Source organism: Chlamydotis macqueenii, chromosome 11 (assembly GCF_036417535.1).
Source record: "Chlamydotis macqueenii isolate bChlMac1 chromosome 11, bChlMac1.mat, whole genome shotgun sequence".
Classification (NCBI taxonomy): Eukaryota; Metazoa; Chordata; class Aves; order Otidiformes; family Otididae; genus Chlamydotis; species Chlamydotis macqueenii.
In genome coordinates this window covers 6076926-6133232 of record NC_141566.1, presented here as the reverse complement: position 1 = coordinate 6133232, position 56307 = coordinate 6076926, and the positions used below count along the sequence as shown (strand labels likewise).

Here is a 56307-nt window from a genome sequence, read left to right as displayed (position 1 = left end):
ATAAATATAAATGGTATTTATTTAATATTCCCCTGCCCTTTAAACAAGGGAAGTTTGCCATATTGAGGCAAAATAGCTTATTATGAAGTAGCTGAAGCTGTGACCTATCACAGATGCCGCAGATTACACAGCGCAATTAGAATATCACACAGGAACAGGGCTTCACAACAGGTGCTTTGTCCCTGGGGCCATGGGCCAGGGCCACGGCTGCCCTCCTGCTTGCCCACCCACCCGTCTGACCTTGTCCGTTCTTCCCCACAACCCTCTCAAATGTAGTCGATGGCGGTCCATAAGCATGCCAATGGTGCTCAGAGTCCCCTTCTTCCCATGCTTTCCTCACCTCTCCGGGATTCACTGACCCCTTTATTTCCACTCAAGGTCTCTGGCCTTCCCCTGCCACCATGAGCTGTACTCTGTACAGAACTCCCATCGCCAAACACCCCTAAACCCTTCCTGATGTCTCCACACATGAGGCTGAGTCCCTGCAGAGACCCACAGAGAGAAGAAGGACCAGCTTTTTCTTTGGGAGAGCTTTTTTGACAAGGGCAGGTAGTGATAAGACAAGGGGTAGTGGCTTTAAACTGGAAGAGGGGAGGTTTAGATCAGAAGCTATAAGGAAGAAATTCTTTCCTGTGAGGGTGGTGAGGCACTGGTTGTCCAGAGAAGCTGTGGTGTTCAAGGCCAAGTTGGATGGGGCTTCCAGCGACCTGGTCTAGTGGAAGATGTCCCTGCCCAGAGCAGGGGGTTGGAACTGGATGATCTTTCAGGTTCTTTCCAACCCAAACCATTCTGTGATTCTAGGGGAAGAAAACCCTCCCACAGGCATAAATGTGGTGGGAGACTATTCCAATGGCCCTCTCAAGAAATCAGCTTTGATGTGCTCTGCAGTGACCTATCCCAGCTACAGCATGTGCTTTCACAACGTTCAGTAATTTCCTGCTGGTGTATCTCTGCACTTGTCAAACCAGCGACAAGGTCAGTGTTAGCATCCCACGTCCCTTCTCCTCTCCCACCGCTGCACACAGGGCCCATGCGAGCACCACGCTGCCTCCACCGTGTCAGCGGCCACAGCAGACGAGGGATGAACCCTCCAGCCAAGGACAGGTACGCAGTTCCTCAAAGCTGAATTTTAAATGATTGTTTCAACTCACCTTTAAGTGTTTGGGCTGACAGTCTCCCATTTTGCTTGGTGCTTACACTATATTCTGAGCCTCCAGGGTGACATTTTCTTTGCCCAGCTTAACCCCATCTCGGTGTGAGAGCCCTGCTGCAGCCCAGCCGGCTGCCATGCCTGCCAAAGCCTCATCTCATTTGCACTCCAGTAACTTCCCAAGGACTAAAGTGACTTTGATAGAAGTATTTCATTTCAGACTGCCCTAATGAGTTAATTAAAAGCGCCTGAGTATTTAGCTTGGTTACTGTCCTTTTTAGTACTTCTTCCTCACCTCTAATTAGCCAGGTAACTCTTACCTGATTCCCTTCACAATTTGTCTGTGTCTTTCTTGCACTGCAGGACAAGGGTTTGTAATCTTCTCCGATTCATTCAGAAATAACCTCTAATTAATAAGGACAAGGCAAATCAGAAGAGTTTTACTGCTCAAGTCTATAAAGCACTGCAATGTCTTAGTACTTTTAAATGCAGCCACCCAGACAACACCCCTCTACCCCAAATCCCAGATTACTGAAGACACAAGCTGACGTTTCACCAAGCACTGGGGCTGCTCCACTTTTGGTTCGAGTTCCCTTTCTCTGGATTATATTAAAATAAAAAAAAAAACCACAAAACCTCACAATATTTAAAAGAAAAATAAGCCTCTGTGTTAACAGACAAGGGCATATTAAACATTTTTTTAAAACAGAGAAATAAAATTCTAAAAAGAGAAAAAAGTTGTTATATTGCTGTTATTTAAAAGGTCTTTGTATTGTTGGCATTACATTTTCCCCATTGCTTCTCACAAACTTTGTGAACCGTCAGTTGTTTTAAGCACCAGTTAAAACACCCAGTTAATGATGAAGTTTTATTAGGCTCAGTACTGTTAAACGCACTAGCAGTTTAGCACAGAATGGCCATTACATATTCTACTATGTTAAAATAGTCATTATAGGCAAATTCCAAGCAAACAATGATTGAGCTCCATGGAAAAATCAGCCCTCAAGCCAAACCACACTGCCTGCCCCAGCTTGATCCGCTGATGATGTACAGGCTCCTGTCTGTCACCAAAGACAGTTCCTGGACAAAGAAACGACCCTCAGAAATTCGAGGTCTTCATATATTATTTTTTTTGGACAATGGGGAGAGCAGGACAGGAAAAAAAGCAATACGAGTGTCGCACACCATGTAGAGCAAGTGTTGTTTAAACACAGCATATAGTAATTAACACCCTTTAGAATATAAGCAAGTTTTTTATACTACCCTTGTGCGCTTTTAAAAGTTCACATGAATAGAATATTGAACATTTAAATCTATGAAGCACAGTTCTCAGACCAATAATTAAAAACGAGTTTGCTCTGACAGAGTTGTATTTCATACACTTCCCCAGGAGCAAAGCCCACTTCCCAAGCCTGTTCAATAAGGACTGATCACCCCGCAGAAACTTAAGTTGATTGGTATCAATTTCACATCAATGAACCTTCTTCTGGGAAGACACGACCGACAGAGAGCATTTATGGGAATCACTGCTGCTGCAGCCGCAGCGCTTAGCAGAGGGAAGCGGAATTAAGGCAGCAGAGACCAGCGTGGCACGCTGATGGCCGGCGTGCAAACCACAGCAGTCCAACAGGGAAAATGAATTTCCTGCTTGTCAATCTGAAAGTGTAACCTTGAAAAATACCATCATCCGTTCCTGTAAAAGAACCTAAAAAAATGAGAATGCACTCTTTTGTGTAATAATTCCAGTGTTGTAGGGATTGGAATACATTACAGTCCTGGGGGGAGCTGTACCTAAAAGTTTCAGTTTTTAATATCAAGATCACCACTTTACAGCACTTAAATCTTTCAAGCTACTTAGATCACACACCTCCTCCAAGAAACTGGTCCTTAACTTGCATGACTTGATCTTTTAAAATATTCAGTTTTAATGGACTATGATTAGCTTTGTATTTGCTGTGCTTTTTAAAAACAGAGGAAAACTTCACTCTGACCTTTGGGCAGCAGCTGTGACAGCTCTCACTACTTCTGCTCACGATCTTCTGAAGCTGCATGAGAGCAGAGGCTGTAAGGTTGGAGAGTTCTGCTAATATTTTGGTCTTAATATTGTGAAACACCTCCCACAGGCATCAGATCCTCTCCTCCACACCCCAACTCAGTTTTATTGCACCAGTTTTGGATGAGAGGCAGAATTTGAATTTTAAAATGAGGCAGAAGATACAGGGAACAGAACGGCTAAAGAGGAGCTGCTTGGTGCAGTCCAATATTAAAATTCAACTGATCTGATGTGTAAATGGCACCAAAAGGGGAAGTTTTCTCTCCTCCTTTAGGTCACCACTTCTCCTTCGATCACGCCTGCTGACTGCAGAGGCACAGGAGGACTTAGCAGGGGTTTACAGAGAGCTGTCTGTCTCACAGGGCGCCAGGCAAACAAACGAGCAAATGCACTCAGAGTTGCAATCAATCCCGCAGTCCCTGGAGGGAGAACTGGCTGTAGAGAAAGACTAAAAGAGATGCAGCATCTCCAAAATTTAACAAGAATCTAGCTGGAACAGCAGCTCCTGCTTTTTGGTGAACACATATTCATTGGGTATTGAAACTGCTGTCTCCAGGACAAAAAAAAGCTCAGCTTCCAATCACACCTTTTTAATCACTAAATAGTGAACAAAGTCTCTAGACAAGACATGGGAATCTTCCCTTCTTCAAAGAATACAAACAAGTATTCTTTCACAACCCACATTTTCTAGTTTAAACAAATTAATCATTTCTTACTGAAGGAAATCCACACCTTTGGGGGGGTGGGGATGGAGGCCTGAGGATTTCTTACCTAGGTAAACATGAGATGGCAGCTTCACCAAAGCGACCTACCATGCTATGCCAGAAGCCAGGCAGAGTCCCTTTTTCGTCAGGCATTAAACTAAACTGGTCAGACTAAACTGGTCTCTATTTTCAAGACAGTCAGTCTAATTTGACTAAATTAGGAAACGGGAATAAAAAGTGCCAGAGATTTTAATGACCTTTGGATGTGGGATAAATGTCTCAGGAGAAAGATGTAAACTTGACTGAATGCACAAAGGCAAACCCTGAGTTTCTGAAAATCACTGGAGAAGCGTAACGCGTCCCTCACAGCAGACACCACGCTATGTAACTAACATCAAAATTTTCGTAACAATACATAAAGCAATAAAGTGACCACACGCAGAATGATTTACGACCCATTGAGAAAACTATTGTTTATTTAGAAAAAAGGTTACACTGGTAGAATTCAGCAGATAAAAAAATTCTTTTTTTTTTTTTTTTAAAAATGTCATTGTGAAACTTTTCAGACTAAAGTTCAGCAATACAAAGCTCCTGTAGCTGTAATTGAAACTTAATTTATTTCAGGTTTGAAGAGAGCATTTCCAATCAATCTAAAAACATGACAAACAAAAGGCGTGGCAAGGGACAACTGAGCACAGATTTAGGTTGGGATGGAAGGGACAGGGTTCATTCTTTGTTTCTTTAAACAAGTCAACGTTGTACACATAATATACAAATAATCTCTAAGCATTGCATGAAAACAGTGCTCCCACTTGATTTTCTTTTTTTTAGTCACCGATATTAAAAACAGGCCAAGTAATAAATAAAAACTGAGTTTAAATGAGGTAAATCCAAAAAGGTTCAATAACTGTTTATTCGTGGTTTTCAAACACCTAAAAGAATGCATTTCAGATTGAAAGAATTACTAAACTCAGGCAGTATTTTCGACAACCTAAAGTGGAACTCTGTACACATGAAACCTCCTTTGCACTATGGCAACTGTTTGTTTGCAGCACATTGTGCTAAAATATGGAATAGGTAACACTTTCAGCCAGGTACTGAAAATAAATGTGTAAGAAACTAAGCAACAAGTTAAAATACAGTAATGTACAACTCAACAATTAAATCCTCAGCGTGGGGAAATAAAGCAGAGAACTGAATAATTTAAGGAGATGCAGATGGGTCCTCTTCATTCACAAATTTCTGTGCAATCTATACTCTGGAAAATACATTTCTGGTCACAGCTGGATATCTTCCTATTTCAATTTCACCTGCAACAAAGGCATAAATAATTGGAATTAGATGTGGTTCAAATGAATACTGATATCACAATTTAGCATTTTATTCCGTTCAAAAAAAAAAAAGAATGAGGGGGAAAATAAAACTATTTTCATCAGTCAGTCATTCCCTAGCTCTAGTTTAATCCACAGCAAGAACTATATTAATGTGAGCACTGCCTTGTAAGTAGTGAAACACTAATTTAAAGATACAAATAAGAAACACACAGTCACTTGTGAAGGTAAAAACTCTTTTAGAAGTACAACCCTCTCAAAATGTTACTTTCTCTAAATTAGGCAAGAAAGAAATTCAGACATTGTCCAATAGGAAGAATGTTATAAAAGGTTAACAAACAGGAGCACAGGATTAGATTCCACAACCGTGTTGCTACACGAAGGATCTTTTCATACTTCACAATGCAAACGATCGGGTGTTGCCAGTATTCTAGGCCAGGTGCTCCGGTTTAGCCCATTACATAGCTGGATGTGAATTTTACTCTGCAACTGACATTTACCTAAGCACCCGTTGCTTAAACCATGATGTAGTCATAAAAACATAGTTGTGCTTTTTTAATTGATGACAATCCTCGCTTTATATTGAATTGCTGGTCAAGATAAAACTTCACATTTTATTACTAGAGAAGCTCCAAGTCCTCAGGAGTGAACTTCATCTACTAAAGTTGTCCTTTTTTTCTCTCCCCCCCGCCCCCCCAAAAAAGTAACATTTAAAGAAATGGGAAAAAAACCTGAGATCCATCCACAGTGATCAGACAATAATGAAGGACAAAGAATCAAAAAATTCCATTAAATTCTTTCAAAGAGTGCCCATAATTTTCAGTTTGAAACTATTCACAGAATTATCTTCTATTATTTCAAGAAGATTACGAACAAAAAAGAAATAGTACTAAGCAGCAATAATCTGAACTCTTATCCTTCTTTCTACCAACACCCTCCAAAGAACACACGGTATCAGCATGAGCTGTGTTACCCAAAACCCCTCCACACATTTTCTCTCAGCTTCAGTGGCTGAACAAGCAAAGTCACCAAATGAAACTCTTGAAACTCTTTTTCCAATAATTGACGCCTTTGCTCCTTGAGGTCACAATGCACGTGTGGAAACTTTTTTCAGAAGACTTTTTTCAGAAGACTTCGCCAGATGATCAGAAGACTTCAGAATTCAAATTCTGGTTTTCGTTTGTTTTTTTGGACCCTCATCAAAACACCCTTCTCTAAGTGTTATATAAGCCATCCTATAATCCTTAGGCCTCTTGGAAAAGAATTCCGAACAGCAAAGCATTTACACCTTTCAGATTTGGCCTCTGTTGTTTTAGTTAGGCAGAGGCAAAAAGAAGAGCTTGGGACTATGTCATGGTCTTTCTCTGACACTTAAAACAAGTACAGCCACCACAAGGAGCAACGTTAATCTGAGAGTCCACAGCCAATAAATCTCTCCAGTAAGTTCTACCACATATCACCTTTAGTATTCTTAAACATGATATGCATATAACTCAATTTCAAAACCAATGAGGTTGGAAGGGACCTCCGAAGACTGTCCAGGTCAAATTAGGTTTTGGATACCCTAAGGATGGCAGCTCCACCACTTCTCTGGGCAAACTCTTACAGTTTTGGACCACCCTCACAGTAAAAATACTTCCCTCCTCTCAATCTTTAAAATGGAAATCACAACAAATCATGTTTGTGAAAGACAGCATCATCTTCTAGATCAGCCAAGACAGTCATGAAAACCAAGACAAGTTTTCAGCATCATCAATCCTTCTTCAAAATCTGAGACAACGCAGGAATTGCAGATTTAAAAATGTTCTCTTCCCCCTCTCTGTAACAGGGTCAGTTTGTCTGATAAAAACAAAAACTTTGCCTGCCTTACATGTTGCTCAGTAGTCAGAACAATATTACTCTATGAAAGCAAATAAACTCACACTGTTAAAAATGTGCAACTGAATTTAAGAAAATATTTCTACTTCATTTCTGCTTGTGTTCACTTTGAGTGCTCACAGAATCTACAAAGTCTTTGCAGAAACAATTCATCAATTCTAATTAGAGAATAAACATAAGACTTATAAAGCACTTGGACCATTTGTGAACAGAGAGAGAAATTTGTTGAATTTGTTGAATTAGTATTTGTTGAATACTATCAGTCATTTTCAGGTTTACCCAACATATACACACTTTTTAAAATGTAAAATTGTCCACTGCTTTATGCAGGAAGATGAGTAGTGGTGTGACACTCAAGTTGGGTAGGTCAGGTGAACTAATTTTAAGTTCACTGGGGCACTTGCCTTCCCAAAAAACTGAAAACAAAACATTCTCAGACTCTTAAAATAGCTAGGTGCAAAAAGGAGGGAAAAAAACCCCAAACAAACAAACCACACCCTCATAGCCCTAAAACTGTCTCCACATATTTGCACAGGTCTGGAAAAAAAAATATCAGAACACTGTCAAATTCAAAAGAACAATTTATTTATCTAAAAGCTCCAGTCTGAGTATGGGTTACTCAAAATACTCTGAAGTTTCTTTTCTTTCTGCAAATAGTCAATGTCTCGATGCGAAAGTTTTCCTTTGGCTTCTTCCTCCTCAAATCTGATCAGATAAAAGATTAAGCAGAGATAATGAACTGACTGCACTGTATAGCAATTTGTTTTAAAAACTAGTGCTTTTGTTAAAGATAAGAGTATACAAAACTTGAGTTTCCAATATATTAGCAAGGTATTCTTAATTATCAGGTAGATTATTAAGACAGGATCACATGCATTCACCTTTGTTTTTCTATGGCAACCTTTATTGGAAAAAGTGCCAAACATGCAACTACAAACTCTGCTGACTCCCCGACTCCACCTCCCCCTGGTTTTTTTTTTGCCAACAAATTTTGAGCATCTTTACGATCTCTATGCTGATGATGGGGAAAGTTTTTTTTCCCTGGGATTGAATTTAAAACAAACAAACAAAAACCTACCAAACAAAAAAACAACCACCCCAAACAACCAAAAAAACCCCAAACCTCACCCTGGATAATTTCAGCCCTTTTGCACTCAGGCTGTTTTGTTTGTATATCCTTTACCAGTCAAAAGGAGCCACAGGAGTTACAAAGTCAAACAGAAAAAATCATAAAAATTTTTACCTTTACTCGAATAATCTTTATTATCTGTGCTTGTCTGAAGATTTATGAGTAGATTCAACGTTAAGGAAAAAAATATTTTACCACAAACAATAAGAAGCAGCTCATTTACTGTATTTTTTTCAGACGTGTTAATGTGTAAAAGGATATTGTTTCTTTTCTTCTTTCCCTCCAGTACTGTCTCGTTTTTCTTTCTTTTCTGTTTTTTCTTTATCATGTCTTGATTCCTTTAATATACACACATAAGGGAAATAGTTTATTTTATTATACACTATACAGTCTGATTAGAGAGATTATAGATATTTAAAGTTGTAACTGCCATAGCTAAAAAAAATCCATCAGTATGACAGTAATCAGCTTCTATGATTTTTGAGATTATTTTAGCTTTGTCTTACAGTTCTATGATAACCGCTGTCACTAAAGAGTTACAACTGGGAACCATTGTTTGGTGTCTTACAAATGACTACAACATACTTATTTTCACCAAAAAAAATGCTGTGCTGAGACATGCACTTGAAAATCTGAATACAAGTAGACTAGTTTATATGTAAATTAATCCTGCTTTCACATATTTGCTCAAACCAGTCTGCAAATATGCTGTAGGTTTTCAATAATCTAGAATAATTTCTGAATTTTCCTGGCTACTGCCAGAATGAACTATTCCTCCAGTTTATCCCGCCAGGAGTGATTGCTGAAACATTTAGACTCAAAAGACAACACATTCCAGAAGCTTTTTCCTACACATTCACAGTGTATCTTTTTAATTTAGGTCATGAAGCAGCAATAAAATTTAGGAAAAAAGAATCTGCTTGTTCTGTCAACAACAACAAAATCAAATCAATAAAATTAGAATAGCTTATTTTACCTTTTTGCTACCAGAGGAGCTCTTCTCCATCTTTTCTGCTTTAATTGAATCACCTTTGTCTTTTCCTGAAGATTTTGATTTGTTCTTCTCCTTCTCCTTTTCATTTAAGCGAGGGGAATCAGAAGGACTTTCACTTTTACTATGTTTTGAAGAACCAGCTAAAAACACAACGGAAAGTTGTAATTCACAACAAGTAAGAGCCTAATATACACACACAAAAAATAAAATACGTACTTGTCCCATTTTCCTCTTTGCGTCGTTTAGTTGAATCCTGTGGTACCTCTCGGTCACTGTTGGAATGATCCTGGCACCAAATACAATTATGCAGATGTTAGCAGATTAAAACATACTCCTGCTTACAATGGTATTTTGGAGAACTAATTTTTGAATACTTAAAAAGTAACTGAGTTATCACATCTTGTGTAAAGTTTCTTGAGATCGGTTCTGAAGGGAAAAAGTTTGGAATACATTACTGTAAACCGACCTTTGGAAGAGTAACAGAACAAAAGAAAAACACCCCTGATATGGAGCACTTCTGCTGTGCAAGCAGTTATTACTGCAAGGACTTTGAACAGAAAGCTTTGCAGGTACGTAGCAACTTTCTAAGCTAGTTCATAAAAATTTCACCAACCCTTTTTCGTTCCTTCCTGTCCTTTTCCTCTTTCTTCTCTCTCTCTCTGGATCTTTCCCTTGACTTGTCCAAATCTTTCTTGTCCACTTCTCTCTCCTTACTCTTGGACAGTGTTGGAGTAGTGTGGTTAATGTAGTGCTGTTAAATTAAGGCAATATCACCAAATATTATTATGTATTCCTAGATGTGTAAATAAAAAGTCTTACTCTAACATAACAGATTTAGCTCAAAGAGCAAAATTAAACATTAATACTTTACTAGTAAAAAGAAAAAAAGTTATTGGAGACACTTTCGAATTTGTCATCTATAATTTAACCTAGATCTTTGTTTTCTCAACACCGGAAATTCAAGCATGCTTTCCCTTAACTGAAACACTTATTAAATACACACAATGTTGTTCACCAGTATTGTCTGACACACCAACACGCATCAGACAGCAGTACTACTGAGACAGGATATGTAGACTCCTGGGCTGGCTTAACACTTGCCATCTTTCCTGGAATGAATGAATGGAATCAGCTGCCTAAACAGGTTCTAATTAATTTTTAAAGAATAATCTTAATTCACAAAATATTTAAGCCAGTACTTTATTTAAAGTGTTTTTTTTTCATCTAAAGTAATACAATATTCCACTGTAAGCCTCAACTTCAAATGATAAAAGCAGCTGAACATAGAAGAGAATTGCTTTTGCTCTGTAACATGTTCTAGATTGTTATTCCATGCACTCATCTAACCAATTTTGATAAGCTCTGTAAAACATACTAGTTTGACAAAGCTGAATATTTTAAATATCAATTGGGATTACAAGAGAGGAGAATAGCAAATAAGTCATAGTAATGCAAAGTATAACATTGACAAAGTTTAAGTGCTACTGTGTATGTATCTAAGGTAGCACATGTATTAAAAATACTGATGCATTACAGTAACTAAATTTGTCATTTTAAACACAGTTCTATAGTTAGACCTTTCTAAGAAGTATTTTTCCCAAAATATGAATAAAAGCACATTTTAAATTAAAAACACCTTTCCTTGGTATTTTCCTAGATCTGAGTTACAGCAACACACAGGTTTAAATCAGTATACTTTAATCTTTCCCCAGTTCCTTAAGCCATGAATTTTATTTGGAAAAAAAAATAGTATCTTTTAATTAAAATGTTCTCTTAATGTCTTTTTGGAGAGACATCTTACTTAAAAGGACACCAAAGAAAGAGGTAAGGGGAAGATTAGTTTAGAACAATCTAGAAATCACTTGAACCAAACCAAATATTGTTTCAAATAATTTTACTGTTTTAATTAAAATAATCCTGTCCTCCTCCAGTTCAGGTAAATGTTTCACTTACCAAAATGTGATGTTACTGGTCCTATGTTAAAAGTCACACTGACTGTTAGGTCTCTCTTCTTTTTATTACATAACTGGAACTTTATTATCTTCCTACACCAGAGATTGTACCTTCAATACTCCTTTCACTAGATACTTTTCTTTCTGCTCTTTTGCCTCGCTCCTATTTTTTTGCTCCATTTCCTACATTGCCATTCTACAAGTAAATTTATCCTTGCTCCCTTTTTTGCTGTTAACTTTTAACAGTGGCTTGGAAATATGTTTTTTCTATGCAGCTCCATTCAGTTGTCCCCTATAGATGCTTTCCATCCAAGAAAGCAAACCCTTGGCTCTGCTTTCTCCTATTCCATTTCTTAAATTCACATGGCTGTTCACGACAGACTCCACTGCTTTTCTACCATCCCAATGCACAGTTTTGGAAAACTGCATCCCTCCCATCCCCCTTCACAAGAAAAGCTGGATTTAGCTCATTAGGCTTTATCAACCTGCTTCTAGAAATGCTGCTAACTGAAAGCATATCAAATTTTGGGCACTGTTGTATGTTGTGTAACTTGGGCAAAGGCAAGAATGAACACAAACCTAACTCCAGTCTGGCACCATTTATTTTATAACCTGCAACGTCAACCAACTTTTCAACGGCCTGGCCCCAGAAACTGGGCAAAGTCAGGAATAAATAAAGCCTGTAAGCATACGACAGCACTAGACTTGTATTAACTTTCAGTGGAAGCTGAACTCAAATCTTACAGGCTTCTGAATACCCCATTCTTTCCCCAAACGAGTACATGGCAGTAAAGAAGAGCATTTAACTTGGCTTACACCATGTACAGGGTACACTGTCAAAAAGTGCCTTAAGTCTGTTAGAATGGCACTGAAGAATGAAAATTAGTTTGTTAAGTGAGAAAGAACAGAAAACAGCATTTAGAAGAAGAAGGATAGGGTTGGACACCCCTCCATCCCCCAAGCACTTGAACAATAAATCCATCTCACAACTGCAATACACTTCCAGCTAAGGCTATACAAACACATTATTTTTAATCCTACAATTTAACTTTTCAAATTGACTAGAAAAATAAAGCTGCTCGTTGATCATTTAGTTACAAATAGCTCCACTGTCTGCTTGGTTATCACATCAATGTGTTAAGAAGTAAAATAAATAGTTTGAAGGAAAAATTTAGTTTAACTAATAAAAACTTGAGTAAGGTTTCAATTAAGCAGTTGAATCCTGACTAATACAATAAGGGAGGGAAAAGCAAGATTATATAGACTAACATATACCAACTTCAGACAGATGTGAGCTCAAGACAAATATTATAGTTTTCTAATTTCAAAAACCTGAAATAGACAAGGTATCATGACTGATTTATAAATAATTTTTGAAAGTATATGGATTCAATCTATAGACACTATAATATCAATTGTAAGAATCAAAGGATACTTCCTATATACACTCTCCCTGTAAGTAGGTATGGTCACTACTGGAAAGATGCAATTAATAAAACCCATCAGGAAGCGTCCATTACAAAATCAGAGCTATTTTGAATTAAAACGAAGTGTTCTGAACACTTTATATAAACAAAGAGAGCTACAAGTAAAAGAGCAGTGTAAATATAGAATAGGAAGTGATAATCCATTACGCATTTTTAAATGAAGCAAATATAAGTAATCCTAGATAAACCCGTAAGTTATCCAGAAAGCCCAAATGGTCGGCATTTTCCAAGGGATAAACATTTGTGCTATTTAGTTACACATTGATGCTGACTGCATAAATCAAAAATCTTAATAGCAACTTTAGAAGATTTGATCCATTTCCTATTAGCCACATCACGAAGACGATCAGAGGGCTGGAGCACCTCTCCTGTGAGGACACGCTGAGAGTTGGGGCTGTTCAGCCTGGAGAACAGAAAGCTCGGGGAAACCTTATGGTGGGGTAATGGTTTTAAAATAGATTCAGAATAGACATTAAGAAAAAAATTTTTAGACTGAGAGTGGTGGAACACTGGCACAGATTGCCCAGAGAGGTGGTGGATGCCCCATCCCTGGAAACGTTCAAGGCCAGGTTGGACGAGGCTCTGAGCAACCTGATCTGGTTGGAGATGTCCCTGCTCCTTGCAGGGGGGTGGGACTGGATGGCTTTTGAAGGTCCCTTCCAGTCCTACCTATTCATGATTCTATGGAAAATCTTGATAGAATGGTAAATTCAGGGGATTTTTGTTACATTGCTTCCAACTAACTATCCCTCTCTCCTCTACAAGGTTTTATACAGCAGACTGAAAGAATCCCCCTCTTATTCCACTAACATTTACATGAATGGAATTTGGATTTTCTGATGGGATTTGCCACAAGACCAAAAGTTAAGTTTTCTCTGCAACAAAATATAAAAGTAAATTTTGGTGGTGTCTAAAAGATTCAAACCTTTGCTGAAGAGTCCTTGAGTTCGTTGAGGTTGTCCTGTAGAAAATGAACGGAGATGACACGTAAGCTGGAATAGTTCTCAGAAACCAGAGGAACTTTGGGAACCATGGCCACACCCTTGAAACAAAAAACAGCTACTCCTTCTGGAATAAATGTTATGTTAATACGGTATACTGAATAAAGCTAGGAACTTCAGTATTTTTTTAAAAAGAAAGAAGGAGGGGGAAGGAGAAAAATAAAAAAAAATTAAAAAAAAAAAGAAAAAGAGAGACAGTCATATCTATTCTCTAGACCCAATTATTAAGTAAACTACAAAATGTGCTTATACCCAATTCTTCATATAACAGTGAAAAGACACTATCCTGCCAAGACAAAAATATAAAGAAAATAGTCTTAACTAAGTACAGCTGAAAGACATGTGGAACATCTTTAAAATGTTTTTAAACCTGTCTCTTCTCCACTTCCGGTTACGTGTGGTAGAAGTGACTCTAGAATGACTTTACATTGCCATTTACAAAAAACAGGCAAGAAAAACTTTGTCATTTTGAGTAGTTACCACTGTCTCCTGCTTCCTCAAAACTAATAACAGGTATTTGAGTTCTCCAAAATTAGCCTAAATCTTTCACGTAAATCTTACATAGAAAAAGATGTACTCTTCGGGGAAAAAAAAAAAAAAAAAAGAAAAAAAGAAAAAAAGAAAAGCTTGTTCTAAAGTTGGTAAGATGGTGAAGTTTAAAGGCCCACATAATCCGTCACAGTGCTCTTGATGAAGTATTAGTAACTTACAGTTTTAAATGTTCAACGTACTGCAAATTCAAAGATTCCATGAACATAGATGGTTTAGAAATAACATAAATATGGAGCAAGGAATGGCTACCCTGAGTCTTCAAGTAGGCTACGCCCATGGTTTTGTGCTGCGCTTGAATGCTTGGGGTTTCTCTTTGCTGGGTAGTAGGCTTGGTTGCCACATCTGGTTTTATCGTAATGCAGGGCTCAACATGGTGGGAACCCATTGGAAATAAACAAACCTCGAAGGGAAGGTACAACCGAAGCTGCATGTGCACTGAATATACACAACTACAGGAGAACAGATCACCAAGGAGACTTTAAAATGGAACTCCTTTCAAGACTCCTCCTTAGAAGGCACACATCGGTATGATGCTCATCAAGAAGCCTGATGAATTCAGAGGTATCGTACATCCCGTATGATCCAGGAATCTTCAGTGCTATAGATTCTTCAATAGAAGTGCAGAAAAATATGCTCCACTCTGCTGCAAAGACTCATTTGCTTGTAGCTACCATTGCACTCCAAAAAAACTGACTGCTTAAAACAGAGGCACTTCTGTGTAAAAATTTTCTTGCCATTTCCAAATACTATTTACAAAATTTGTGCTAGGTCCTTGAAGCGTTATTTTGGTCAATTAAAAATATTTTTATAGAAAAAAAGACAGTCCGCCAATAAAGAAAAGGAATGCATTTTGTAATGCAACATAAAACCTCCAGTGGCTCCAGTGTATACTTGGCACAAAACTTGAAGGAAGTCGAACATTGGCATCCCAAACTTGTGAGCCTAACATGGGTGCTGCCTTCCTCAGGCTATACTAACCTTTACTGTTGAGGAATGTGACGGAGAAGAATGTGTATCAACTTTGCGGCGTTTTTGTTCTGAGGAAAGAAAAGAACAATAGCATTATTAAAACACACTTAAAAGAAGATAATCTAATAATATGGCTTTCTGAAGTAACAAAATAACTTAAGATAGAATTCAAATCTTCCCACTATGTGAATTTTGGTTTTCTGAAGCTATCTAGAGTTACCAGCATGCCTTGACCCTCTTCATGAGAGTCTGCAGGAAAAGTGGGCTGAACTACGACAAGCGTAATGTGAAAAACTGCTGCAAGATTATGCTCATTTCCAACTTCCATTTTATGTAAGTCTGTATCTGAATTTCAGAGTTGCTATGAAGATCCCAAAGAAGTGAACCCAATGAAAAGCATTACAATCCTCCTTTACTTGGTTTGCCTTAAGCAGTGTAAGTACAAAACTCAACATCAGCCTCAGATTCTAAGAACTTAAAATATTAACATTAAGGATTTCTTAATCCTTAATATAAGAAGGAACTGATAAAGCCTACTGTGTCCTTCTTAAGGACACAAAGGCCTACATCTTCCCCATCCACTGCTGTCTTTTAATTCAAAGGTTATGACAAAACTCTCAGTACACTCTTGAGGCTTTTGTGTTAACTTTTTGCAAAACTTGCAAGGCCACAGTTATACAAATACATTTTAATAAAAGACCACTTACAACTTACACTGAAAAATGATAGGCTTTATGAAAATGAGCACTCACTGAAGACACAGGGAGTCCACACATTCACACAGTTCACCTTCTGGAATATCCTAACTACCTACTGTAGACGTCAACTGTATTTAAAAGCCAATGCCAAGATGCTAGCTATTATATGGCAATTCTATCTCGCGTTCTATTTTTCTAGATGAGAACAGAAATTGAATATGCAAACTTACCCCTTTCAGATTCTGATGTTTCTGATCGGGGAACAGGTGACTTCAAGGACCCAGCTACTGGCATCTTTTCTCCTCCTTTAGCATTTTCCTTGGATTTCATTTCCTTCGCTACATCTCTTTCTCTGGACGGCTCCTTTTCTCTCTCCTTTTCTGCAGTTGACTTTGACTCAACGATGGTAACAACTGTCTTGGATTTTTCTTCTTTCGAAGCTTTTTCTTCTTTCTTGACTTTTTCCTTCTCTTTGTCAGATTTAGGCGTCTTCTCCTTGATCTCTCTTGCTTTATCTTCTTTGTTTGCCCGTTCTTCCTTTGGTTTATCTTTCCCATCCTTGCCAAGTGCCTTCATCTCTGGAGTGGCAGCTGGAGTCTTCTCTTTTTTTTCTTTATCTTTTTCCTTCCCACTTTTTTCTTTATCATCTTTCTCTTTAATAATTTTGCTGCATCAAAAATAAAAAGGCCAATTAGCATGCATGCAAAACCAGCTCTAGTTTTGTCACAAAACTTTTACTTCTGATGGTCTGATAGAAACTCCTGAAGCAGTACTGTCAGATTTCAAATTTGCTGGCTCTTTATCAGAACAGCAACAAGCAAATGTTGTCATTTGTTTTATCTTAATTTAGCTAAAATGGAATGCATCTAACAACAGCGTCAGAGCAGTACAGCTATGTATATTGGAAAAAATAATCTAATTCATTAAACTTGGAAGAAACTGAAACAATTTATATGGAACTTTAAAGTAAAAATGGCAGGTCAGTTTCAAGTATAATTCTATGGTTTGAAAGGAAGAAAACAGAATGTCAGAGTTTTTCTCACCTATTAGAAGCAGTGTTTCCATTGCTTGTTGTCACCTTCGGTGTAGCGTTGACTGCTTTATTAATAACTTTCACCACACCCTGAGACTTCTCCTTTAGTTTATCTTTTAGAAAAAAAAGAACAGCTTTATTTCAACACGTTAACATGCATCCTACTGGCTAAAATAAAACAAGTACCTAAGCATATTCATACGAAATCATGTGGAACTATTAGTTAAATGCAGGTAGTTAAATGCACTACACTCTCGCAAAACCGACTAAAAATAAAGAACGTACATTGACCCTATTGAGCATCGCATTTAGATTTTTTTCTTTTCAGTTTAATAAGCCAAATTTTGAGAGAGTAGCCTATAATGTCAGAAAGATTCTACTAAAAATAAACAAAGAATAATCATAGGTTTGTTTACCAGTCTCCTCAGTAGTGCTTTCTTCCAGTCTAACTGTATTTATTGTGAGAGATGTAGGCATTCCAGCACCACCTGGCCCATTCTGTACTGTTGCAGCTACAGCATTCCTGGCAGGTGGGTCTTTGTGGTGGAATTCATTTTCAGGTATCATGAAAGGCTTCCTACTTTTCAACTGCCCAGAATAGCTGCAAGTCGCACAGATTGTTAAATATGCACAAACATAAAGCAAAACATGAGTTGAATTTTAAATAAGGATCTAATCTAACAGTTGATCTGTTATTTATTTCACAGTTTTCCCCAACTGATGTGCAGTTTCTTTCACCTTTATCAAAGAGCTCAAAAGAAAAAAAAAAAAAAAAAAAAAACCCAAAACAACAAACAGAAAACCCACGAGACACAGAAGCAGCCCTACCTCCACACCGTCTTCACCACCACACACACACCTGCCAAACACACAGAAGAAACAGTATACTGACAAAACTTAGAACTGTTAGGGCAACCTGAATCGCCCCTCAAGCATACATGGATGATTCTGCATTCATCATGGAAAGATGTAAAACATAACTACGCATTTTAGAATCATGTAAACTTTCAAAATCTAAGTAGTCTTGCATCAATAGCCCTTGGCTTTCTTCATTTTACTCACCCTCCTATCTACTCGCTGCTATACTATTTCTCTAAAATTAAGCTACGCTCTTGTGATCGGAAATCTTTACTATTTATAGTGCTTTACTACAGTCTCGTAAAGTAAATTAGCCATCATCCAGCACAAAATGAAAATTTTCATTCACACTGCCAGCCCTGAGATGGAGGATAGCGGAATCTTCTGTGATAAGGTAAAAATCAAATGTTAGGACTGTAACAGTTCCGAGTCTTTAGAAGCCTTTCAGGATCCACTTTTAACCACTTTCTTAAAGTAAGGTGTTGTTACCCCATAGCCAATGCATATAGATCAGGTCTCTTCTCTTTCTCTTCCTGACATATCTTGTGTACTCTTCTTTCCAAGGCTTGGCCCAGGTTCAGCACTTTAGGATACCACGGAAGGATTTTGGTCAGGACAATCAGGATATTTCTGATATGTGTATATTCACCTGTTTCAAGGCAGTGCACAGAAGCCTAGAACACAAATTAGATCTAATGAACTTGTTGTTTTTTTTTAATTAAAGCTTCCAAAAGCCTAAGGTTTTTGGCATCTTTTTTTACCTTAGTTAATTTATAGTGCCATTTGTGTACCACATGTCTAAAATTCTCATAATCCAATTGATCAGCTTTATTTCCACCATCAAATCCAGTTGCTCGTAAAATAGTTAGGAAGCCTGGATAGTTGCCACATTCCTACACGTGCATAAAAGAAAAAAAATATATAATATGTATTTTTCAGGAAGCATAAAAACAATTCTGCAAAAGTTAATATGAAGCACTTTTTCACTGATTCTGCTAAAGACGTGATCATACTTTACAAGACTTACACAAATACTTTTTTTAAAAAGCTTAAATCTTAGTTGTGGGTGAGAGAAAAATTACTGTAATTTAACTAGGTTTTGCAAGGAGTATTATGAGAGCTTCCATATGATCACTAAATTATCTTCAAGACAAGCTACAAAAGAACCAGAAATGTAAGATTTTTTTAGCCAGTATATTTTTTAACACCATACAAAATTACTTCTATTAAAACTACATGAATTACAGAAACTCAAATTCAAGATTACACTATCAGAAAAATTCAGTCAGTGTTTTTAAATCTAACGACTTCACTAAATCCATTTTTATTGGGCCAAATTACACAAGTGCCCATTACACATTCTCAAATGAGCAAACTCATTTTAGTCACTTCACATACCTTTTCATATATGACTCTGTCGCTGTGCCATCTAGTCACAGTCTCCAGCATACAGCATAAAAACCTGCCATATCTACTAGCTTCATTCTCAGTGCAACTTGCAACTGTATATATAATATCAGAGAAAACCTGTGAATAACAATAATAAAACGTTACAACGACTTTAGTGAGTTACGAAAGGAACAAGAATGAACAAGAATTTGAAGCTTCTCTCATCTAAACCATCATTAAGTTGGTTTCTAAATATAAAGGAGATCTCTTCTAAAATATTCTCAGTCTGTTTTCAAGACTATGACCCAACTGCTGGTCCTTCACATTTAGCCCAAAATCTAAGCACTATATATAGCTGCTCTGACAGTTTTCCAGAGTTGAAATGTGTCTTCATTGGCATATAACTGTTTTCTTTTCAAATTAATAATTTATTTGAGCAGGTAGAAGTAAACACCTAGCCAAGCTGATGCAAAAGGATTTTTTTTTCCTGGCCTGTACAGGTTCATCAGATACAGCCCATGCGATTGCCTGCTTTTTGTTACCTAGAATATGGACTGAGTATGTGAGTAAGAATGCTTTTCTGGAGCCATGAATTCAAAGCAGATACCTACTTCAAATGTCTCATCTCAAAGGAAACCAGACAATCTTAATTGACTGTTCATATGAAAACAATCTTCACCGTTATTTTTTTACGATACAGTCCCATATACATCCTTTTAATCAAAGCTCAGTCAAATCTATTAAAAGTGTACAGATGATGCACTAACTTAACAATTTCACTTCTTGCAGCAGTAAGTGTGAAAATGGTTCTGATAACGCGGAACAGTACAGTCAGCTGGTACTGCTGGAGCTGAATGCATCCTGCAAGGTTCTTCCATCTACATTCTCATCTTTTTTTCCTCCACAGGAGAAAAAAAGAATGGCTGTATGAACAGTGAGAACCGACTAACAAATGCCTCCTCCAACTGTCCTGTTTGACCCAGAAAGTGAGGCTGCTACTGATCAAAAAGCACTCCGCATGTCACCATAGGAGGCCTTTCCCAGGTCTCAGCAGTGATACAAATGAGCCCACTGTCCGTAGCACCAGTCGCAAGGGTCAGACCAGTCCTCAGGATGCTGCTTGTGGGGAGGCAGACATAAGAAAGCTGACACTACAGGAGGAGGGCACACACAGCTAAAACAGGACGGTTAGATGAGGCCACAGAAATGCAGACCACTGGAAGGTTGCAAAACCTGAATGCCACTCCCGTGTCCGCCAATGACATTGCTCTGAAACTCTAGCCTCGTTAGGGTAAACCAAAACTGAATTTTTTTTCAAATAAACCCCTGAAGTTCTAGGAAAACTTGGTTTGCAGAATCTGAAGTACAAAAGGGAACTTTTGATTATCAGAGATTCTAGAATTAAATGTAGGCAAATAACTTTGTTTACCTCTTTTGGGAGGCAGGGGGGATACTAGTTTTGCATGCTCAGAATAGCAATTAAGTACACACACATACAGTTCTAGCTACTTACTCTGTCATAGCAGAGAAGCGTGGAAAAGTTGGGTGTTTTTTGCTGATGCACCAGTTCTACAAAGTGAGCACAATAAACTGCATCGATTGCCGAAAAAATGCATCGAGGAAATATACATAACTGCAAAAATTTTGTAATAGTCTCGTTCTTGGTAGACTCTTCAGAAACAAAGAAGTTGAGAGAAGAAAAAAGAAGAAAAGAAAGAAAGTTAATGGCTTAACACTCAACTACTCTTTTCGTGAGTAGTTAAGTATCACACACCCATATTCTCGAGTTTGTACATTAGGTCACTTGTATTCCAGTCATATCTTTGGCATTGCTCAGAAAAAGCGAAAATAAGCCTAATTCTTTGAGGATGGTGGGGATTGTAGGAAGGGGGTTGCAGAAGAATTTTCCCAATAGGAAATAAAACTATTACACAGTGGGGGAAAAAACAGGTTCAGAAAAAAATTTGATAAGCTTCTCCAACTGCTCAAATTCTGCACATTAGTGAAATGAATGCCACCTGCCACTTCTCTAGAACACTATTTTTCTCCTTTCTAGATGGGGCTGACTTTCAGCTTGGTTGTCTTAGAACTGCTTCAATTCTGTGATGCTCTTGGAATAAAGCTTGTTCAAGAAAGGACTGTCAGCTTTTACTTAACTCAAAATTTTATGTTCATTTTTATTTATTTTTAGTATCTACCCCTGAAAGGTTGTAACAAGTCTGTGACACTTTAAAAAAAAAAAAACCAGTAAACAAAGCGAATCACAGTTCATAGAAAAATCAAGTGTGTGTTACTTCAAAAATGTAAAAGTAAAGCAAGTAAGCAGTCAGAATAGCTAGTTTCTGATTGTTAAAACTACCAGTCTACTTAACCTGCCAGAAATTAACCTACTCAATGATATAACCACTCTACCAAAAGTACCTACACAAGATGCCAGTCTTAAAAAAATTAATAAATTTTTAAAAATAATAATTAAAAAAATATTATTACAGTGGATGTGCTGTTCAATTTCCTCATGTAGCACAATTATAGGTCATTTCTTTCATTGGGAAACTGCTGAAAAAAGTTAAGCTTTTCTCCAGATGCCATGCTAGGAAACTTCTTGCAGCTGAAGCCTGAGCGCTCAAGAGACAACAACATTCCCCGTATCCCACAAACGCCTGTATTAAGAGTACACGTTTACATACAGAACACACCTACACAAACCATTTTCTACACACTTTTGTGTGCTTCCTTAAGCAGATAAATTTATCAGTCAGCTCTAGACCAAGCTTCAGTCCAGGTAGCAATTTTTCAACCAGTAGTTTCATGTAGCTCATCAGCTGTCCGTACCAGTACATAAATATTTACAGGGAATAACCTTTCTTGATTTAACTGTCAATGTTTCTTCATTAAATCAGTTGGGCGTATCTTACATGAGTCGGACAATAAAACGCTTTTCCAGTGGTTTATGCTAGGCTCCTTGGGACAGACGAACAACTACTTCCAGTTACAAACTGAAAGTTCTTCCAGAGAAGAAAACTGACCAGAGAAAAACATTTCACATTAACCATACCAGTAGAGTTCACAGTCAATATGAAACATTACAGAGGCTTTGTCAGAGAAAAAAATTTGTTGTCTCTTGCATATCTGCCATATGAAACATCTGCATGTTGTTGCATTTGGTGGTGCTGTTAGGCTGGCACAATACTTATCTTGTCATTGGAATGGGGTTTATGTTACCACCCAAATACTGGCATATTGCTCCTAATGATAGGATTCAAACAAAGTACGTTAGCTCAAACCACACATTGAGAGTTTACGTGCCTATTTCTTGCAGTGTAGCAATTATCCTAACTTAGCAGCATTCTAACTGCAGTAAACAAGTGCAAGCCATCTTGCAATTACAACTTTCCTCTGAACTGGTCAATCTCTTATTTATGTCCTAAATTAGTGCAATATTTAAAAGGTCTTGACATGGCAAGAAACAAACAAAACATCTCCCTGAAAACCAACTACTTGGCATTCACAGCAAAGACACATCACATTCTAATTAGAAAGTTTCTTGCTAAGAAACCTCAACACATAAAGAGATCAAATTTTGAAATCAATATTAAGAATATTAGTGCAAGCTGACTACAGAAACATGCACAATGTTCTCCCTACACACACTTACTTGCCAGAAGCCAGTTATCCTTCTCGAGTTTCAGTCTCTGTAGAACCCTCTGCACATGCTCCAATTGCTTCTTCTCCTCTTCAAGGAGTTTGTCCTGAAGAGCTGTGCAACGTTCTTTTTCTTTTTTCTTTTTATTTGGAGGCTATAAAATGTCAATGCAACTCATTTAGTATTATACAGCACTTGCTATACATAGAGCAATTAAATTCCCAATAATGGTAAAGAACACCTGAAAATCTTTCACTAAATGTTCTGCTCTAGTAATCAGCTGGCTGACTGAAGACAAAAGTGAACAGCTAAACAACAGATACAGGTGTCAATGCTTTCTGAAACACAGATTTTTCCAGTACTTTTCACTTAGTGAAGCCACTGGTGCTTTTAATGCAGGAGTTATAAGTAAAAGTCAATCCAAACTATGTGAATGTGACAAATCAGAATGGATTAATCAGATGACATAAAACCTTCCAGATCTAAATGACCTTAATAAAAGATTTCACACACACACACAAAAAAAAAAAAAAAAAAAAAAAAAAAAAAAAGAGGTATTCCAAGGTTAGAAAGTTTAAACTGGAATGTAAAATTATGTAAACATACCATTTCCTGATTGTCATCTATGGCTTTCATCTGGACTTTAAGTTTATTGACTTCTCTGTCATAGCTACTGTGTGGGACGGCAAGGTCATACATTGTCAAAGACCAGAATGTAGCATAAAACTGAGGACTGATGTCATCCCAAACCTTGGGAAGGTGCAGAGAAATCACAGCATCATGAACAGGAGCCATCACCAGCTCACATGATGTAATGTATTTGTGAACTTTGTGCTGTTGTTTATTTCCCTTCTCAGCTTTTTTTAGTTCATCATACTTTGACTGTGGATAAAAAAAAAAAAAAAAAGAAAAATTAAATTATATTGTTTACAAAGATAAAAAAATATTTAACTTTTGCAATATAATTTACCTTTTCTCAAAAATCCTTCTATATAACCTTGCACACATGAAGTGGCATTTAGGTAAATCAAGCACTGAGGAACATTACGCAGAACTTTTAGTACTTATCCGTATTGGATGGATTTATCTTTCTTCACTGATGCTGCTACCTGTTGTTATAGTAACATATTACACTACACCAAGTAAAAACTCCTCTCAATATTTAACATTTTAGATGCAGAGACAAATTTATTTCTGACACTTCCCAAGGTACCACACTTTTTGGCAGCTGCAACATTTTCCTCCACAGCAAATTATCTATCTAAAACATCTGCAGACGAGCTTACGCATTTTGGGGAATAGGGAGGGAGACATCTCCTACTGATCATCCAAATCACCAGGAGAGATTACTTCATTAGATGCAACTTCTGCCAGTTGTGTGAAAGATGACACATGGGCCATATTTTCTATGAAGGTAAAGGACAACCTGTGCCAGCCCACAGCTTCTTTTTGTACCTCCACAAATAAAGCTTCTGCAAGTTTTACTCACCAGACTTAACTTCAGCAGGAACCTAACACCAATACTAATAACACGTAATATAGCAGCGCTAACAGCAGGCAAACAGAAGAGTTCTACTTACTGAAATATGGTGTGCATACATTGGTCTTGAGAGGAAAAATGCAGCATCATGAGGTGTGTGAAACTCATTACAGAGAACGTCAATAGAAGGCACTCGCTTAATGTAATCCTCTGTGCTTAGATTGGATGCTAAAAATCCACCAAATTGTACCAGGGTGTCATGGCACTACATGTGAAAGACACAAAGAGTTAGCCAACGGTGTAATTTCCTTCAAAAGTAAAGTCAGTGAGAGCTTGAAAGTATATATATATATTTTTTTAAAGTTAACAACACACAGTATAGCAAGAATTTTCTCATGGGGGAAGAGATGGTAAATTTTCCACGCCACATACTTCTGTCACTCAATGCTGACTCAACTTTACCTACACCTAGAAAAAAAAAAATAAAAGCCCTACAAAAGTCAGTAGAACTGTCTGTAATAGCATTCTGTTCTAATAGAACGGAATGAAACTAGCTCCTACTGCCTAAGGCAGCAAAAGAATTCAGGCTGCTTCTTTAAAAAAAAAAATCTTGTATATTTGTACTTATTGTGTGGAATTCTTAAATATTGTGCTGATAGGCTAGAAGTTACCAAAGAAAAGGAGAGGTTCTTATAAATATAAGTGTTTTTACTTGCCTGATCATACAGTTTTCCCACCAGCTTCAGATGTTTTTCCCCTCCCTCTTGAAAGATCACACCATTTCTCTGCTGAGCCATGAGCAGGCACAGTGGAAGGGCAAGATCATGGTCCAATAATGCATCTTTCAATCTCTGAGAAGATTTTTTTGTATTCCTGATTTGGCCAAAGTATCCACCCTGCACAGTACAGAAAAAGTTACCCAAGTTTGAAAACAGCGCATCACAAATGGAAATCATTTATGCTTCTTACTGAAGAAATACTGATGAATTAACATCAATACAGTTTCCTGTCGATCAATAAAACTCTCCCTCTGGATCCTGTACTGCAATGTATGTATATAAGAATCAGAAACTAATTAGTCTTGTATGCTATTAATTAGTCTTTTACACAGTAAATAAAGAGTGACACCTCAGCTCAGGCATCATGACACCGCATTTTAGACTTCGTCTGCTGTGATCTGCTCAAAGTCTCTTTTCTGCTCAATACGGGCATTTCAGATTTTAGTTCTGATTAAGGTTACTCAACTCCCTAGAGAGGTGAGTCTACGTCAGACTCAACTAGGTCTTTGACGCCAAGGTTGCACAGTTTTAGCTCTTAAAATGGTTTAATATGTTACTCCACTCAACAGGGAGCTTCTACCCCCAGAGCAGGGCTAAAATAGCAGGACTGCACGAGGTACAAGCTCACTGGCTGCTATAATTCGCAGGTCTGTCATATAACACTGGATAATGAAGGCTGCTTTCATTAATACAAGATGCTGTGAAGCACAACAATTAAGGCTCATGTACACAGTCTTGGCCGCCTGTTTGCAAGGCTTCTAATCTCAATGGAGTGGGAAGCACTCTGATGAAAGCAGTAACACCTTTCTAAGCTGCCAGACTTCATGAGTTAGAGTCTTTAGAACCACCATTAATAAGTAATAGTCATTATTAATTAAACTTAACACAAACACACCTCAGCTTTTAGTTGTTCTCCACCAGTCATGGCTTCCAATTGTTCCATTGTCATTTCTTCTGTAATTTCTATCCCTGCCATTTTCTGTACTACCTCCTTTAAAATAAGCAAATCAAAGCTGCACAGAAAAAAAAAAAAAAAACCAGAAAAATGGAGTAAAAATAAGAAAAGTTGTTTAAGAAATGGAAGCTATAACATTCAATATATAGTAGAACACACCACTATGATGCACTTTAAAACAAGTAACATTTTAATTCTTTTTCTAAAGAAGAGATTAGTACGCCAAGTGCACAAGGATTTCTTTACTGCAAGTTAAGTTAATACTTAAAAGCAATGCAGGCATTCAACAGTTGGATTTCAGAACCCCTTCAGAACAATTTCATTGTTTTTGAAAATAATAGCAAGTGTGGTGCTATTAAATGTCAACAAGTCAAAGTTTAATGCTCCATTTTCTTGTTTTACATGCAACTGTATCTATACAGTTATTTCATGCATATAGAATATTTTACATTTTTAAGTAAAATTCTGTAATAGTACACAGCTATAGAAATTTACTGGCAAAATTAATCTGGAGAGGTTATTTGGAACAAGGAAAACATTTTTTACTTAAAACACAGAATATACAAAACGCTCCAGTAATTGGGCTTTACTTCCTGCTCTGAACTCTGGAAGAGCAACGGCTTTTCCTCAAGAGAAGTATAGAAAATTGTACCATGATCATTCAAATCAGCAATACTTTCCAGTAATTTCTGAAATTTGTGTGACCTACTTATATAAAGTGTTGACCTGACCCATGCCCTCCAAAACAAAGTTTTATATTTTTGTTTGCTGTTCCAACCATAAGCATGTTTTCCCTCTAGGAAGTATGCAATACCAGCACGTACTCCAGTTCAAATACTTGAATACTCCAGTCCTCCTATGGAACTGGTCACAGTGGTAAATCCATTTTAGTTCTATGAACCCAAATACTAAACTGAATATTAAAAGTGACTTGTTTTTTCTTCAAAATACTTAAAGTCTTAATGCTGGGGAAAGACAAGAAACATTACTTACCCTTCCTCTGTAGCTCAAAGTGATTGTACCATCATCAGAATACAAAACAAATTGGGGACAAGGGAGGACATGAGACTGATTGTCTACATTGCAGTGAAGGGAAGAACTAATTTCATAACATAAATTCCCTAAAATAACATGCTGCATTATCTCCATTGGTAAGGTGTCTTTTAGTAAGCATATAGGGGTTTGCAATAGAAAAAAGTTGATACTCACCTACGTGATAAAAACAACACATTAAAATTAAATAAATAAATGAAACAATGATACTAAGTGATGACAATGGAAGGACAAAAGGAAAAGGAAGATTCAATTTGCAAACCTTGTTTAAATTTTTTTGAGTTATGATTAAAATTGACATATCAAGAAGCAACTCAACCTCCATTAAATAAACTGGAAAAAGTATTTAAAATAGTATTGAAATGTTAAGAGGCATCCCTGCAGAGAATACATTACGAGAAAGAAAAAAATAAAACTGTAACAGTCACATCTTTTTACATCACAGACATTTTTTTAAACAATATACAATAATTTCTATGACAGTATTACAGACCAGCAGTGTTTCTCCCCCTGCCTGGTCAGTTATTAAGAAAACTGTATTAAAGTTAGTTACAGACGAAAAATCAGTACTTCAAAAATAACGTGTCACAGCGATATAATTAGACGAAGAATAATGTACAAAAGAGGATATTTTTCTATCTGCTATTTAAATTTCTTAACCTTCCTGGTACTAGGAATGGAGTCTTACCACTACCAGAGTAATTGCTACCTCAAGCACTCATGTATCAGCAAACACTCAAATAATACATTCTAAAAATTGAGTTTATAAAGATCAGTTCTGCAAGACTTGCCTTTTCCCAGCTTTCAGTTGGTTGGCTACATACTGAAGTAGACCAGCAAGTTCAATCGGGTATTTTCGGAAAACTGCACCACAAAAGCTAGCCAGACCTAAAGCAAGGAGAAACAGCTGTGACTGCAGCTCACGAGATACTAATCATAAAATAAGCATTAACAGATATATGTGGAATGTTAACAATACATGTATTTTTGTAATATAAATAATAAAATATTTTCCTATTGATTAAGCTTGCCAGCTCTCTGTTTCATTTAAAAAATTAGCTGGTTGATCCAAGTGAAATATTGATCATAATGATCAATAGTATGGTAGATCATAGGGAAGGTGAAGTATTTTAAACATTAATGTAATCAATAAAACAAGAATACTAACTCTGCAGCCAGCTCGAGATTGTAGTGTCATCATGCTTCATTCTCTCCTTCTCAGGGTTTGCCAGAGCTTCAATGATACAGTCTTTAGTGGAGTTAAAGAGTATATTTTTCCTCTATTTGCAAAAACAAAAGTTACACAGACCAAGTATAGCAAGCATGATATAGGGGATCCACTAACATAGTTATGGTACGAAAAAATAAAATAATGAAAGAAATTACTACTTAAAAAACAGTATTTACCTCATTATTTACAGGATCACTATGCCTTCAAGAACAGAGTGGAAGTACTAAAAAACGTCTTAAAAATAAAGTATAATTTTCATAGGGTGAAAGAACAAATATAGTGGGTTCTGTAACCCACTAAGAATGCAAAGGTATTTGCAAACCTGACTGTGATTTCCAGCAAAAAGTAGCAAGAACAGGAAACAACAGAAGATAGTATTTACTCACGTACAACAGATTTAATCTGGCTACAACTGCAAGTTTTTCAGGAACTAGACCTATTGATTTACATAAAAGGATACATGCCAAGACATCGTAGTTCAGCGAAGTGAGGTATTTCAGTGAATCAACCACCGGAGTTATTAAGTTATCGTATTTTTGTATTTGTGATAAAATCTGAAAGTTACAAAAGACATTCAGCTAAACAGGAACAATATCCCTTATCTTTCACATAATGCATCAAAACAGTTTAACAGTGCTTGTCTTCAAAACCTAGACAAAACATCCTTTGAAATTAATTTTTCAGAAGGTCCTAAGTCACGTTCAAAGCAATAGGTAATCTCATTAATTTATTTAGTACCTTAGAGATATCAGTGAAATATGTCTCTAACATGTAGAAACAATTCTGTGTAATTATTTTTCTTTTCAATTATCAGAAAATAAAACAACAAAAACATTTCACTCTTTTTTCCTAAGATTTCTTAAGAATCCTAAACCTCAGCAGTAAGAGTTTCTACTGCTACTTATAATAATAAAAGACTATGTTAAAAAATGAACCTAGGTCATGAAAGAATACAAGTAAACTGTATTAAATAAATTTTAGAATATTCTATTTGGTATATGACACACACGCATGTGTGTGTATTACAGTATTAATTTCTTCAAGTAAAATCTAAAAATTGGTAGATCAGTAATTACAAATCAAATTTTTTAATAAGGTGGAGGTCCATCAACACAGTTTTACACCTCTCAAGCAGTCTGTAACACCCAGTAATTTTAAAAATCCTCCCCGACTTCATAAGTGTTTATCAGACTTCAAAGCTTAGTTTTCTTCTAAATGAACCTGATGTCTCTTCATCACACACATATACAACTACTCAGAGCAATCTAACCTGAATTTGCATTCCGCACAACCTGATCAGCATATACCTCTACCTCTGAGACCCACCTCAGCTATCTCTAATTAAACTCTTCACTCCTATAAATAAGTGGATGTAATCTTCTGTGCAGTTTTGGTTATTTAAGAGCTATTGTCATATTTAATATCTCAGACCTGTGCACTACTAGCAAATTACCATCTTTTAAAATTTGCATCAAAAGTAAAAAATAATGAAATTAGAATTGCCCTCTCATTAAGACAACAGGTCCCTTCCTACACTTCAGTATCTATTGTTAGGATGAACTATTATTCAAATACATGTAACTACATACATAATCAAATAAAATTGTAGGATTGCTGTGGCTGAGCTTTCCAATTTGTCTTCCAGAAGGTTTCACATTTTCCTTAGTTAGACGCCTGTAAAAGAGAACATTTTAGTGCAATAGACAAGCTAAAAGAATATGAAAACAAGAGGTTAGTTCCAGTAAACACCTTTATTAGTCACAGAGGTTAAATTCTCACTAATAGATACATTTTTGAGAAATCTAAGCATAGAAACGCTGCTACTCTGAGAATCCAGATTTATATTTTTTTTCCTTCAGCTGGTGACATGAAATACAATTTATCACAGTTGATAATTATTTATGAAATTAAACAACTTACTTCATGATATATTTGGCTCGGTCTATGGTTTGAGCTTTAACTTTCACTAGAAGTGGGTGACTATTGTATGTGTCATTCTTCCATTGCCCATAAAGACGGTACCTTGAAAGATTATAAAGGAAAACCACTTTCAGTCCTGTTAATTCAAGAGACCCTTTCAAAAGAGCGGAAACAAAATTACTCTACTTACCGGTACTGGTATGGAAAAGTTTTGAACATTCCCCATAGTTCTTCAGACATGCATGCATTGCAGTCCATCAAAGAAAGAGACGGAAGCAAGACTTGATCGGTAATACTCAGCAAACAGCTGAACAGTATCTCCTGAGACAAAGACAAAAAACTCAAGGTAACTATCAAGTAATTAAATCAGAAGCAAAGCCAGGCATGCTATGCAAATATACACTCCTAGTAGACTGATAAAATACAAATTTGCCACAAGATTAAGACTTCCTAAGCAAAATAAAATCTAAAAGGGACTTAAAAACACCTCCCATCATAAATCTTTTACTAGATAATTTATGGACCACATATACTGTCAATGTTTTATTCGCCTATATAAGATATTTGAGCAAAGCTGCTGAAGTTTTCAGCAAGTTACACTCATTTTCAAAACAAATAAATAATTTTAAAATGGATTTACAACGGCCTTGCACAACGCGCAACACAAGAAAAAAAGATTTTGGCAACTGCTTTCAATGTATTAAGGTATTCCTTGCCAGTACTTCAATTTTCAAAATTCCAGATTAAAACCTGAAAGCATGATACATGTTCCCAAGGCACAGTACCAATTTCCATGTTTTCAGTATCCTATCCTTGCCCCTTCTTAAACATCCTTCCCATTGAGCTATGTTAGCACAACCATAGCAGGGGGGTGGGGAGAAAAAATATCAAAAAACAAACAAATAAAACCCACCCCCCACGCCCCCCCCCCCCCCAAAAAAAACAAAACCCCCCCAAACAAACCAACCCAGAGAAGACTGGCGTTTCCCTGCAATGATTCAGGAAGTCAGGAAATCATGACAAATGAGAAAAAGCAGTAAAAAGTAATAATTAAATTGTGCAAACTTTATATTTAAAACTTGCTTGTTGACTAAAGAAGAAAAACAAATCAACTACTCATTTTTGTAAGTTAGATCTCAACTGGACACTTGGGTTTCATTGTGACCAAACTTGATAATTCAATATATTAGAGACTTCAGAAAGACATAAATTAGCCAATAAAGAAAATTTGCCACTGTACTATTAAACACCTCCTCTACTTCCAATTTCTCTTTTTCTCTAAGTTTTTCCCCTGTAAATTCTTTAAGATACAAGGTGCCACCATGAAAGTGTATTTACAGATTAAGTAGTTAGAGGTATTTAGCTGATTCTGAGCAAGTAAGAAGCAGAATGCAGTGGACTAAGAGAACAAGATTAGGTTTGATGAATGCAGGACAGAATGAAAAAGAAAAAAAGGACAAGAATACAGAAAAAAAATAAAAAAGAAAAACCCTGTGACTGGCTCAAACTTGCCTGTAAAAAAAGAAAAAAAAAAAAAAAAAAATCAAGATAAGTCCATAGCATACATTTGTTAAAGCATAACACTACAGAGAAAGAAGAGTTGTACAGTTATTAAACATTTGGTCTCAATTACCATCTTGCATAAAAAACCTTCCTTCAAAATAAACTCACCATTTTCTCTTTATCTTCTTGTTTGCTTCCATCTGACTGAAACTGTAACAGAAGACATCATCTTAATCGCAGCATTGTTAACGTAACAGCTTCAGAACAAGGCTACCTCAGCAAAAGCATCAACCTGAAGGGCCACATGCCTAGTGAATGTTTAGTTTTCCAGATCTGTCAGCATTAAAATATTTTTGAGCAGAAGTTCAAATGCGTAGGTGAAATGCATTGCTTACATATATACAGGTTTTGTACACTTTTGTTCAAAAAGAGGTAGTAACTAAAAATGTCAAGGTAACTTGCTATTATATATAAAAAACAGAATTTTCTTACTGGAGAGAGGGGGAAAAAAAATGCTCTAAGCATTCACCTTCTACCTAAAAAAACCCAGGACTTCCAATCCAATTACCAACACTCATAGATTTCCCCCATCTCTCACAATAATACCCTCTTAAGCTTTTAGTCTTTATTATTAAACTATTTTTTCTCTCTTATTCCACTCACCATGAAAAGCATATTAAGCTATCACACCAGTAAGTGCACAATTATTTTAAAGGTACACTTGAGCACGAAAGCTGCAGTGCAGTGTTAGTAGTCTAACTTTTATACTAACGTATGGGTTAACTTACAATCAAATCATCTCCAGTTAAAAGTATTTCTACTGTGTGTTAAATGTAGTTTCACAACTAGAACATGCTGACGGCAAGAGCACATTAAAAAGAACTTTCCCTATGTTACCTTAACCACTCTGTCACTGACGAATTTCTTCACAGTTCCAACCTAGAGCAAATAGCTAAAATGTTGCTTATTCTTGTCAGAAACACAATAAGCTATTATATTTACAGTAAAACTGCACAAGAGATTCCCCATAACTAAATAATCTCCATTCTACTGTACGTATCCACAGAAAAAAGGGCTTTCTCACAAACATTCAGTACTTGAACTCAATTACAAAGTTGTCCTAATGGTCTGCTGACAGCAGTAAAATGAATTACGCCCTTGCAATTACAACTTCCAAATTAACTGCACTGTCAGTGCACCACAGTATATCACTCAAACACCAATCTTCTCACAGGCCAGCAAGAAACAAGCATGCCACTGAGTAAGAGTATTAACCATTGGGAGATCTTATCATTCTGGATAAGAAGATGCTGAGAAATTATATCTGCTACAAAGATGTGGAAGTAGAGGAAGATAGAAATGCTTGAAGTTACCATTATTTTATTACAAAGACTACTTGGGACCCAAACTTAGTGTAGCTTCTGCAACCCTACTATTGCATCTTGGAACCTGATGGAACCTGATGAAAGCAAACTCTCTCGCCAAAATCTGTTAAGTTAGACAAAAAGATCTCCAAACCTAAGAACTATCTGTGCTCTTAGCTCTGCATCATCAAGCACAGCTGGATGTGAAAGCTTCCCCTGAGGTGGTATGTAAATTTTGAACATTCCAATATTTGCCACTGATAAAAGTACAAGAATCGCAGCATTTTAACTTGCAGAACAAAGGGACACCTCACTAATTAAAAAGATGCAACATCCCCTACTTCCCAAGTAACCTAACAAGTGGAATAGACAGTATTATTTTAAGTACTGGAAGTGTATTAGGTTACTGTCCCCATTGTCTACACTGTCACCCTAATACTGTAAAAGCTTCCTTGCAACTACTATCGTATGTCTGGTGGGTTGGTTTTTGTTTTGAATATCTATACACAGATAATGTTTTAAAATATGAAGACCATGAGAAATTAGCTATCACTAAATATTCCTGGTTATAAACTGAAAGTGCTCATAAAAATCTTTATGTTCATTGATCATAAAAGTGATCAAGAGTTAAAATAAGATTCTCCAAATTTGTCCTTCGTCAAAGAATTTTTTTATGTTTCAGTATTTGAAAATATACACAATTAATAAGACTTGAGCATTTTTTGACATCAGAAAAACTGGTTTTTGACAAGCTGTTCTGTCATACCAACCTCTTTCATGAAAGCTTTTCCAAGGCGCACCACTTTTGCAAATAAAATGGGATCGTGGGAGAGATGAGGACCAAGGTAGCAAAGCATGTTGAACACTTCCTTTCTCAAGTCCTCGAAGCTGTCTGCTTGTTTTGGTGCTCTCTTGTTTGGCAAAGCAGAAATTGGTGACCCTTTGGCTCCTTTAGGTACACCAACTCTGAAAATTAAGATGTGCAGCATTTCACATGAAACAGAAGTGAAATTTTAGAAAGGTATCAATACAGTTAGGCTTATTAGTGAATTTATACTTATAAATAAATAGTAGTTTTCCCCTATGTAGCAATGGAATCATACTCTTCACTTTACCTGCGGTATAGAGGTTCAATTGTCACATGTACAAGCTGGCAAAGGGCAACGGCAATAGGCTTGTGTGAAGTAGCATAAAATGGAGGCATCTGATCCATAATACTTTGTGCGTGCTGCCAATCACCAATTTTTAATAAAGCTTCCAATAAACCAAGCTTTTGATTATCAGGAGGCTGCAAGATAACAATGAAAAAGTGTATTCATAAAGTCTTCTTAGTATTTCTGTGTAAGCAGTATGCAGCTGTAACCCATAGCTAAGGAATAGTGACTGCAAACTAGCTGCATATAACAAGCCTAAGATGATGTTTATACCAAGGGAGGGAAGATTGCAAGTCTATGACAAAATGTTTAAGCATTTTAAGGCAAAAAATTAGTTTTATTTAAAATCATGAAAGCTGACAAGACAGACTGATAAAAACAAAAATTAATTACAAAGCAGATGCTTCTGAGGTTCTACAGTTTGCATGGATTTTTTTTCCTCCCCTTTTAAAACTTCTTTGTAACACTAGCAACTATTTCTATGATAGTTTTAAAAATAGAAAACAGTCTAGTACAAAGTAACATGCAGAGAAAAGTTTCAGAACAAAACAAGATGTACAGATCTATTCTGTATTCATGTTGAACTTATGCAGTAATGAAATTTTAGCCTTTCCTTCAGGGGTAAGGAGGGAAAACATATCTGCATATCAGAACAAGATGAGCCTCTGAAAGATTAACAACATACACGTGCAGTTAGAAATGCACACACTAATGTTATTTTACCATGTAACTACTTCAAGCTCCTTTGTTGCCAAAGATTGTCTTTTTAAGTCAATCTATACTAAGCTAACAAAAGAGTAGGCTGATCCTTTACTAAGTGTTTAAAGACTTTACTTGTGCAGTATATGCAGAAAGGTTGAAATCCATGTTCAATAGAATAGACCTCTTAAAAGTCCTATTATTATTTTAATAATAATAATAATAATAGAAGTTATTTCATTGGCATGAACACATCACTTAAAGTTTGATACTAAACACCAAACTTTTGGTGATTTGAGTTTTTTGGGTGATTACTAACTATATTAGAATCCCTGTGTCTACTCACAGTCTTTCTAGATTTTATGTGGTAGTACGCTATTTCATTTCCAAAGCAGTCACTGCTGCTTGACTGGGTCTCTCTTTAGGTAAGCAAGCTCTTGTGAAACACACTCTCCGAAAGCAAAATCATGTATGGCAGAGAGAACAGTCAGTCTGGAACTGCTGTCAAGTCTAGTCATGCTGCTGAGTTCTGTGACCTCTCAAGTCTCTCCCTATTATTTGCTTACGCCAAATGTGTCTTAAAAGGCAAAAGTAGATAATGTATTCGCCAATACTAAATTATTCATAGTCATGAGACAGTAATAAATTTTAACCATACAAAATAAGCACTTTGTGGATGCACAAGAGAAGTTAAGCCAGTAATCATTAAATACTATTTTCCTCATCCAGGCATTTATTCCACTGCACAGTATCAAAAGTTGTACATAAAAAGTGCATACTGGATACAAAGTACTCAAATTTAGACTGTCAACAGCTTTCACATGTATTTACTCTACTAATTGCTATGAATTGCACAGCTAATCACATATAAAAATAGTAATACAGAAACAAGCTTTTCAAAAAATCAGCATGCATTTTGCTTAACAGTATGTAAAGAGTCACTGAAATTGTTTCTGTTAAGTACAGATCTCTGTTTTCCCATCATATAGACTCAGACTTTGTTATTTGTCATTGTAATCCTTCAGAAAAATGTTGCCGTTTCTGCTAGAGCTTAAAATTCCGTAGTTCTTAATTCTAAAGCTTAGCCATAAAAATGGTCTTAATTCTTCTGACATTACTTGCAGTATATACACTCCCCATGTCCCATCAAGAGTCTTCACACCCCAGTTCTTGATTGAGAGAAAAAAAGGAATAAACTCCTACTAATGTCCTTATTTTTAAGAAATCAACTAGGATTATACTATCACGAGTCCTAGAAACATAGTTGTTAAAGATCGTGAAATATAAGAACATTGGGTCATACGTAGTGGAGCTGATACAACAAAAAGGGAGGAAAGAAATTAATTAGCCATCAAACCAAGAACATTAAACCTAGAGAAATCCGGAACAAACCCCAAACTGCATTATCGCACATTCAGTATAACAGAAGTGCGATCAGAGGACAGACACAAGCCTTCCAAGAAGAAGGAACCTGACTTTGCTACAAATAAATATAAAAATGCTTTCATAACAATTATTATGCTTAGTTTAAAAAAAATTAAAATAATTTTATTGGAAAGGAAGCTATTCAGATACATACCTTTTCTGTTTTCTCCTCCTCTTTCTCTTTTTCTTTCTCCTTTTCCTCAGTCTTTTCAGAGGACAAGACGACCATCGTAAGTTTTCTGACAATTTGCTTAGCTTCCACGATCTCTCGCTTGTGTTCCTCAATTATGGCATTATCCCCTGGAAGAAGCTAAAAAATACAGAATAAACATTACATCTGAAAACTGAAGTGACTACTTCTGATCACTTGAGCTTGAAACAGAAGTTTGTCCTTCCTTGTTGCTAATGAGATAAACTTACTCCGTGAAAGATTCTTTTCTTTGCTACCATCATCCCAACAAGTAAGTATGCTATTAACAGACTATTCTGAAATTAAGGACTCATGAGAAATAATACTGCTCTACTTCCTCACAACTGTTTAGTTGTACAAGCTCCCATTCCCCTCTCCAATTTACCATTCAGCTGCAGCTATATGGTGACAATTATGCACATACTTGATAACATTTACAAAATTCAGTGTCTTGAAGTGAAAATTCAAAAGCATGAATTTTCACTTGCTCATCTAAAGGAAAAAAAAAATTATCACCAAGGAAAACCAGGCAATCTACTTAGACACACAATTTGATTGCACTTACATATGTAACATCCGCTCCTTAAAAAACATCTTATGTTAAGATTTCTGCTATTTTTTCTCCACCCAAACTGACAGTAGAAGGAAAGACTAAGCACCACCTTCTTCAGAGAAAAGATAGTATAACTCCTCTATTTCATAGAAATTTGGGGAAGAAAGAATCCCACTTGGAAAGGTAAAATGTTTGAAGAGCTACACTTTTCTCATTTGAAAACAAAGGTAAACCACCAAGAAATACCTAGTGCAGAATTCCAAGGGGTAAATCCTACCTTCAGGGTGCAATACATATTCTACATGGTTGTGTGTATATATACACAAATAGAGAACAGTTCTTATTGGGCTTAGAAGGGGAAGGGAGGGCAGAAGTGAGAAGAACCTTCTTGATATGAACAATAATCCTCACAACTGCCACTGTATAGGAGCCACCAGTTAAGACTCAACACATACATGCTGATTATTTTCTTGAAACTCCCATAGCAAGTTAAATTAAGCCCGAATCGAAAAGAGGGAAAAGTGCCATCCCTAACACGTAAAAACAGAGAGATTGGCACAGAGATTCTGGAATGTAAGTAGATTAAAAATGAGACCAAGAATCAACATGACGAAGGTGAACAGTATATATGAACGCAGGGACCATTCTAGTTGTGAGACTGTCAGAAAAAACACCCATACCTACACAGGTCTGAGTTGGGATTGCACAGGCCACTGTCATTCTGAGTCTGAGCATTTATTTTGTAAGCTTACAAATATCCCTTTACGAGCTAGCATTATTATCACACACTCCCCCCTCCACATCGATCAGAGATACGCACTCGTACTCTTGCTCCACTTGACACATTTTTAGCCAAAATACTCCTATGAAGCCAGATACAGTTATTGACAAGTCGGGTTGTGATTAATGCTATTAACTATCACACAAATTAATGGCAGGGCTACATTCCAAAATTTCCATAGTTGTAACTACAGCTCATTTCCTTGATTTAAATGGAAGAGCTAAGTCTTAAAATATCTATAGTTATTCTGAAAATAAAAATGTGTGTATAATGTAAAATTATTTTGGTAACTGAAACATTCTGCTTAGCATGTGCAAACTGGTATGCTGGTTGGCTGATAAGACTGTCAGAGTGGAGAGAGTAAGTCTCTCTGATTAAATCTGAACATACAACTCCATTTTTCCCTTTCAACCTAACACATAATCAGAATTCTTGTAGATTAAACGAGAGGCCTATTCAGGAATATGTAAGACTTATTTAAAAATTCCTACTATTAAACTAAACAAATAATGTTCGGAGCTGATCATCCTACCACTTTTTAAAAAAAATGATCTTGTAAAGCAAAACACTCAAAGGGTCTAGTTCTTAAGGAAAGGTACTTGGGCATTTAAAGCATACTCAGGCATTTACCTCCCATCTCCTATTCAGGCAGGAGGTAAACAATCTGGAAGATGCTACACAGATAATTCAAAGAAAGTATATCAGCATTCACATTTCAGTGTTTGAGTATGAGGCACTAGAAAGTGCTGGAAATTTTTAAGACATTGAACATACACATATACAGGTATTACACAGTGTGTCCTGAGTCTGAAGCTTTAAGAATAGGGTAAAATATCTGTCTGTCTTTTAACATTTTTCTAGATTTGACATTTGAGAGACTGGCATTGTAACTTACATGAACATAAAGATCTTCCAGATCTATGAGATTGTGTTGCAAAAGGACAGCAGCAACTCTGTACAAGGAGGAAGGTGTCTCACCACTTGGATCCTAAGGAGGACAAAATTGCAAATTTAAGGGGGGAAAAAAAAAAAAAAAAGCAAGCTATCAGACCACTACAGAACATCATGAAACAGAAAACGCTTAAAGTTCAGCTGAAACATATTAAGCCACACTTCTCTTAGTTATCACGTTATTTAACTGCTATTACTCCAATGTCATTAGACTGTGATTGATACATGATGAGAATTTTCAAAAACAAAAACATTCAACTGTATTCATACCTTATGGTGCTTGTATGTAATTCCTAACCATACATTTTAAAAAATTTTTGAATGTTTATCGAATATCAACCATTATTTCCTTGCAAACATGCTCTCCAATCCTGGGGATGAGTCTTTTCATTACAAAGAACAATCTCTTCGTTAATGCCAGTCCTTATATAACTATACAAGTTCAAATTGAAGGTATAAAGATTGTTTTCAGCTGTCTTGGAGAATGCCAAACAAACTTTTCTAAAATACATTAGAGACTTCCACTCGAATCATGAAATTACTGCTTTCAATACTGGAATTTTACAACTTACAAATTCATTTCTATGTTAAAAAAAAAAATCTGCAGCAAAAATCTTATCGCCAACTGCAGTTCAACACTGAATACAACAAACCACCAAAACCAAAGAATGGAAATGCATTACCTGATAGAATTTGAATTTGAACCCAAGGATATGGCATAGAGTTTGAGGTTCACACATGTACATGTAAGACTCTATCAGTGGTACAAAGAAGTCATCATACTCAGGCCTGCACTCATAGACTTCTAGGATAATATCCAAAACTCTGTTAGGATCAAGGTTAAAACATCCTAGTGGAGAAGAACAGAGTAGAAAAGCTTAATATTGCTACTTTTCATCTTCATTCTGTTACTAAACCACAAATGCGTATGTTTTTAAAGTTAATGTTTTTCAGTTAAAACTGATCCTGGATTTTTCTATAGCAATATAATCTGTATCATCTGTAAATGCAGCATCGAGCATTTTGACTTACGTTGAACACTGAACTAGGCAAAGATACTAACTCAGTAATTTCAACTCAGATTACAGAAAAACTAGAAATTACCACCTTAAGGCAAACATTTAATACATAGAAACCCAAACTCACTGATACCACAGTGCCAGCAAAAGGCACAGGCTGCTTCCTCTCCCCTTGTGCTGGCACACATATTCATGGAGTCACATAAATCAGTCAGCTAGAAATTATTTTACACCCCAAAAATTGTTCTGGTTTAAGCTAGACCCTGATCCACCTGGTTGTACTGTCCTGTCTTGTTTATTTTGAGGAGAGAAAGAGCAAGGATACAGATCAGGTAAGCCAATGTCATAATTATACCTCTATTTTACTACATAAATTTTTTCACTAAAACTCCAGGAGACATGGTCAAGACAGAAATATTACTCATATCAAAAGAATCCACATCTAGACTACTTTCTTCATTGTGCCAAGACAAGTTTTATCTAGGCACATTCACTATGCAGATACATAACTCCAGTCTTTCCTTCCCAAAAGCCATCTCCACTATACCAGGACCTACTGCAAGTCAGTACTTCAAAAGAATTGACAATTTATAGGCAGTCTACTTGCAATTCCTAGAATTCCAGAGGATAGAAATGTTTTGTTATAAAACTCCTCAAACACAGTGTGTATTTTTTTACTGTAATAACTAGTAAAACAATCCTTTTCTCTAACTCTCTTCCAAAACAAGTAGTATTACTAAAGGGATTTGACAGTCTCAGGCTAAGTTCAGTGATAGATTAAAAATTATGTTTTATAAAATAGTAGGATAGCCTTTAGACCATTACTCCACTGGCACCATATGAAACAGGCACCTGTGCAAACATCAATATATTATATAAAACTCTTTATTCAAAAAGGAAGTGTAAAACATGGGGAATGAGATACTCCCTGTTTTTAATATATTCTGCACTTTCATTGTGACACTCTCTCCAAGTCTCAACCTAGAAATATGGGCAAAGCAGAAACAGAACTAGATAAAGGAAGAACATTTACTACTTTTCATTTCTCTTCATAAGGAATCACTTGTTTAACTTCTTTAAGACTAAAAGAATATTCATGCATCGAACTGAGTACCTTAAAATATCAAAAAACATTACTTAGTTATGCTCCAGTCTGCCAGCTAAGAGATGACAAACATCCTCAAAAAATACTGCTGAAATGAATCAAAATCACAGCATGCATATTTGAGGCTGTACCATAAAGTCAGTATCCAAATTAAGTTTTACTACACAACATTCACAAAATTAATTTTTGGGAAACTGCAAGGAACTTCCAAATGTCATTATTCTATCCAAGGTGATCTACCAACACGTATAACTATCACACTACACATTTGCATGACATATTTGATCCACAAATGATCTCAAACAGTAGTCTAATGTATGAAAACCAGTGCCCACATTCCTTCAAATTCCTTACCTATTAAAGATTTGATATTTTCAAGGATTAAATCACTAGTGATATTTCCAGACAAGTCTTGCCCCAGTTCTGCAATGAGCTTTGCATAACCTTCATTCTCCTCTCTTAACAAATTAAACTTCTGTTGCTTGTAACTGCAAATGCAAATAAACAGAAATTAAACACTGTTGTGTAACACACATCCACAGTGAGGCTTATTTATGCTCTTATCAATATTAAATTTGTTATACAAATGCTAATTTTGAACACATCTTTAAGAACTTGTAATTAACTTCAGCTGTTAAAAAAACTACAGAACGCAGTACAATCAATACCTGCAAGGTAGTGAGCACTCTCCAAACAAATCCAGCTCTTCCTTTATTTAAAACGCAGACTATTAAAAAAGCAAGATTATGCTTACACTTAACAGTAAAGCTTGTTCTTTCACACTGTGCTGGAGAATTGCTCTGTAACAGTCCATGCTTAAGGATCTAGTCTAAAGTGGTGTTTTTTGAGACTGAAACATTGGATGCAGAGACAAAAACCAAATGCACACCACAAAAATATATCTTACGTTCTCAAAACTAACATAACTACTTTTGCTTATTGATGAAAACAAATGCCTACCATCCTTAAATGATGCAACAACAGTAATTAATTTTCTTATATTTTGTAAGTTCACACTTGTCATAAAATTAGAAAATTAATCTGCAATATGGAATCACTGTAGCAAAAGCCACAGCAACGGGTGACACTAAAAAATTTTACATTTCTCAGGAGTTTGAAAACTAAGAAGACTTACAAGGTTCTTTTGCCAATGACAAGTTGAAGTGCAACAAAACACATTTCCTAAAGAAAATTGAGTATTTTACAAAAGAAACTTTACACATTGTTAGAAAACACTGTTACCACACTAATTATCATTGCCTCTCCCCATCCACTCCCCAAACAACCCTTGCCCCAAAACTTACAATAGTTTTGTCTTTATTTTAACAGATTTCTGATTGAACTGTTGAGATTGCTTGATAAGTCCTAATGACTCCAGTGTCTCTGGATCTAAGCGCTCCTTTAGGACAGTGTCTGATACAAGATACTAGAAAATACCAAAAACATACATCAAATTTGTTAATTAAAGACCTAGAAACCATTTGATTATTACTTGAGGCTACATATGTGTTCTGACTACAAAAAAAAAGTTCCAATATCATGATATACCATGATACTAAAAGTACTCTGCTTCAAACATGCAAGTGGACAAAACTGAGAAACCATTTAACTGAAACTGGAATTCTACAGTGGCAAATTTTATATACAAGACCACCTTGAAAAAGCAAGCCCTAGAGCCTAACTATTGGTTACAAAGTATACATTGCACCGTGTCTAGGCATATTATTACCAAGAACTGAATCTTTACAAAAGCTTAAACCCATTCTCTCATATTCTGGGAGAAAAGCCTTGCTTTCATACGCTGAATTTTCCTACAAATCAAGCTTATTCCATGTCGTTAGGAATGCCACTTGTAAAGATAGAGGAGGTCACATAAAGGAGTCCAACTCAAAACATACTTCAAAAGCAAAATTTCTGTTGAACTGACAGGGGAAAAAAAAAAAAGTGAGTTCTCTCAAAACTCTTTAAAGAATTAAACGGACAACTATACTACTGTAATATAATGCTTTGAAGATGCATTGTAAAGCAACTTAAAAACTCTTTATTTTTCTTGTCAGGTTTTGGCATATACTTTTACCAAAAGACTTTAAGAGCAACTTACCAAACAGGCTAATACCAGTTGGGTAAAATGATCCCTCTTACTTTTTTCTTCTAAACAGCTTGTTTCAATATCTAATATAAAAGAAGACAGGAAAAAAAAAGGAAAAAATGACTCAGTACTTGTGGAATTCATAAGAGTTTCTTCTCTTTATAACTATTCTGATAAATGCTAATGATAACACAACGCAAAGCAGCTTATTTCTAACATACTAGCTTCTTGCTGCTTTCCACCTACTCATCCCTCTTGAGGTCCACAGAATATTTTTGACACATCCACAAATCTCATGAAAAGGTAAAACAGAAACCAGCGAAATGCCATAATAATTTTTCTTGCTCTTCTCTCTGCTGCAATAAGCTTTATGGCAAGCATTAAGAATCAATAACAAGCACGAAAGAAAATAAATATGAATCGCTGAAAATAACTGTGATCATAGCCTTAATGTAATGTTCTAGTCTCTTTCCTTGTGTTTGCAGAGTAACTACCATTTACTGCCTGGCCTGCAGTCTTTCATTAGCTATGATCCTGTATTTCTATTCTTTTCTTTTACTGAATGCAATTCATAAATTCAGTAAGACATGCCACAAAACAATGGCTGAGGAAGCACAGCTGTCTAGAATAGTTTAAAAAAAGCACATCTTTACAGGAAACAAGGAGTTGCAAAAGGAGTGGAAAACTCAGTAAAGAACGCAAGGCAGATATTACAAAAAAAAAAAAAAAAAGCAAAAACCCCCATACATACAAACAGAAAAACTAGACCCATAGAGAAAACATCAACAAGAAAAATCTGAGAAAGCAGCCCCCAAACAGACTGAAAACCCATGCTGCAGCAGGGTGGCAGCAGAGGCAATGGCCTTGCCAGATCACTCTGGACCCTAGCTGCTAAGCCTCTCAGCCAAAGAAGAATTTGCAGAAAAAAAATTAGTCCAGGGAATGCAGATGAGTGGATAAAGTGGATAAATCAAAATTCTCATATATTGAAACACATTAACTATAAGATGGCAATGTTAGCAAAAAAAAAGAAAACCCGACATTAGTAAATACTGCTTAGAGGGAAAGTGTTAGAGGAAACTCATTAAAAACAAGCAAGAAATTCTTAAATGTCCTTTGTCCCAGAGCTTGAAACCTAGCTCCTTAGCCATACTGCTTCTCTGTTACTAGTGGAGACATGGCATTTGGCTACATACTAAGCTGAAGGGAAGGGAGAAAGAAAAAAAAAAAACCCACCCAAAAATGAAACAAAAAAGGCAGACATACACCAGTTTAAGTTATCCAAGTAGTTCAAGAAGCAACTAATCTAAGTTTTCTAACCCAGTTTAAAAAAAAAAAAAAAAATGTTATCAGTATAATATTGTGTTATAAAAACTGTTACAAAAAGATGATACAAGTACACAGAATGAAACATTATGAACAAAACAAAGGCAAAAATAATCATTTAAATGTTACAGAACCCAGGCTGCATATGCAAACTTAATTAGGTGCCTCTCTGCACAGGCAGCCACAGCACAGAAGACGCCACACTCCTTCAGTATACAAAATAAACCAGGATCTGTGATGAACAGACTGTCAAAAAGACTTCCCTGAAATTTGTTGAAAAAAACAGGGAGACACAGAACAAGATAGAAACTGCAAGCAGTTTAAACTATGATCCGTAAGAAAGTATACAGGATTGAAATCCTAAAAACATGAGAAAAGTAGCTTTGGATCAACAATACAACATAAAAATCCAGAAGTTATTACCAGAAAAAATACAAATCTTTAAAGCCTGCTCAGTAGGCAGATAGTAACTTGGCAAATTATGCCACTTGCCTTTAGATTTCTGGACAATTAGTACAAGCTTCATTTCACTACCAGTGACCGTGCATATAAAAATATTTACAGAATACATTCTGAGAACAGAAGATCTACCTACCAGTAAGTCAATTTTTATTTAAAATACTTATGAGAACGGTAAGAACACTAAGTCACTGATTCCGTTAGCTAACATCTAACACTTACAAGCTAGCTCCTTTACCTATTCTTGGCAGAACTATTTCCACTGCCTTTAAATAGGTAAATTTCTGGAAACTGTAACAGAACAAAGCAGAATGAAGAGACATTAACAACTAAGATACAGACACACTGAGGAAGACTCAAAACATATTTTGTAAAGGGAAGTCATGCTTTACAGATTTAATTAAGTTTCCTCAAGAAGTCAACAAGAAGATGCACAAAGCATGTATTTCTACACATCTGTTGCAATGCTGAAAGGAAGGGAACTCAACTTACCTAATATGCAGAATACATCAGCTAGGATGGAAGGCATGTCTTCCCGAAATTCCTAAAAAGGAACAAGATCACACTTAGTGAACACAGAAATTCCAATATGTACACTGAAAAATTCTTATTCCATTACATAAAACAAGACTTCAGCATAAATCAAGTTCAGATTAATAATGTAGATTATTATTGCTAATTATAATAATTAATAATCCATTAATTGTTAAGAGGCTCAATTATTGACTAATATCTAACATAAGAGCTGTACTAATCACTCACATGTAATGAAATAACATAACGTTTTAATGTAATTTAAAAGAGTATCTAGTTGCCAGGGTGAAAAACTCTCTGGTTACTACCTCCATTTCTCTAGCACAATGGAACTTCTTGTCTGAAGAGCAGCACCAGCCTGTCCAGCAAACTATACTTTCTTAAGCACCAAACAAATTACAGTTTCCTACAATAACTGAAGATCAAACATTATCACACGCTACCCCAACAGCAAGGTGCACTTCAGCCTTGACTTCTCTCAAACTTAATGCAGAAGTTTAAAAACCTAAAAAGCTTATCCTGTAATAGATTACTGCAAAATGTATTTTTTCTAAAGGTTCTAATACATGTCAAAAGAGCAATCTAAGAACTTATAAAGAATAAGAAATCTTTTTCAGAAGATCTTTTTTAAATTTTTTTTTAGAGGTTTAGAGGAAAATACTCTCTTCCCCATCTTATTCTAAGTTTCTAAAGAAAAATCTTTTTCAAACAAAAAAATAAGTCCAATGCACTATTTTAAAGGCAGTCATGGGACTCAGACCTCTCAATAGTAAAGTAGCAGACACACATTGTTACACTGTAAGAAAGATGTAAATTATAAAGAACAGTAGGTGGCATTACAGACATGCTGCATAAGCAAGTAACATCTATTTTTAGCATTTATTAACAACTTCAGTATTTTACATGCCCTCAGGAAATTATTTAATTTATGCTAAAACGAAAATATCTATTCCTTACCACAAAAAGTAGGGGAAAAGCTGAAACCCTAACAGACCATCTGTATTTCAAGTGCATACAAATAAGAAAAAGGCCTTGACAAGAACAACTTTTCTATACGGAAAAAAAACTCTGTTGATTATTATCCTGCTTGATTTCCATTCAGACTTTTGTAACAAACTAAAAATTTAGTAAGTATGCAATTATTACAAATATATACTTACTATAACATCACTGAGCACATTAGAAGCTTGATCATGCTTTAAGTTTCCTCTTACTACATGGTACGCAAGCTCATACAAAGCCTGTTGGATATCTGCTGAAAAAAAATAGATGATTAAGGAACATATTAGGTAATCCTTGGTCTGACTTTCAAAGCAATGTTTACAACAATGCTGTAGACTTTAGACACCCTGCAAGTAAAGAGTATATGCTTCTCTTACCAATTAGGGAGATTACTTTATTACTTCTGATAGATTAAATTTGAGCATCAATATCTAAGACTTCACACAAGCAGACAGTAAGAGATGATCCACTATCCCTAGAGAGTTTATGAAACAACAGTAAATGGGATGAAAAACTGCAGTCCTGCACTTAACAAATTGAGTCTTGGCAGCAGGTTTAACAAAGATACCTTTAACTTATAATTCACATATATATCATATTATACTTACATATATAAAAATATCATACCTAGAAAACATTCCAGTACTTATTCTTAATTACATCTCATCACAGATATAATCAAAAACCATTTCTGTATGAGAAAGTAGAATTTAATTTGAGAAAAAGTGCTTAACAAGTATTTTTTAAATTTTACTTTTTAAAGGAAAGTCTCTCATAACTAAGAATGCTGTTTAAAAAAAGCTTGTATAAAAGCTGAAACACTAAACAGAGGTATTGCATTTGAGAAAAATCTTGCAATGTTAAACATTGTGGCTGCAAAAACAGTTATGGCAAACTTGTAAGAAATTGTTCTTAAATAACACACCACAATGTTGCTACACTTTTTAGTATATGAAAAGTAATAAAACCCTATGCTTTCACCTTGCACTTGTATCATGCAGTTTGCTCAAAAAAACCAATATTCACAACGGGTATACAAGTTACAGATCCCAAGGACTTAAACCGAGTACTCGGTAACTTGGTGACTGCAGACCACTGTAGCTGCACTAAAAGCAGATTTATTTTTTAAATGTCAGGTTAATTTTACCTATCACTGAGCCTTTGGCAAAGATGACTAATTGCTAAAGACCCGGATATAGCAGGATTTGTTTAGACATCAATTCTATGTAAAACATAACTCTACTACCTTGAAAGCCAATTCAGGAGGACAGTTTGGTGTAGTACCTAACTTAGTACTTGACGATGAACCCAAACCAGCCATAAACACAGCCCCAGACACGCCTCTGCAAGTGACTCCCACGTTGTGGAGAATTCGTTACACAAGTACACCACTAAACCCGACCTGTCTCCATAAGCTTGTGGTATACTGGACTCCCAACTTCTTTCTGGAACTACAAAGCAGAAATGCGATTGCCAGTGCAGTTTTCAAAACTGGATTCAGGCCACGTGGACTCAAACAAATTCTTAGCAGTCACACTTCTGTACCTCACTCCAGATTATCAATTTTTTCAGGGTTTTTTTCCATCACCAGAAGGACTTCAACTACTTCTACTGTCTATTAATTCCTCCAATATAGCCACTCCATGTATCTATCTAGTCATTTCCACTAGATCTTTAAGATCCTGACAGCAAGGACAAAGAAAAAGAAAACAGCATATAGAAATTGTCAACCTCTGTCTAGAACAGAAAACATCTGGTGGACTTTCTTCAAAAACTTTTGGAATAGTGATTTTGCTCTATTGAACAATAAATTCTTTTTACTTAATAATATTACTCATAATTTACATTTAAATGTTTCGGTTTATCTTTTCTGCTATTACAATTGCACTTTATTACTATTTTAGCAAGCACCCAAAACACCATCTAAACAGCATAGCACATTTGCAGTCTTAGTAATATGGAAGCTTTTCTTCCAATAGATTCTGCAAAGCAAGGATTTATTTTTTCTTTAAACACCAAAGATTTCTTAAATTGAGAATTTAAAACTTAAAGACAACAGTGTCTTTCACTAACAAAGGAGAAAAAGTCTGTAACTCAGAGACTGTTGTAAAAATTACTATCTGCAGTACACAATCACACTTGCATACATTATACATTACTGTTCATATATTTAACCTTTAGAATAAAATACAGTTGTACGCTGAGTTTGCAAAATGGAATTCCATTTTCTACAGGACAGACCAAATACAGGACTACCCCACCACCATTGACTAACGTTTAAGAAACCTCCCACCTGGATGTCTGAAGACAAACCTAGTTGTGAATGTTTGTAATTGCCTTACTATTTGTAGTACACGCCTTTAGCATGCATTAATATCATCACCATATATGAGTGTTCCAAGCAGATACACACAGATGTACCATGATCAACTGTTTCTAAGCTTTTTTTATTAAAAGAAAAAAAAAAACCACAACCAAAAAACCCACACAACTTACCTCTGAAACCCATACTATCATGGCTTTTGTTTTCACTGAGTGCACGACACAGTTGCACACTGAAATAAAAGAAACATTTAAAAAAATGAACAAACGTTAAAATAGTTAGATATTAGCCTACACATAAAAACATTTTGAGGCTCTTTTTGTTGTTGTTCTAGCTAAAATAACTTTAGATTTGAGCAGCTTAAATGGCTGAACACATTTTAATTTTCACAAAGTAAACACTAATTCACAAAAGTTACACAGCAAAGAAACACCAGACTCCTAGTAGATCTCATACACATATAAATCATATACTTAAAAAAATATTTTTCCTAACACTACACATGCTTACACACAGAAAAGTGAGAACATTAGCCAATTTTAGTTATGTGAAAGGAAATATGGAAGTGCTAGCATTAACCTACTGTTGTTAACCAATGAGCAAATGCTTCTCACAGAAATACTATCACTATGATTGTTTTCAAACTTCAGTTTGTAAAAAATGTTTAACATTAAACTACCTGCATGATTTCCTGAAGGAATGTATATCGACGGTAAGACAGAATTTTACCTATTCTAGCCACTAAGAGAATCCACTACAGGATGCAAAGAGCTGTGGTGTCACGCTATGTTTAGTCACTCCTGAGGCTCCCTCAACCAAATCAGCCATATGTAACAAGTACACTAAATACTGTACAGGCTGTTCCACAAAATGAAATAATAATTACGTATGCTATAAAGTAAATGCTTAAAAAGCAGGCTTCTCCACTACACTGATGGCTTAGAAATGGACACACTTCCAAGCTACAACGATTTTCCCTCTCCTCTCCCACCACTGTCACCCCAGCATGAGGCTTCAAAAGCAGTTCCACATTTAAAAGCAGCAGTACTTTTTTAAAAGATAGTGATTTACCTATATTATAAAAAACACCAATAAGTATCTTGAGAACTTTCTGCACACTTGCAAATTTTCAATCAAAAGTTTCACATTTTTTTTATCAAAAAGCCTTTTGTGTGCAGAAACTGGAGACGCTATCAGAGCTACATCGTACTCCTACATAAGATGGCAAGACTGTAGTTTCCTCGGGTAATAATTTTTAAGCATGTTAATTTTTTAGTAATTTTTAAGCATGTTCTCAACTAAGGTAGGTATGTACCATTATTACAGAGTCTTATCATGAAAAATAAACAGTAAAAAAGGATTCTGTGGCAATCTCTTACTCATTCTACTTGCACCCTATACAGATTATTGCCTCTCTGGCAGGATTAAACAGCTGTTCCCACAATCAAAGTATTATATTTAGCAAATACAAGGTATACGTACCCTTTAAAGACAACTGGAAAACAAGTAGACAACAGAGACAGCAAAATAGGGGTATAAGTAATATATTTTTTTTATGAATGTTAACTGCATTTTTAAAAGAAGCAATAGATATTTTTCTCCCCAGCTGTCTCCAAAGAGTATCAATTAGATTTGCCAGATTTTCTTAAATTTTAATTACTACTCTTCCTCCATGAAGAAGTTACCCTATAAGCACTAATTTCTAAGCTTTGAATACAAATAACCGTAAAGTGAAACATCTGGTTCCAAAAAATTATCTACTGATACGCACACTTTGGCCTCTGTGTCATAAGGTGACATCATCAAGCAGGTTACACGAGCAACAACCCTGTCTGCTTGGACTGAAGAGTTCACTTCAGTACATCTTCAAACAAAATGAGTTTTAACCTTTTCCAATTCCCTTTCCAGCGACACCAAAATAGTACTATCAACTTCACATTACTTTAAGACATAAATCTGTTTGATCAATATAACAAGAAACCCTATTTAAGATCAGTCTGTCAAACAACTTGTTTATATTTGTAATCAAAGCCTCCTGAATTATTAAATTGTGAAAAAAAAAAAAAAGTAAAGGTTTCCTTTTTGTGAAAGTCTATATGGAAAAATTTCAGTAGTAGAGAAGATGATGTTGGTATTACTCTTTGGATCTAAATTAATAACTGTGCTCACATTATTTCATACAGGTACTCGATCTCCAAAGCAGGATGACCTTTTCTGAAGGTGCTCTCAGGCAGCAGAGCTGAGCTGAATTAACAGCTTGTTGCTGCAGAAATGGACACTCACCACTACTTCTTCTTCCCTTCTTGGTCGCATAGTTCCAGCCCTCACGTGGGTTAAAACAGTTAAATACACTGACAAATCTGGCAGAAAACTGGTCAAAAAGGAAGTCTTCTGCCGACTTTGCGAGTTGAAGCAGATTACCAGGTCAGATAATCACCAGAGTAAAGAGAGCCCTGGTGAATGAAGACAAGGCAGAAGCCCTCCCTTCCAGTAGCAAGAAGCTGTGAGATTAGTTCTCCTAGTCTCAACTGAGTGCATCATAAATTAAAATCAAAATACCTGCAGGTTCACAAGAATAAAAGTGTCAATATTAGTACAGTTAACCAACCCAGAAAAACCCCACAACAATACTTTCCCACTTAAACAGTGTCCAGGACAATGGAAATTCATCAGGTCCGCTTTTCAGCTCAACAGACCCAAACAGTTTGCTGTCTGTTAAGAGTTCGTCTGAAACTTTTATTGCTCTGATCTTGTAGTTGATTGCTGCAAGCTTAGGATGGAAAACTTCCCTGCTCTACTAAAACCTTCATCCTTTCATCTGAAGATAAAACTGTGTAACACGCACAAAATACGATTAAAAAACAGGATAATCTAGAACTTAACAATAATTTTTTTAAATCACAGAATCACTTCTGAAAACCAAAGTTTCAAAAGTGAATTTGTTTTGGACTAAGATGGGATAGATTTGCTTAAACAACAAATTCTGAAGCAGTGTTGAGCACATAATGAACAAGTTTGCATGGCAGAGCCAGCAACTGAACCGAAGCCTCCCAATTCATACGCAACACCCTATATGCTCATTCCACTCCCACACATAGTACACGGCAGTAATTATCACAAAATGCACGTGTCTGCAAACATTTAAGTATATACATAATTTAACTGATGTGAGTAGTGTTCTAGTTGAGATAAAGCACAATCAATTGCATTTTGCAGTCAGAACAGCAAAACTACAACTGAACCCTTTTTTCCTGAACCTCTGCCCTAACTCAACACTGTGACATTCCTTGTGCAAGTAAAGTAACAAACATGTTGGGAGAGCTTGAAAGATCGATTCTCAAAATTTCACATTCACAGAATGTTAAGGTTCTTCAGTTTATCTTGAGGCTTAATATATTGCATAAACTGCCAGTCAAGTACATTATTAAAGCACTACTTTCCCACTCCAGGGTCCTCGATTTGTTTTATCTATCACAAACCAAGGTAAGGTATCAGCCTAATATTAAGTGCTTGCCATTTATTGTATCAGAAACGTCCATATGGGGTACATAGACCAGCATCTTATTGTGGAAGACACTATAGAAAACAACACAATTTCACTACAAAGGACAGTGTATGAACACACAAATAGGTGTTCATCAGTCTAGACTCCTTGTACATCATAAGCAGTCACACACAGATTCCAACTCAATCTCTACACAATATCTGACAGTAGCAAAACAAACACACATAATTTAGTAAGTCATATTTAGACAGAGAAGGGTCTGAACAAAATAGAAAATGACAGATAAGATGACCACATCCTGACCAACTTACAGTTCTGGCAGCTAAGAACACTTGAAACTACCACGATACACATTTATGTATTTGTATTAGATATCACTACACACAGATAGCTTGATTAATTAAATCTGAAGCATGTACAGTTTTGAACAGTGTCTCTGAACAATTTCTAGGAGTGAATGGTCACTGCTACTTAAGCTCTACAACGCTGCCTTCGTAATTAACATTGCGACACTCTAAGACACATACAAAACCTTCTGGGTTGGTTGGTTGTTTTTTTTTTTTCTTTTTTTATATTACTGTCATATCATGATGAACTGATCACATCCGCAAAAAGACATGAGCTTTATTAGACCAGGCTTCCACTTTTCTAACTTGTTTATTAATATAATGCATTGCCTTAACTTTGAATCACAAACTGTGAGACTGGAACTGTGGCCTAGACCTAATTTATACTTCTGGGCATATTTGTATTAGATAAACAATTCAAGAAAAAGAAGTACTATCATAGTCCCCTTTTACTTTAATTAATGTTTAAAAATATTTCATGTGTTTCATTTTGGAAAGAGAGCCTCACAAACTTATTTTCCTCCAATAAAACAGGAGATAGGAAGTTTTGGAAAAAGAAACACGAAGTTACACACTGAAGATTCCCCCAAAAAAGTTAGTTTCCTAAAAAGTTCTCTAGATATTGGCTATAGATACTTTTTTTTGCTTATAGAAAGTAAGTTCATACACATTCTACATGCCTATAGAGCATCACTGAAAAACTGACAACTGTTATCCAGATACAATCACATTCATTTTTAAATGTACGGTCTCTTTTGCAAACTATTCTTTAAATCATGCCCGGAAGTGCATTTAAGCAGTATTCCAAAGGAAATGTAAATGACATAAACACAGAAATTGTCTCCTATTTTGTTTTACAGGTCCCACAGCAGATTAACACTTTCTTCCCACCCTGGTAATGAAGTACCGCTCTAGGGCAAGTGGAGAATCATAAAAGGTTTTATCATGGCCAAAACCTAAGGTACCTTGCCTGTTACGCAGTTAAAAGTTCTCAGAATTCAATGCAAACAACACAGTTGCTGTTATATAACCAACTATGAAATTTCCGCCCTCATGCAAACTCCAGACAATCTCAGTGATCATAATAGGGCAAGTTAGAAAAATCATAGTAATATGTGACTACTTCAGGCAAAAATGACATAATGACCGTTACAGAAAAGCTAGCAAGTGCATCTACATGTATGCAATATCACGTATTAAAAGGCAGCCTGTTTTATTATAGTCATTTGTGCATTTTTAAAGGTATCAGTACAGATTCATACATTTTATTCTTTGTCATTTACACAGACATTTCTAAACAGTGAAGTTCAATAAAAAGGTCTCTGTCCCTATCGCATAAATATTGCCATGCTGGATGCAAATTCAGCTATTTCCGTAAAATCTTAAGCAGGAGATTAAAGAAGCAATGCAAACCTCAGCATTGTTTGGGGGCTCCTGGACACTTTCATTATTGTTGAAAATACAGGTACAGAAGAGATTTTAATTGGCCTTGTATCATTCAGAACAAAACATGTTAAAACTTAAATGGTAACACAATAATTGTTCTAGCAAAATTCAAAGCCAAAAATGACATGGCTATAAAGGGGGGCCCCTTCACTACATAATGCGAAGGTCTGGGGAGAACAGTGTTTTGTGCAGGGAGTCTCTACGTCCTCTATTCTCTACCCCACTACCTTTTTCTTCCTGCATAGGGATGATCACTGCTATAGCTGCACAACCTTTTAAAATAGACAAACAAAAGAAAATAACAAAAAGAGTGAAAAATCAAGAAGCATTTCTCAAAGTGATCCCCCAAACATCCATATTTGAAAGTGTAAGATCTTTTACTTACACCAAAATCAGAAGTGCATAGAAGAATTAAAATAAGGGCATTTTAAAACATATTGTTAGTACATAGGACACCCTTGTCCAAGCTAACATACTAAAGTGAAATAGACAAACTGGTCAACAACCCCCTGAACAGATGCACTCCTGAAACACAGCGCGCAGCACAGTTCCGGAACCTGCCAAGTTAAAATTGATTAAAACAGATATACAGAAGGCCCTGAAAGGGAAAGCTTCTAGCACACCTGGATTGATCTGGGAAGCTGCAACCAGACCCCTCAGCACACAAAGGTTACCTTCTAGGATAAACAGCAATGACTAGCTGATCTCACCTTACCTGAACCAACGAATACAGCGTTAGCCACCTCGGCGTAGAGAGAAAGGTAAGAATGGGGGCCGAGATCTCGGCCGAGAAAGTCAACATCGTGGAGCCAGCGAAACAAGAACGCTTCAGGCTCCTAATTACCCCGGGGGAGCCGGCTAAAGACGAGCCCGACACCCGACAAATCTGACCCAAAAGCAGGAAGGGGGCGCTCGGGGCGCGAGCAACGGGCGCCCTGAGAACTAGGCCCAGCTGCGGGGGACGGCTCTCGGCGGAGCTCGTTAGCAACCGACAAAGGAGGCCGAGTCGAACAGGAAGGCGGCCTGGGCCCTCCGCCCGACCAGGGTTTCGTCCCTAAGCCCCAGCAGCAAGGACGCAGGCCCGAGCGCCGTCCTCCCCGCCCGCTCCCACCTCTTCGCCGCCCCCCCCACTCCCACCACCGCCTCCCTCAGCCAGCGAAGCCCGGACCCTCTCTCCCTCCCGCAGGCCGGCGGCCTGCAGCGCCCCATCGCCTTCCCGCCTCGAGACCCCGCACTCACAACTCGCTCTTGCCGCCTTTCTCCCAGTTCTTTATCCACTCGGCAGGGAGCAGCGCCGCCATCTTCCCCGTGTGGCGCCGAGAGCCCGGATGGGGGAGCAACGGGCCCGGGTCAGAGGGGACGCAGCGGCCCGCGAGGGACGACGGGACGCGAACGCGCCGAACCCTGGGAGGCGACGCGCGCCGTTCCATCGCGCATGCGCGTTCGCTCCGCCCGGCCCCGTGCTGGGCGGGGTGCGCTGGGCGGGGTCCGTTTCGGCTGCCCCGGGCCTGGGGGGGTCCTGAGGCCGGTCGTGGGCCCTCTTTTCGCCCCCCTCACGGGCGGGCGGCCAGCAGTGCCCCTCCAGCCGCCCAAACGTACCGCCGAGCAGCCACCAGCTGGTTAAAATTCCTGTGGGCTGAGGGGGCCTCCGCGTAACTTTACCGTGGGAGGTTGGGCGTAGGGGCCAAGTGCCATCTCCTCACACAGCTTGCCACCCCGAATTTGTAAAATACTGCAAGCAAGGATTTTTAGAAATACAAAAACATAGTTTAGGGAACATGCCGAGGTAGCTGGAGTGTGTTAGATGCGTTTAGTGTGTATGTGACACAAAACATCCTTCATGAGTTCTATTTCAATCCATGAGGATGATGACAGTTAAGGACAGTTAAAAACCGTTATGTTACTTTTTAAATCTTGAACTTACAATTCAGATTCTAGAACTGCCATTTGAAAGCAGCAAGAAGGGTTTGTTGTTTTGGTTTTTTTTTTTTTTTAAAAAAAAAACAGATTCTGTAATGCGAATAAAGCTGTGCTCCTCCCCAAAGCCGTGTGGAGTTTTGCATCACCGTTCCCAAAAAACCGCTGCAAAGCTGCCAGCAGTGCGTAACCCCGGGCTGAAGAGGCTCCGTGTAAGGGTGAGAGTTGACAGGGAGCACACGCGTGGCCTGTGTTGATCCACCACCCCTCTAATAAAGCAGAGCTGAAACCACATAAACTCTTTTTGGATGTTGCCTTCCCATGTAAGCAACTTCGTCCTCTCACTCACACCGACCCAGAGCACGGCAGCGTGTAA

General features: G+C 36.7%; 1 protein-coding gene across 1 annotated transcript; it reads right to left on the bottom strand.

Moving 5' to 3' along the window:
* Positions 1 to 4351: 4351 nt before the first annotated feature.
* THOC2 (THO complex subunit 2) lies at positions 4352 to 55444 on the bottom strand. Its single transcript, XM_086756146.1, has 40 exons — positions 55254 to 55444; positions 48890 to 48948; positions 46552 to 46643; positions 45350 to 45401; positions 43085 to 43155; positions 42288 to 42409; positions 41338 to 41471; positions 39543 to 39709; positions 38804 to 38896; positions 36539 to 36694; positions 34222 to 34394; positions 33877 to 34072; positions 32640 to 32681; positions 31911 to 31952; positions 30430 to 30560; positions 30240 to 30341; positions 29909 to 29993; positions 28780 to 28873; positions 28257 to 28337; positions 27880 to 27976; positions 25976 to 26093; positions 25018 to 25197; positions 24402 to 24566; positions 23428 to 23703; positions 22834 to 22975; positions 20692 to 20849; positions 19188 to 19316; positions 18551 to 18682; positions 18279 to 18463; positions 17348 to 17532; positions 16942 to 17044; positions 16129 to 16565; positions 15210 to 15268; positions 13604 to 13639; positions 9853 to 9990; positions 9456 to 9525; positions 9222 to 9379; positions 8507 to 8583; positions 8360 to 8407; positions 4352 to 5217 (listed from the first exon to the last, which is right to left on the bottom strand). Exons 1-39 carry the CDS (start codon positions 55442 to 55444, stop codon positions 8380 to 8382), a joined length of 4956 nt encoding a protein of 1651 aa, XP_086612272.1. The 3' UTR covers positions 4352 to 5217; positions 8360 to 8379.
* Between the last annotated feature and the right edge of the window lie 863 nt (positions 55445 to 56307).

Coding starts and splice junctions, on each gene's coding strand:
- THOC2 (XM_086756146.1), bottom strand. CDS start 55,444: ATGGAACGGCGCGCGTCGCCTCCCAGGGTTCGGCGCGTTCGCGTCCCG. Junction 31,953..32,639: donor TCAGTGACAGAGTGGTTAAG/GTAACATAGGGA, acceptor CTTCTGTTACAG/TTTCAGTCAGATGGAAGCAA. Junction 17,533..18,278: donor CTATATGCATTGGCTATGGG/GTAACAACACCT, acceptor TGCGACTTGCAG/CTATTCTGGGCAGTTGAAAA.